Genomic DNA, 72,089 nt, shown 5'->3' with positions numbered 1-72,089 from the left:
ATTAACCCACGTGATTAACATTTGAAGGAAACACTATTTTCTACAGTCAAGGCAACGGTTGCGTCACAATAGAATGTGTGTGTGTAGTTCCTCAAAGCCTTTCTGTTACGCTTAAGATTCTGTGTACTGTATGTGTTCTGTTCTGTACAGCTTGCCTAAGAATGAAACGTTAGCTTGCATACAGCAAAGCATAGAGCACAGCTACACAGTAGGTCTGGGCAATATATCAATATTATATTGCTGCTGTGATATGAGACTATATACATGAGTCTCTATGAGCCCAATTTTGCACTTTCCCAAAGATGCTCACCAGGCACGTGCACACATAGACATCAAAGGGGGCTTGAGCCCCTGCCCTTTTATCTGTCTGTACTAAAAAGTGCCCTCTCCAGACCATGCATGCAGTTTTTACTAGGGTGAAAGAAATGCAAATGCCCTCTTTCCATGCCATACTTGAAGGCAGCATTCGAGAGAATTGCCTTGTCCAAACTCTCCTGAACTTGAATGCAGCATCTTATGTTGCCCTCTCTGTGTTGAAATCCATGCCGTTACACCACATCTCCAGTATTGACTTGATTATGCTTAGTTCAGTGTGGTATCAAGCACCGAAAATAGCCGACCTCCAAGCTCAACGTGTCGCAGGCAGCACGACGGGTTGTGAGCTTGGAGGTCTGCTATTTTTGATATTTTCACCATAAGGCCCTTTTAGACATTTCAGCGCCTGCCTCTCTAACATTCTCTGCACGTCCCTGATGCTCACAATGGGTCGGATCACAATGCATTGCGAGCTTGTAAATCAGCTATTTTTACTATTAATTGTCACAATACTACTGTATGTATTCACAATATCATCTTCCCAGAATTGATACTGTAGGTCAAGAATAATGTTATATTTAATTTAGTCCAACCCTAGCTTCTATAGATTAAAGTTATACCATGTAACTTTTTTTATAAAACAAATCTTAAAATGGTCCTAACTGTTAAATCGCTAAAGTTTTAGAACCCCCACTCCGTTATTTTCAGCTTCAAAAGCCTTCTCTTTATATGTTTTCTATGAGCCGTGAGGGGGGGAGAATTTCGCGGCAAAATGACGTCATCATACTACCGGCCAATCACAGCGAGGGTTATACACTGCCGGCCAATCACAGCGCATCTTGGAGTGGGGTCGCTAGGGCGGCCATATTTGTAGTCTCCCGTGTGTCTCTCTATACTCGGGTGCGCGGTGAGCTATTGAAGCATGGGTGAAGGAGTGTATCTCCGGAATGGCTGAACGCACAGGAACCAGGGACCCCTCAAAAGATAGATCTCGGCGAGGTGGAGGCAGACGCGGGGGTGAGAGAACCGAAAAACGGCCGAAAGACGCGGACGCGACCGAGGTTTGCTATAGAGCTACTGACCACAAGTTGAGCAACTTACACAGTATAGCTTTAATATTCTCAATGTCATTCTGTCAATTTGTCTAATTTGTAACTCTGAGAGTGTACGAAATGTGTAACATTTACAAAATGATACATCTACACTTACAGAGTTAAATTAACACTAAGGCTTTTACTGCGTGGCCTTTGTCCTTCTCCAAGAACACAGCCGAGGGATTTATATTTGATCTAAATAAGCTTATTTTAAACCCCACCGCGCATGCCGCCCTATCCCTTTTCAACGCATGAAACATTACTTCTTATTTGATGTTTCATCTCCTGAGAAGAGAGCTGACAAGCACTTGAGTGATGCAGGATTTCTACAGGCTCTGACACACTCACGAGGGTCTTGTGAAGCCGATATTATATTCTATGTAGATGTTAGCTGAGCGGGTAATTATGTGTTTGGAGAGAGACTGCGTTGGTTGGATGTTGGAAGTGTGTTTGAATGCAATTAACGGTAACATTACAAACACAGCAAAACCAACTAGCCTGCAGTGATGTACCTGTATAATTTAGCATTTGTCATTCCAGATTGGAATCGGTTTACTTTTATCAAGTCTGAAGGGCAAAAAAACAAAGCTAAACAACATTTGTACTAGAGGTGTGCATTAGCACTACCCTCACAATTCAATTAGATTGCGATTCACAATTAGATTCGATTCTACGATGCATTGCGATGCATCACATGCACTTTTTTATATTATTGCACAACATGGAACATTTTTCATCTGTCAGTACAAGCAGTCAGATATAGAACAACATTTTATTTAGAATTATAATTATGTATTATATGCAGTATTATAATTGTTATAACTAGAAATACTGTTCCTACGAAACAGTGTGGGCTCGCATGTATCACCATGTATGGGCATAAAGATCAACCCTTTGGCTGCACCTCATTGGCTAAGGGCCCTGCCTTTGTACTAGACCGATAGATAAATAATGAAGATAGTTATATATAATTGGTGCAGCACCATTGCGGCTCAAGAATCCACCACTCCTGAGTGAAATGTCTGATGCTGGAGTCTGGTGCAACGCTCTCACGCACAGGTCCTGGACCTGGTGAGAGCAGGAGTGGACCTGGTGAGACGTAGGAGGGGCCCGGACAGTCAATCCACAGAGCCTAGTCCTTCCAAGTACCAGATTTCCTCTCACAGTCTCGGCAGAGTTCCGGAGCAGTGGAGTGTATGGCCCTGTCTTTCCCTAATGGGACTGATCGTGGGTAGCTACTGGGATGTAAGTCGGGACTTGATCAACCCTGGCTGGGTCAACCGGGTGAGGGGTATGATGTTGTGAGACCCGATACCCCGACGAGCTTGGGCTACAAACACTGATATGTCCCAGGTGCATCCATACGATGTTTTTTCATTATATTAAGATTATCGATACCCTCACAAAAACATGCAGTAATCCTGGTCTCAATAATGCCTCCCCCTGGCCAGCTGGGGCACTTGATGGAGGGGAAAGGAACTGGTTGGAATAACGTGTTCCTTCCACGCGCTACGTCCATCCCGTCAGGTGAAAAGAAACAACTTGGACTATTCATGCATTGAAGGAAGCATGAGGTCAGTCCGTTGTCTCCCCAGGCGCGGCAGAGGGAGAGCAGAGCCCAGGATTACATAGGCAATTGGCACTGGGTGAAAATGGGTTGCAAAATCGTGGGATAAAAATTATAAAATTCAAAAAGATTATCGATTGAATAAATCTACAACGGGTACATTTCATGTTGTTGAGTTATTATAGTTGAGCAGAGCCTCAAATTAGATGTTGTTGCAAGAAATATTTTGGTTTGAATAGTTTGACAGTTTGACAGAATAAAGTTATTCCAGTTGTCCCACACACAAAAAAAAACCTGCACACATGCAGAAACAGAAACAACAAACAATAAAACATAAGCGATTAAACTAATGAATACTCCAAGAATGAATCATAGGCGACCAGAGTTCATAGAATAAATTACTGTACTGATGCAATTTGCGACACTAGCGGTTCATTATTTCACACAATAACGAATGCGGTCGCGTGGTTGTTGGAGATAAAAGATCACCCCTTAGTTTTTCACTGATCCCTGCGGAGCGACTGGGACTAGTGGACTAGACAGCATACAATTAACGCATTCAGAACGGGTACACATCATTGTGTATCATTATTTTATGCTTTAACTATTGAAAAATAGCAGATATACAAGCTCACAGCGCGGCACCGAGTGCCGCGCTGCGAGCTTGTAGATCTGCTATTTTTTGAAAAATCGTGAAAATTTGAATTTTTACCCGATTCTATAAGTGTCTTTTGAATTTTTTGAAAAACCTATGTTTCTATGTCAGCAATCTGGCTATAGCCATCGTCAAAGAAAAGGTCCTTTTCACTTAACTGGAGCTCAGTTAGTCTGTTCTTGAGAGACTACTGTGTCAGTGGTTCTCAAACCTTTTCATGTGAAAAAATTATATTTATTAGGACACGGACCCCCATCTCAAAATATTTAGTTCCAGGGACCACCCAGAAGCAAAATTTTTGTCAAAACGTTCGCTTTGAAAATACATATTCAAAGATTTGCACACATTTTCACGACTTTTTCCAAAAATAACAGATCTACAAGCTCGCAGCGCGGCACAGTGAGCTTGTATATCTGCTATTGTTCACTGGTTAAAGCATTCAATAATTCTAGGCCCTAAATGGGTTAAATGCACAAATTACAGGTCTCGGCGCGGTTGTGTGCGAAGCTAAACTCCTTTGAAACCATTGTTTCCAGAGACGCAAACAGCTTTCTGTTGCTTTCAACTGTTATATTATCGGCCGTGTGGTTTGAAGAGAGATGACAGATGCAAATGAACACCTTTTGTTTTTGCTCCGTGTTCTTTTTTCTGAGCCTCTGTGAACAACAGAAACATGCATTTAACACATGCTGTATACTATACCACTGCTTCTTAAAGGTGATACACCATGCATTTAAAAAGTATTTATGTCATATTGTTTATGTCCCAAAAACGTTTTTCAAAAGGTTTGAGGCCACTCCTTAACAGAGAGCCTCTCTCATTTTTGAATGCTCTCAGAGCATTTTCAGCTGCAGTACCACCTTTGGCCTGAATTGCGCCACCCCCCCCCCCCCCCAAAAAAAAAAGTTGAAAAAAAAAAAAAAAAGTAAAAAAAAAAATCTTTTGAAAAAAAAAAAAAAAAATCTTCATAAACGGCCGTCGATGACGTCAGCGACGGCAGCAAATCTGGACAGCCTGTTTTGAGAACCCGTGGGATGCTTTTAACCTCCGCCTTCCCAAAACCAGAGAAAGACACAACGGTCAGAAATGGGACTTTGTGAGCATAGAAGGTGCTAGTGGGACCCCAAAAAAAGGTTTTAAAATAGGAAAAGTGAATTTTCATGGTGTATCACCTTTAAGCGTTTTCATGTCAAGGACCCCCGAATTGATATGTAACTGCATGGCCACGAACCTAACCTGACTCTGCCGCTCCATATAGAGCAGGGAATCCCAAACCTTTTTGTCTCAGGGCACCCCATAAATATCTTTTTAATCCGAGGCACCCCTACATTATAATTTTCACTCCCCAGCACCTTAGATTTATAGCATATCGTCGTTGTCGGGTGGAAACCTTGTATGTCCAAAATTTCGTTTTGTATTTATCATCTATAAAATGTACTAAACTAGTGAAAACAGCAGATCTACAAGCACACAACGCCTTGCATCATGAGGCGTTGTGTGTTTGTAGATCGGCCCCCGATCGACCCCCATCCGAAAGTATTCTGTGCCATGGACCCCATAAGAGAATATTACATTTGATTGTATTGTCTAAGGTACAGTAAGTGATTTTATTTGGTTAAAATAAGTGTTAAAAATAAATAGCTCTATATCTATATCTATATCTATATCTATATAGATAATATTGATTAACACATTACCTGCCATTATAACAATGTTTTATTTACCTGTTTTTCGGTGGTATCCGCGTGCACGTTGTCGTTCACGGAGAGAAGAAAAAATAGAGCCGTGACGATCTGTGTGTAAGCTATATGGTCTATAGAAAACAGGGTGTGGGGGGGGGGGGTCCCCAGTTAAAATATGATTATTTTGGGGGTGGCGGCCTGAAAAGGTTGAGAACCACTGCTATAAAATATCCCGCCTCATGCATTCCCTTGTAGCAAAATTTGCTACAAGGGAATGTACATTTAATGTACATTGTTTCATCACAATTTAACAAACTAATTAAAAATGTACAGCATGTTAACCACATTAACCCTGTTTGAATCTGACCAGTCTCACATTTCTCTCCTCTCTCTCTCTGTCACCCTACACTCATACTGACCTATCTGAAATAACGCATACAAATGCCAATAATAAATAAATACATAATAATAATAATGACAATACAATAGGGCAGGGTCTTCAAAGTTTGCAGGCCAAGGATCCCTTAGTTGAGAAATAGATGAAGCAGGGACCCCCACAACCTGTTCATAGATTCCATATAGTTTCATTGTTTGACAGCACAATCATCAGTGTATTTTGGATTCATGTCAATTTGTGTTTTCAGATATTTAACCACTTGAACCGTCAATACTTAATAAACTTGACCTTTCACTCTGTACTTAGTCTGCTCCTTTTCCCCTCTACACCAAACCTCTTTGCCAAAAATAGCCGATCTACAAGCTCGCAGTGCGAGGCGTTGTGAGCTTGTAGATCTGTTATTTTTGGCTAAAGTTCTCAGAATATGGACGCTAGAGTTCAAGTGGTTAATATAAAAAAGGAGAGAAAAAGAAAAGGTTTCTATCACTCCAAGATTTGAAGGACCCCCTGTAGTAACTCTGACCCCTAAAATAGAGGCCAGCAATTTGAACTATGATAATAGTAATATCACACGCGGAATTGTTTGGCGTTTTTCACCTGCCTCTAGGTCTGTCTAGCGATAAGGAACTTGAGTGCATGACACATGGGTTGAGGGATGACGCATTCACGTTTCTGCAGAGTTGGTGAAAAAACCAACTCTGCAGAAATGTGTATCAGTATCAGGTTGCATTAGTTTCAAGGTAACTCAGTGATGCATGAAACATGGGTCCATGGCCATGGGGGCAGCGGGGCACGGTTCTATCCACCTCCGGTGTTAACCAGCACTGAAACAGCCATCTACAGTAGATACAGGACCAGGACCAGTTGTAGGACAGTCCCAATCAGTGGTGTAGTGCAGTGGTTCTCAACCTGTGAGGGGTCCCCAAATTATTTTGGGGGGTCCCCAGATGATTAACTTAATGTGCAACATTTAGTTTTCTCACTCAACAGTAAACAATCCAACATAAAATGTAAGTGTATACAGGGTATCTGCACATTTCTAAAGTGACAATTTAGGACTTTTTAATACCTCTAGAGGCAAGAATTGTGAAAATAGCAGATCTACATGCTCGCAACGCCTTGCAATTTTCACAATCGAACCGTGTTATACAAAAAATAATTTTACTGGGGGTCCCCAGTTCAGATATGATTATTTTGGGGGTCGCGACCAGAAAAGGTTGAGAACCACTGGGTGTAGTGTAGTTACTAGGGGTGTAACAATATAGTAACTGAATCGAAAAAGGGTTTTAATTTGCAATGATCTACTATATGGATATGCAAAAGCAAAATATTGTACTGTTTTATATCGTATTGTTTTACAATGCAGATAATCGGTGTTGAATCGTTTTGCAATGCAAATAATCGATTGTATGGAAACTAAGTATTTTACCTTGTATTTAGCCATTTTAAAAGGGAAAATAAAAAAGAGTGTTCTAAAAACTTTTTTTTACTATTAGCTACTCTTGGTCTATCGATACATATGTGTAAGCTGTGTTCATGTCAAGGTGCAGGTTTGTACATATGTGTTGAAATATAATGTATTTGATGATGATGATGATGATAATAGCTATGCCACTTTTGTTGAACAAAATGAACCCTGATTGCATGTTGCACATGTCACAGGTGCATAAACTGAAGATGATGAGGATGAGGCTTTCTGATTGGGATTCTCAATCAGGACGATCATCATTCTATGTAACTGTGTATGTGAGACAAAGACAGTATGTAATCAGTAGGGGTATAACGATACATTTTAACAGCGATGTGTACGATACGCATCACGATACATGGTTAACGATATGATACATGGACGAAATTGGTTCATTCATAGCGATACGATACAATGATTTAAAATCGATATAGTGACTATTTAGCAAAGAAATTAAATCTGTGTAAAACGTATAAAAAAATCTATCATTATGGAAGTAAACGCTGTGATTATTATTATCAAATACATGTACATTATATTTCAACACATATGGACAAACCCGCACCTTGACATGAACACAGAGATTACACACCTTTATCGATAGACCAATTAGTAGCTATATGGAATGGAAAGGTAATTAGACCCCTCTTTTGAATTTTTCCTCTTAAAATTGCCAAATACAAGGCAGAAATACAAGAAACAAAATAAGATTCCATACAACCAATTATTTGCATTGCAAAACGATTCTATTCTGAATACCGCATTTTAAAACGATACAAAGCCAAAACGGTACAGTATTTTGCTTTTGCAAACGATATAGATCATAGCAAATTAAAATCGATTTTTCGATTCAGCTACTGTATCGTTACACCCCTTGTAATCAGGGTTCATTTTGTAAACAATAAAAAAAGAAAAAGAATCAGAGGGGCCATCATCTCTCTCTCTCTCTCACACACACACACACACACGCACACGCACACGCACACACACACACACACACACACACACACACACACACACACACACACACACACACACACACACACACACACACACACACACACACGTGTATACAAAGGCTGGGAACACTACTTGATTGATTTATTGACTGTGTAAAATAGCTCAGTAATAGCAGTGCTGACACTACAGCTACAGTACACTCATACACAATAGAAGCCAATTATTACAGCAGGTATTATCCATAGCCAATTGTTCACTGATAGAGAAGAGCGATTTGCTTCTCATTTTAAGTCCTGCGTACCGCACTAGAAGAAATATCCTGGCACCACCAGGACATCTTTTCTCACTAGTTTCAGATCAAACAAAATACAAAGCTCCAATCAGCATTGTGACACCAAAGAATTGTGAGAAGGGCTCATTCTAGAGCCTCCAGCAGCACTGCCTTCAGAGACGTGCACTGTAAAACTCAAAATGGAACCAAATGGACCCGTTAGAAGCGGATTAAATTAACATTGAGGATTTGACAGTGTAGGCGCAGTCCCTTATCATCTTCGAGACAGCCTTGTGTCACATTAAGCAATTCAGACCGGGCACTCGTGCCGCGCTGCAAGCTTGTAGATCTGCTATTTTTGAAAAATCATGAACATTTGTGCAAGTCTTTGAATATCTTTCACACGATTATATAAATGTCTTCCAAATCCTTCTTCTAAATCAGTGATTCTCAAACATTTTCATGTCAAGGATCCCCAAAATTACATGTGGCCCCCATCTCAAAATATGTTGTTCCAGGGACCACCCAGAAGCAGATATTTGAGTTACAAATGTTTGCTTTTAAAAATATTTATTCAAAGACTTGCAAAAAAGAATCTCGATTTACTGCTAGTTTTCAATAGTTAAAGCATAAAATAATTCTAGGTCTAAATGGCTTAATTGAAAGGAACTTGGTTGGGCCGGCGACAAGGCCAGCTCTACTACGCTACACTCACACGTCTATACACCATAGCGGAGCCTTTCCCAATCATTTATGGCAGTTGTGCATTTCAAACACTCTTAACTGCAAATTAGCATAGCGCCTTTTGGGAGAAACGTGGCGACGACGACTATATGGCTTAATTGAATTCCCCTCCCAATAGCTAACCAGCGCATCTATAGCGACATCAAAGAACGCTGTAGGAATAATGGATTAGCGCTATCCATCATATGCGTTCGCCGGTGGCACCTCAGGTAATTCGACTACTACTAAGATGAAGGCAGAGCGCGTCCCAGCACAGTCTTTGTGGTTGGAATTCAATGTCGAACAAGCGAGTGAAATCACCTGCAGTGGAGCCACCGGGGAACTGCCTCGCAGCGGCTTTATTCTGCGAGTACCCCCAGTCGGTTTGGCGTGCGTGCGTGCGTGTGTGTTCACGCACGCGTGCATTCATTGTGCTGCTTCTCTGATCAAAGGCTGCCAGCTTCGATTGTACAGCGCAGTACAAAATGTTTTGATTACATGCTGTCCAACGGTGGAAAAGTAAGTAACTACATGTACTCAGATTAGGGCTGTGAAAATGTGCCAAAAATAGCATTCGAATATTCGGCCGAAAATCCACCGTTGATTCGAATAAATTCGAATATTCGAAAATATCGAATAATTCGAAGCATTCGCAATTCGAAGCTGTTTATTCTAATCTTTTTTTTTTCTTTTTTTTTTAAGAAACCTTTTTCTTTAATTATTTATTTTATTTGCATTGTTATATTGCTGTTGGTGTACTGACATATTAACGTGTTTATTATTGTGATGTGTTATCTGCTTATTGTAAATCGCTTTGGATTAAAAGCATCTGCTAAAATGCCTAAACTGTAAACTGTAGAGACAGTCGCGGTCGTGCAGCCAGGTCCGCGTTGGTCAGGGACGTGCCGTGCAAAGAATGTTAAGAGAGGCAGGGGCTGACATTTCTAAAAGGGCATTTTGGCGGACAATTCTCTCTTAAAAGGGCAGGGGCTCAAGCCCCGTTTGATGTCTGTGTGCACGCAGCTGCCAGCATAGCATCGTCGTTGCGAAGCGTCACACTCACAGCAGCAGCCTGTGATGGAGTTGGAACAACCACGACATGAAACGAGCAATTATAATCACACCAATGGAGTATGTTTTGGTTTGAACCAAATTAGGTAGTCTACAACTTCTACAAGAGTGTGACGGAGGGAGTTTTACCGTGGCTGCGTGCGGGGAGAATAACTTGTGAGAGAAGAAATCCATGCTTTATGTTTTTCGGTGGAAAAGTCTCGTTGTCCGGCTTCCCGTCACTACCAAATGCGTCGCCCGTTTCAGATAGACTCGTTAATCATTCTGAATCAAGTTTAAAAGCACTGCAAGGCGAGTGCATCTCTCCACCGTCGGAATGGAGAGAGCTCCCCTCCCCTGCGCGGAGCGGACGACGGCCATGCAGTGACAGTGTGAATGGAAAGTTAAGCAGCTGGAGGTTTATTCTTCGCCGTATGACGGTGTTGCTAAATAGGCACCCTTAATGTACAAGCCCACAGCGTATTGGATCAGCGACGCATTGTGGACTTGTAGATCAGCCCACTTTTGCAGCAGCTAATGGAGACTTCTGCCTTGCGAGACCAGGGACCTTTTAACGTTCCATGCGCCCAGAATCTCGCGAGAAGTGCGGTAGATTTTTTTTAATTAAATATAAATTAATTCGAAGCTCAAGATTTTACTTTCGAATATTCTTTTATTGTTAACATTCGAACGAATATTCGAATAAAGAATATTCTTTCACACCCCTAACTCAGATACTGTACTAATAAGCAACATTTTTCCAATTTTCAGTACTTTTACTTCTACAACTACGGTGTACATCTCAGAGGCAAACCCTGTACTCCACCGCACTTCTTTGAAAACTCTACTAGTTACTTTTCTTTGCCGATTTAAATTCTTATATCAAGGTGGACACAAGAGGGACACATACCGGCTGCGGGCGGCGCGCATCAAAACAGCGGCTCCCATTATTTCCAATGAACAGACCCACACCAGCGGCACTGTTCTATTTTCCAGGCGTTGCCGCAAGGTGAAAAATGTCCTCGCGCCTTCTTGAGAGACTAGCTCCTCACTGGCAGGCAGGCACGTGCGCACATAGACATCAACAAAGGAGGCTTGAGCCCCTGCCCTTTTACCCGTCTGTAAAATGTGCCCTCTCCAGACAGAAATGACGAAAGAAATGCAAATTCCCTCTTAACATGCCATACCTGAAGGCAGCATTCAGAGCAAACTCTACTGAACTTGAATGCAGCATCTTAGGTTGAATGAATTGTATTCTCTGTGTAGAAATCCATGCCGTTACGCCACACCTCCAGTATTTACTTAATTATGCTTAGTTCAGTGTGGTATCAAGCTACGAAAATAGCAGACCTCCAAGCTCACAACGCATTGTGCTGCAACGCATTGTGAGCTTGGAGGTCTGCTATTTTCGATATTTTCACCAAAAGGCCCTTTTTGAAATTTCAGCCCCTGCCTCTCTAACATTCTCTGCACTGCACGTCCCTGCTGGCAGGTGACCCACTAGAAACAGCAGTTACAAGACTATACAGAAATGTTTGAGGAACTCAGGAATTGGCATAATGACTAAACTGGGAGAATAAAAAGGGGAACAAACAATATTGGCGCTCTAAATTAAAACAACAAAAAAGCTGACTAAATAAGAAATATAATAGTGTATCTGCAGTACGGTTTGACCTGCAAGGGGGCTGACTGCGTTTAAACAAGTTTTAGACCTATAGTCCAGTAATTTTAGGCCAAAATTAGGCTAAACCTAAAACAAATTGCAATAGTAGCAAACTCAACTGATTCTGTATCCTCATTATGTCCTTAGTGAGGGAAAAAAAGTCCCAAGGAATCCCATCGGGGCAAAGTTTTGAAAACGACCTACCTACCTTCACTTACTATACACTACATACACTATAAAGGAAAAATGACTCCCAAAAAAATCTGCTTTAAGTGGGATGGGAGGGGTCAAACTAGGGGTTTTTAATTATTCTGAATCCATTGCAAGCATTTGTTTTGCATGAAAAACATTCCTTGGGCAAGAAATGGCCCCTCAAAATGATGGTTTAGTGATGAGTCATCAATTTTCACAGTCTTTTGGGGTCCGTTTTTAGCCCAAGGAATGTTTTTCATGCAAAACAAATGCTTGCAATGGATTCAGAATAATTAAAAACCCCTAGTTTGACCCCTCACATCCCACTTAAAGCAGATTTTTTGGGAGTCATTTTTCCTTTATAGTGTAGTGTATAGTAAGTGAAGGTAGGTAGGTCGTTTTCAAAACTTTGCCCCGATGGGATTCCTTGGGACTTTTTTTCCCTCACTAAGGACATAATGAGGATACAGAATCAGTTGAGTTTGCTACTATTGCAATTTGTTTTAGGTTTTTTCATATAATGACTGGACTACTACTGACAAGACAACGTTTCAAAGCTTGCCGTGCCTGGATTCTACCACCTCAGGGGCGCGTGCTTGCTTGCGTGCATGCATGCGTGTGTTTGAATGGGAGGTCAGTGCTTGAACGCCTGTCTTCGAGCTGAAATGGAACGGTTGGGGGGGAACGCGTGGGCCTCGCTTCTAAAATAGAAACACGGGAAAGGCTTTGTATCCATATGAAACACGCTAGTGAAGAACGCTGCCTTAATGTCAGGTGCTCCCCAAGGCAGAGCTACAGCAGGAGCATCTGGCCCCATTCAGGGGGAGGGGGGGCGACACGCAATATGATGCAATGGCAAATTAAAGGGAGGACACATGCATTTACACTTCAGGTGAGAGAGAGAGTGAGACAGAAACAGACAGGCAGGCATATATACATACAGTATCCATCTAAAACAATTTGAATATTGTGTAAAAAAGCATTGCAGATGCCAGCAGCCCAACTCATAACTGACTCCGGAAACCTTCCACTGGACTTCAAGCAACTCTGACTTCAGAAGGTTGACATTTCTCTATTATAAATCCTTAAATTGTTGTCTTGTGTAATATTGTAATATTTTGAAATATGGACTTTTGATATTCATGAGTATGCCATAAAAACTCAAGATTTTTACAAAAAAGGTTTGGAATAATTCCCTGAATATGCAATGCATATAGAATATATGAAATTATATTTGTATATAGAGAGAGACAGAATGTCTTAACCACCTGAAGAGTGGAGAGAAAGCCCCACTACCCTACCGGGAAAACAGAGGTTAGTGGTAAATGGTGCATTTATATAGCACCTTTATCCAAGGCGCTTTACATAATGTGCATTACATTCGACCCTTACACACACACACACACACACACATTCATACGCCGATGGCGGAGGAAACCATGCAAGACATCAACCTGCTCACCGGGAGCAACTAGGGGTTCAGAGTCTTGCTCAAGGACTCTTTCACACTAACTCTGGGGGAGCCTGGGATTGAACTGCATGGGAACCCTTCGGGAACCCTTTCTGTTCTAAGACGGCAACTCTACCCCTGAGCCACTGCCGCCCCTTTGTGCCATGAATCGATGTTTCCCGGTAGAACTGAGACAATTTCTATGACTCATTTCCCTTTCGCATAAACACTTACAGGGAAGAAGGGACACTTCCAAGAAGACGATGCACTGATATTTACACCGGGGAAGAAATTAAGTCCATTCCCCATTTCCCATTAAACCAATATAAGTGGAATAACAGGCCAAAATTGAAGTAATTATGAAGCTTGTGAGAAAGATGTGACCGCAGGGTTGCTCAGATGCCTTCATGATATTGGAATGCAGCAGATTGAGGAGATGTTTGGAAAATGTGGAAACGATGAGGTATAAAAACACTTACAACCTGGCGTCCCTATGTTGGGTATGTCATTATGAGGAAGTTGTAAAGAAAAAAATGTATGTTATTTTTGTTTTGTTACAGTGAAAATAGCCGATCTACCAGCTCAAACATGTTGCAATGCAATGCCTAGTCTGGTGAGCTTGTAGAGCTTTGACTATTAATTATTTGCTGTAGGCTACAGTATATGCATTAGGTTTAAAGCAGTAGTTCACCCTCAAAATGTTTTTTTTTCCCCCCGATTGATTACTCATGCCATGGACACTTGAGTTCAATAAACAATAATTTGATTACAATAAATTTACCCCCATTGAGTCTGGATGGGGACCCGGATGGGGAGTAGGCCTACTGCATTTGGGTCTCCATCCGGAATCAATGGGGGTAAATGTACTATAATAATTCTTTTGAAAAATATTATTGAACTCAAGTCTCCATGGCGTGACTAATGAATAGAAAAAGAGTCATTTTGGGGGTGAACTACTAGCTTGATTTCAGACTCAGCTGAAGCTTGTGTCTGACATTGTGCCCTAGTTTGAGCGATTTCTGGAGGGGAGGGACTTTGACGGCACGGATTGGTTATTTGTTAAACCCACCCCCACCCCCTGCGCTAATTGGAGGAGCCGTCATTTCGGCTCACTTATTATGAACACAATTCCAGACTAGTGAAACAGTCCAGTCTGAGAGTGGGCGGGTCTATGGGCTGGAACCAGGCTAGGTGAACTACTCCTTTAAGTCCAAAATCCCCTTCTATGACAGTGTAACAGTTGACAGTTGTAACAGGTGTGGTGTTACAACAATTCTCTATGATGAGTAAGAATTACATATGATTTAAAAGCTAAAAAGTCTCTGATCAATCATCTGATGAGCATGTAGAGAAATGACGACGACGAGAGATACCACAAGAACAACATTAACAAAAAAGCTTTTTTTCTGAAAGGTGCTTTTTTTTCTCTCTCTCTCTGAACAATTGTGTCATTGTTTTTTCTCTCTCCTGGTGGTGACCCCGGCCATCCCTCCCAGCTTGGAGACAAAACAAAGAGATTCTTAATTTCCAGCGGTTAGGAATGCCAGAACCTACGGCAGCGTGGGGGGAGACAGATAAAGTTGTTATTGGCAAATGTCCTTGGTGTTGCGAGAGCAGACCGAGGCCTAGCTCGGTAATCCTTACAGTGTTATTAGTCTCGCAGGACCCCGGGTTCTGTGCGTTGCTATCGCTAGGCTGCTTCCATGCAGATAACACACAGGGCTCCCATTCACTCACATCTACTTATGGCTAAATTGACTGCAATTATCAGGACCAGGGCGCTTATTATTGCACTCTTTTATTTACACACAGGCGCACGAAAACCCAGAGTTTTTTTCTTTTTTTTTGTAATGACAGCAATGATGATAGACGTTTGCCCCGCGTTCCTTTAAGCCATTTAGGGCCTAGAATTATTGTATGCTTTAACTATTGAAAAATAGCAGATATACAAGCTCACAGCGCGGCACCGAGTGCCGCACTGCGAGCTTGTAGATCTGCTATCTTTTTTAAAGTCGTGAAAATGTGTGCAAATCTTTGGATATGTATATTTAGAGCGAACATTTGTAACTCAAGTTTTGCTTCTGGGGGGTCCCTGGAACAACATATTTTGAGACGGGGTCCACGGCCAAATACAAATGTCCTGCTTGACATGAAAAGGTTTGAGAACCACTGACATAGAAACATTTTCATGAAACCTTAGAAGGATTTAGAAGACACTAATAGAATCGGGTCAAAATATTCAAAGGCTTGCACAAATGTTCACGATTTTTCAAAAATAGCAGATCTACAAGCTCGCAGCGCGGCACTCGGTGCCGCGCTGTGAGCTTGTATATCTGCTATTTTCTAATAGCTAAAGCATAAAGTAATACGATATAATGCGTAAACGGTCTAAATGGCTTAGTTTTCTCTGGTAAATTCCCCAGGAAGGGAGGTATTGATCTCATCGGCTTGTCCTCGAGCTTTAATTGACCGCGGAGCAGTCAGGTTATTGCATAGTTGGCATTTTGAGATCCGTGTTGACCATACTGTTATTGAAGTTAGTTGGACTTTTCGCAATTACATTATGCATGTAAATGTTGCATGACGTGTTTGTCAAATTATGGTGCAAGTAAGCCCCGTTCCAGTCGCCACCAAAACGTTTAATGCTATTTTTCTACACATTTTGACAAATTTGGAATGATTTGGAAACATTTTTTGGAAGATTTAGATGTTCTTTTTGGCTATAATGACACTAGAGGTTCGGGCTGCTTCGCGGCCCTCACACCTACATCACACCGCAGAGCCAACTGATATGCCCATATAAGGGAGATCTATGTACCTATCAGTCCTTGTCCCTTTTAAGCCCATGTATGGCGATCCCTGATGTCATAGTATATGCCCATATATGGAGATGTCTGTATCTAGACTGTCAGTCCATGTCCCTTTTAAGCCCATATATGGCGATCCAAGACGAAAATGACAAGATTGGTGTTTTCAGTGCATGGTTTACCATAGAGCATACATGGGCAACTGGCGGCCCGGGGGCCACTTGCGGCCCCCATCTTCACTTAATGCGGCCCGCAGGTTGATATCGGAATACTAATATATTTTGATTTCAGCTGTTACAGTACAATTCCAAACATGCAAACATGACCCGCTTTAATTAATTCAGACTATATTAGTAGCTTAATTCTGTGCCAGATGCCAAAATGGCTCCAAGGTAGCTGTGCCGAGATTTTGTATGTTTTTCTTTACTATGCAATGAAAAAAAAAGATTTTTTTTTTTATAATTTTTTTCCCCCACAGAAACAGACACAGTTGTTGTGATTCAGTGGCAAAAAGAATTTTGGCAATCGGACAAATGGTTCCAGAGATAGAGCTGTTTGAATGAAAAAAAGTGTCCATCCACTAGAATGGACACACATGAACACACATTTTCTCAATCAGCTAAACGAGGGAGCGAACACACAAACAGAGAAAAGCATCTCTCTGATCTCAGGTCATTTTGACATCTTTAGAAAAAAAAAAAAATGATTTTTTTTTTTTTTTCTATGTAAAAAACACAAAAACCGTCATAAGCCGTCATTGGCACACAGGCACCGTCGGCGTGAGCGTCTGGGAAACCGGGGATTTCCCCGCTGGGCCGCTAGGGGGAGTCCGGCGAGCGGGCCGCTGCAGGTCACTGCAGTGTTTCAATTGAAACGGGCCTCGGCCGTCAATGCGAATGATCGTCGTCCATCAGAAACCCCCATTGGGGCCCCCTTTCTGTAACGTGCTAGTTCTGCCTATGTCCTGTTGCCAGGGGGGACTCCGACTGCCAGTAAATCTCAGTCCAAATAAATGACGCTCATATGTGAATGACACTCTATCGGAAGCCCCCCTCAATGGGCCCCCTCTATCACGCTGTGCCTGTGAGCTGTGACGCTGCACAGTGCACACCGATTGGCTTCACTTTGTAATACGAGCTAGGCGCGCGGTTTAGTTGTTGGATCAAAACAAGTTGTTATTAGTTAGAATACATCACAGAGCCTTTCAAACGAGAGAGCATTTGTGAGTAAAGTTGGCAAGTTGTTCAACCACTAATTAACAAGAATGCACGCTCATTTTAAGATGGCAACAACAAACATGGACGCAACACTGGTCTGTCGCATCCTATGGTCGCATCCAGTCAGATGAAACATGTCATGTGGACAGCTGGACACGTTAAAACGTTACCTTGAATGGAATATATCTGAGGAGCAATTATGTCAACTTCCCCAAAAGGCTGTCCTGTCTTATTAAACCAGACGCTGGGACAGCATCCACTGCTTGTATTGTATCCACAATATAACTTGTGAGTATCCTAATTTATTACCTTAACATGTCACGCCAATGCGCAAATGGTAATGTGGGTAGCCTACAGTAATTAATGTACAGTATTTGTGCAAGTTGGCCCTACATTTGTGGATAGCCTATGCATTATGTTCAAACAGTTCAATCCAAAACATAATGCTTATAGTCCAGTAATTTTAGGCCAAAATTAGGCTAAACCTAAAACAAATTGCAATAGTAGCAAACTCAACTGATTCTGTATCCTCATTATATCCTTAGTGAGAGAAAAAAAGTCCCAAGGAATCCCATCAGGGCAAAGTTTTGAAAACGACCTACCTACCTTCACTTACTATACACTATAATATAAAGGAAAAAATGACTCCCAAAAAAATCTGCTTTAAGTGGGATGTGAGGGATCAAACTAGGGGTTTTTAATTATTCGGAATCCATTGCAAGCATTTGTTTTGCACGAAAAACATTCATTGGGCAAGAAATGGCCACTCAAAATGATGGTTTAGTGATGAGTCATCAATTTTCACAGTCTTTTGGGGTCCGTTTTTAGTGTGGCGTTGGAACCGTTCATTTTGAGGAGGGGGTGCTCAAGTGAAAAATTGACAATTAATTAATAAATAATGCTCAATTTTGACAATTAATTAATAAATAATGCTCAAAAATGTTTAGCTCGCGCGCTACGCGAGCTAAACATGAAAATTCCTCCCACACCGAGCCTGCACACAGGGCTATTGGAAAAGTACCATTGTGAAAGTACTGCAGGTGTACGTTAACAACTCCCCATGTGTACAATCGTACAACAGTAAGAGGTTTCCATTATGAAGCAGTAATTAAAAGCATCTGTGTGTTGTTTCAGGGGGGAAATGGCAAAGATCTGTTGAAGTATAAAGGGCTTGTTGTATAAGGAATCTGAAGAGTGACATTGACTCTGGCTGAATTTGCATTAACATTCAGGATGTGATTGTCGATGCTAAAGCCATCATCTTCATGTGGCGAGATCAAGGGATAGTCAGCTGGGTCATACATAGGGTGGAGTGAATTGATCCCTTTATGCCCATACTGTATATGGAGAACACTGACGACATCAGTAGGACTAAGTCCATGCGTGTCAGTGTGATGTAAAACGGATATGTGCCCATAAATGTATCGGGCGGTTCTACTGAAAAATGTTGTTTTGTACAACTGTACATCATGCAAGTATACACAAGGGCAGGGGAAGTAGCTAAGAACGTAGGCAAAGATCTGAGCTATCTGCGTGCTAAAGTTGAAGTCAGTAGAACCAACCATGTGCTGTGAGACCCTGTTCATGCGACTTGGCTTCAACCTCTGCGGCCGCAGCCCCATGACTCGCGTCATCGCTACCACCATGCTTTCAATTTCCTGGAATTGCACCTTTCTAGTTACATATTTAACATCTCTGTCTATATAGCACCTGAGGCCATATAGGGTTTAAATAATTCAGCACTGGTTCGTCCAGTCAGCTCACACTCTCAGGCGACTGCTTTGAAAACAAACAAGGGAGGGAGCGCAGCGCCTGACCGTGTCAGCTGTCACAGTGTGGGAGACCGTGGCGTCCGTGCCACGCCCATGTAACTGAGGACCAAGGACGTGCTGGCCATTGGGAAAATGGCCAGCACGGTTCATTCCCGGGCCGGTCCAGGCCGGCCATTAGGAAAAAAAATGTCGGGCAGAAACCTCGTATCTCCAAGTTTCAAATTTGTACATTATTTCGCAAAGCAAAGCCCTGCTTCATCATACAAGGCCGTCGCACAAAAGTAGTGAAAACAGCCGATCTACAAGCACACAACGCCTCGCGGTGCGAGGCGTTGTGTGCTTGTAGATCGTCTGTTTTCACTAGTTTAAATCATTTTTAAAATGATAAATACAAAACAAACGGTTTTGGACATACAAAGGTTTCCACCCGACAACGACGAAATATAACTCATGTAATCGGCCCACTGGCTTGTCACTTGTCATGATCTAAAATGGCAAATCTTTGAGTAGCAGCAGCGCTATAGAGAGAGATCTCTCTCTATAGCGCGCAATGAGGGCCTCTCCAACTCTTTTTCCCGGGCTGAATCAGGGGCCCAGCACGTCCCTGCTGCCAAGGGGAGGGATGCCGGGGTCATATCGTGACCCCCCTCCATCAAAACCCAGACATGGACGTCACCTGTGGTCCTCTCCCTGCCACGGGTTACCACCGTAACCTTGCTCTCGCTTCAGAAATCTGGATTTATGAAGTGACCTGTCAGTAATCTTGTGTCTGAGAGAGGGTACCAGGAACACTGGAAACAGGCAGGGAGGGATATCCCTCTAGAGCCCACTGTTGTAAATATTATCCAAAAAAAGGTTTAAATCATTTTATTTTAGCTCCCCCTACCACCTAAACATCACCATTGGATTCTATTGTTTAGTATTACAATGCCATTGGCCACAATATTTGCATATAAATACCCCCCACAGGGGCTGATATTCACACCCGCCACACCCGCTGACATTCCAGAGTTTTGACGAACAACATCTCACTTTTTCATGGAAGCTATTCCTCACAAAAACATAAGTAAAATGCCTGCACTATTTTTTTTGGTGATCATTAGAATGTCTAGATCTAGAACATGTACATATGTTATTATTGTGAAAAAATATCCCCCATATGCAAATTAGAGCATGATTTATGATTTATGGCTATAAAACCTTACAAAAACATTATTTTTTTTTAAAAACATTACATTTTCCTCTGATTAAGACTCCTACAACACCATCTGATTTCTTTCAATTTTTTATTTCAAGTATTTCTATTTTTGGGCCTTAGAGGGATATATATTATAACTTATCATTTCTGACACAGAATGTGTCAATGTTGTTTTTGGGGGTCTCATTTGTATGCCAAGGTGCCAGTGTGTTTTTCTTTGCATTCAGCCAAGCGTGGCATGCTGAAAGGATAAATAAATATGAGGCTTATGTCCTCGTAAAGTAAATTGAGAGAGTATATCGGAGCTAAAGTAAACTACACTGGAGTGGAGACATATTCTCGGAGGGCAATTTCCACAATCTGTTCGGTCAAGAAAAAACAAATATATACAATAAAAACTGTTTTATTTGAATGCATTGTGTAATTGTAATGGTCTGTTTTAAATCGTTTCCACGATGCAAATAGCAGAATGGCTGTTAAGACAGCACATTTGCTGTTATAGCTAAGTCATTAAAAACAAACAACGCATCTTTGCAACGGAACAACATTTCCATTACGAACATTATCATTATTTAGTCTTGATGGCTTACCACAGCCACCGATTTACAACAACCCAAAGCATCAAATAGTGTGTCGAAATACCGTGCATATGCTAATGCTATATTACCAGTTTGCGAGCGTTTTAACAACGTCCTCGACGTAAAAGCCATGGAGAAGTGTTCAGTAATCCTGAAACAGCTGTGAGCAGAGTTCCTTCCATTTTCATTATGAGCCAACCAACAGGGATGGGATCATTCAAATCCAACCATTTGTCATTAAATCATGTAGATTCAAATCCTCGCCTGTCCAATAGGGGTGCAACAATACTGAACCGAACCCGAACAGGATGGCCCATACCGAATGAACCGTATTTCTTTCTTTTTTTTGGGTGTGGCCACATAAAAACATAATTTTAACTCTTTCTGTACACTTTTTGGGAGAATATCTTCCTCCTAGTATAATCATACCTCATTAATATGTTTTAGGGGGGAAACTCATGGCACCCCATCTTTTTAATTTTTTACTATACCAAAATCAAACCGTGAGCCAAAAACCGAGGTTCGAACTGAATTGTGGGCTGAGTGAAACGTTGCACCCCTACTATCAACATGCTGACATTTTATTTGCATTTGTTTTTTATCTCAATAAAAGGATATCAAAACTAAAGCAGAACTCAGTGTTATGTGTTTATATAATATATATATTCATAATCACACAGCCATACATTATTGAACATCGTTCCCTCTGAAATCCACCTCCTCAAGTTGGCCTCAGGCTGTCCTATGTCTGCTGACCTTTTGAATATTTAATCTCTGATGACTTTGAATGGGAAAAATATCGCAAACATAGTGTTTACGGCTAATCCCGAGCTCACATTTGTATTTGCAACTTTACATTTGGCGTATGGAAATGTGAACGCCTGCATGTGGTTCTCGTCCGCCGCTGTTGGAAATGTGAAAGCCAGTCTATTAGATTTAGATAGATCTTTAGCTGACCTTTAAAGCAGAATATTTATGAGTGACCCCCTCACTCCTCCAACGCCAACCGTGCATGTGTGTGTAAGTGAACTGTGCATGTATGAGTGTAAGTGTGTGTGCAGGTGTGTTGTACTTGTGTCTTTGTGAGGACTGAGGACCACATACAGACACCCACGGTTTTCCGCTGTTTTTTGTGGCTCGCGGATCCATTTTCTTGGCTCACGACGAGTGAATTCCCCTTTTTGTTTGTTTTCCTAAACCGTTTCATTCATTAAATTATTTTAAAGGATTTTCTAAAGAATTCCACAGAAATTCACACATTTTCATGCTATTTTCACTAGTTTGGGTCCCGTATAGCTCTGGTCCAGAGTTTCAGCTGTCACTGACGCTCTGACAGGCGCCTGACTAAAAGACTAGACCAGGATTTTGAGTCGTGTTTATTCACAGTGGGGACATTACTAATAGCCTATTTATAGAGGCACTGTATTGCTGATGAATAGGCGATGTCCTGGGAGTTCTCTACAAATTATTTAGTAATTAACCTCCCCAAATAAGTGTTACTCACACATCATGAAGGACAGCAATCACTTTTGCGTTGTTATCATTTCATGTTCAGAGCTTCAGGTGGAATACAATGGGCCATACTTTAAATTATGGAAATATTAGCTAATGAATGAAGCAGACAAGACTTTGAAAACAAGGACGGAGATTCAATTTGAGGATAGATGATGTGACTGCTTGTGCATGCAAATGATTGCAGGGGAAAACAAGGTACCACACTGTGTGTAGTCTGGGATCAGTTCACTTTAAGGGGTTTGATCCGGTCGGGAGCGGAAACCACTTTACGTCATGTTGTAGTCCTAGACGGACTACACTTTGGCCGGAACTATCAACCGGATTCAGTTTTAACCCAAAATATTCCCCTGCACCCAAGGACAGGGCCTACCTAATAAACATCTTGATGCGGTGTAGTTTTGCTTTCGAAAAATACGTTTGGTATATGCATCTTTTAGTCCAACTCGTAGCGACTGGCAAGACACTAGGCTTCTCGAGCATTTTAATAGGGATTGGGGAAACAAACGAGGGGAACTAAATCAAAGCGACGCCGCTTCTTCCAGTGGTTTCCGCGCTTTAGGCGGAAACCAAACGGTCTGTTGTGAACGAACACCAGGCTTTCTCCCCAGAAAGACTGGTAGGCGAGGTTACCCTGTGTGAACTAGTTAAATACTACAAGTTCTTATCCATAATTCACCTAGAAAGTCAGAACTGAAATTGGCTGGCAAGTAAATATGAAAATAACGCATGTGCCTACAGTAGATTTCAGAGGGGCGATCCAACATTGCTGTTAAACAACATCAGCTGATTGAACATCTTTCACGCGACCGTGCACCAGCGTTATCAGAACCATCCCTCACTTTCTCTGTCGAGCCCGAATAAAAACAAACTAATAAATTGTCACGGTTCTCAATCTGGCCTGTGAAAAGATACATGGAGGAAGCCAGGTGTTTTGGGATACAGTATATGGGTTTTTCTTTTTATCTTCTAAATATGTTCATCTTTGTCTGCCAGTTTAGTTGTGCATAGATGTAGCATATGCCAGTGTGATGCAAGCAGACAAGTGATGAATTGCAGACATGTGTTTGTTTTGCGTGCGCGTGTTTGTGCGTGTGCGCGTGTGTGTGCGAGCGCGCGTGTGTGTGCGTGCGCGTGCGTGTGTGTGTGCGTGTGTGTGTGTGTGCAGGTGTGTTATAATGTACTTCTGTCTTTGAGAAGCAGACACCCTAGCCCATTGTTTCCCACTGTTTTTGTGGGTCGCGGATCAATTTTCTTTGTTTTCCTAAATTGTTTCATTCATTAAATTATTTTAAAGGATTTTCTAAAGAATTCCACATTTAGGGAGGAGTGCCAATCCCTAACATCCTTTAAAACCGCCATGAAAAACCACTTACAAGCAGCAGCCGCTTGTAACTGGTAAAAGTAAACGTAGCCTAGCCTTACCCTCCCCCTGACCCTTCTATTGTAAATATCTATTTTATTTTGCAATGTTTCTTTTTTTCTTTTTGACAATATCTACTGCATGGTACTCTGTCATTCAATATTATATGAGATACATAAAGGTTTACTAGGATCTCCTTTTAGTAGACCTTGTACCAGTGAACTGTACTGTCATGAAACTGTACCTTTTCCTATGCAAACATCTAATAAAGTCTTCAATCAATCAATCAATCAAAAGGGGCAAGTTGGGGGCGCCGGTTCTATTCCTGATCCGGATGACCTTTGGCGCGTGTCACTCCCCGTCTCCCCCCCCCCCCCCCCATTTACTGTCAGTCGACTGTCCTATCAATAAAGGCATAAAAGCAAATCTTAAAAAAAGGGGGAGGCAAGTTGGCGTATGCGTGCATGCATGCTCTTCCACATCCAAGAAACGGTGGAGATCAAGTTATAACAGCGTAACTCCATAAATAGAGACATGAGTTCAGGGGAGCAGACACATCTGCCTTGTATACGCCGTAATATCCCTGGTCCCGCGTGAGCGCCGGAGCTACGAGCGGCACCGTGTTTTAAGATTAATTATTCAGCCAAGTATCTGAAAAACTTGGGGATCTTGCTGATACAACATGTGGTAGGACTTAAGCGTTGAAATATTCATGCAATTAAACACCGCGTGTGGAGCAAAAGCCTGGGAGAAGGTTAAGCCGCTAACGCCGGCGGGAACGCGTCTTTGTCGCATTAGATTTTAACCACTTTTAACCGCTATTTTATGCTTTAACTATTGAAAAATAGCAGATATACAAGCTCACAGCGCGGCACCGAGTGCCGCGCTGCGAGCTTGTAGATCTGCTATTTTTGAAAAATGGTGAAAATGTCTTTGAATATTTTGACGCAATTCTATATGTCTTCTAAATCCTTCTTCTAAATCAGTGGTTCTCATACTTTTTCATGTCAAGGACCCCCAAAATTACATGTATTTGGCCACGGACGTCCATCTCAAAATATGTTGTTCCAGGAACTCCGCCAGAAGCAGAGATTTGAGTTACAGAAGTTTGCTTTGAAAAATATGTAGGCTATATTCAAAGATTTGCAAATATTCTTAATATAAGATTTTTCAAAAACAGCACATCTACAAGCTCGAGCTCGAGCTTGTACATCTTTTTTTACGATTCGTTTTTTGGGCTTTTGTTTGATAGGACCGTAGACTGAAAGGCAAAGGACGTCCGGATCGGAAAATCGAACCGACGACGCCGTCAGGCATCGATGCCATCGTGGCAAATGCCTTATGTGTTATGCGCTTGGACCAGTAGGCCAGCGGGCGCCCCGAGTTTGTATATCTGCCATTTTTCAAGAGCTAAAGTATAAAATATTTCCAGGTCCTAATCGGTTATGCCTCTCACACATAGTCGGACACTTCAGCCGAGAGTGGAGGGCCTCCTATGGGAGGTGAGCCGAAGAGAGCGGCGCTCTAACACTGCAAGGCCCAGCGTTGCTTTTTGGCAACATTTTTTAAATCATTTTTAAAAAAACGTTATAATTAGTTTTCCTGTTCTTTTTTCACATTAACATCACCATTAAATCCTATTGTTTAGTATTACAATGCCATTGGCCACGATATTTGCATATAAATACCCCCCACAGTGCCTGACATTCACACCTCCAAGAGAAGTTGAAATTCCAGCGTCTGGACGAACAACATCTCACTTTTTAACTGAAGCTATTCCTCACTAAAACACAAGTAAAATGCCTGTAATATTTTTTTCGTGATCATTAGAATGTCTAGAACACGTGCATATGTTAATATTGTGAAAAAATATCCCCAATATGCAAATTAGAGCATGATTTATGATTTATGATTTATGGCTATAAAACCTTACAAAAACATTATACATTTTTTAACATTACATTTTCCTGTGATTAGGACTCCTACAACACCATCTGATTTTTTTAAATTGTTTTTGGCCAGTAGAAATTAATTCGGGTCTTGCAGGGCTAAGCATGATTATGTACTTTTGGGTTGGATAATAAAACTAAATGCTCGTAAATCATTGCTATGGGCATATAGGGGCTGTTAATTGCCCGGTATGAGTATAAATTGGACCATTTCACAATCCAAGAGGTTCTCCCTATAGGTGTAATTAGATGCGCAGCTGCCAGAGCAAACCCCTATAGAGAACGTGCCATGGGTAGATCTAACACCCCTGTGTGGAAGCCCGAAGAAAGATAATTAGTGTAACATTCATGCCTAGTGTTGTGAGCTAATTAAAGCTCGGGGCTTTAGCAATCAGATAACTTACACTGCATGGCAAATGTCCTTTGCCTTTTAGACAATGTTTGTGCTTTGTGCGATATTACACTTTTGTTTTGTTGTTGCTATTAAACATCGAGTTTATGTTGCCTTGTTTCAATTAGTAGAGTGCACGGAAATCAGCAACAGTTGATTCTCCACATAATATAAATATTGTACCTGGTCAGGACCTTATTGACTGACGAAAAGCTACTTAACTTGAGCTACAAAAGGCATAGAGCGGTGGGTACAGCAAACAGCACAGCCACATTCAATTCCAGACAGTTGTCATCAGGGACGTGCTGGGCCCCTGATTCAGCCCGGGAAAAAGAATAGGAGAGGCCCTCATTGCGTGCTATAGAGAGAGATCTCTCTATAGCGCTGCTGCTACTCAAAGATTTGCCATTTCAGATCATGACAAGTGACAAGCCAGTGGGCCAATTACTGTACATGAGTTATATTTCGTCGTTGTCGGGTGGAAACCTTGTATGTCCAAAACCGTCTGTTTTGTATTTATCATTTTAAAAATGATTTCAACTAGTGAAAACAGCCGATCTACAAGCACACAACGCCTCGCACCGCGAGGCGTTGTGTGCTTGTAGATCTGCTGTTTTCACTACTTTTGTGCAATGGCCTTATATGATGAAGCAGGGCTTTGCTTTGCGAAAAAAATTATACATTTGAAACTTGGAGATACAAGGTTTCTGCCCGACAGTGACGATTTACTTTGTTGGCCGCCCAGCCCCCAAAATGGAACGAAGGCCGACATTTTATTTTGATTTTTTTCCTAATGGCCGGCCCGGGAATGAACCGGCCGTTCGGGAGTTGTCCCGCTTTTCCCAATGGCCAGCACGTCCCTGTTTGTCATACTGTGTAGTAATTGGACTGGACATGATTGCACTTTTGAAATGCACTACAGCACTTTACTATGACTGTGCTGGTAACTTTTTAAAGGATTGCACCGTGGCACTTTACCTACAGTATATGTGAGTGTTGGTACCTTTTAGATGAATAACGTTTTAGATGAATTGCACGCCTCTTTTATGTTGTTTATGCTGTTTTTAGTTTTAGGACCTTTTATGTATGTCTTTATGTTGCACTGCAAGTGACTGAGGGGGAACGATATTTCATTTTCTGTATGTAAGTATATGGAGAAAGTGACAAATAAAATAGATTCTGTCTGATTCTGATTCTAGTAGAGCTCTTTAAGGCTCCAAAATGACAGAAACCCGGCTGGCTCTGAGATTTATTTCAAATAATGGACCCGTAATTGGGTCCGTGACACTCATTCCGAGATCAGATTTATTACAATATATAGAACCGAACCCGACTGTTGGGATTTATATGGACCTGACAAGTCTAATTACAATTGCTAGAAAAATGTGACTACCAGTACAGGCCACTTATTATAAGACTCTACAGTGTGGAATCTACAGTGTACCCGGCGCTAGCCGCTATGTGGATGTGAGGCGTTGTGAGCATGTAGATCTGCTATTTTCACAATAGAACCGTGTTATACAAAATGTAATGCCTCAACTCTTAGTGCTCGTCAGGGTGGGGGGGTCCCTAGTTAAAATATGATTATTTTGGGGGTCGCAGCCTGAAAAGGTTGAGAAACACTTTTTAGTTGCACTTGAACACAGCACTGCTCAGACTCAGTGGGCCGCCCCGATCATCAAACTGATAAAACTAAGAGAACTGTACAGGACAGGTTCCTCCAAAGAGAGAAAACCAAACACAATAGAGAAGTCAATAACAAAAGAAAATAAGAAAAGGCAATACAACAAAACAAAATAATGAAAGTCAACAATCTAATAAACACACACACACACACACACACACACACACACACACACACACACACACACACACACACACACACACACACACACACACACACACACACACACACACACACACACACACACACACACACACACACACACACACACACAAATAGAAATAGCAAAAAGAAGGCAAACAACTAAGGGAACAGCCAATGCACCACAGAGAACCCAAGTGCTACTTTATGTCTGGAAATGTCCTTTCTAAAGTTTTAAATACGTACAGTATATACAATGTGTGTGTGTGTGTGTGTGTGTGTGTGTGTGTGTGTGCGTGCGTGCGTGCGTGCGTGCGTGTGTGTGCGCGCGTATAGTATACATATACAGATCCTTCACGAAAAATTTGAATATCGTGTGAGAGTAGCATTTCTTGAAACTTTCATATATTCTAGATACATTGGACATTCAGTGAATTATTCCAAACCTTGAATATCAAAAGTCCATATTTCAAAATATTACAATATTACACGAGACCACTGAAAACAAGGATTTATAATAGAGAAATGTCAACCTTCTGAAGTCAGAGTTGCTCTAAGTCCTAGTGGGAAGTTTCCGAAGTCAGTAATGATTTGGCGTGCTATGGCATCTGCAATGCTTTTTCACACAATATTCGGAAGAATCTAATAGTATATAATTATAGTATATAATCATATATTATATACTGTATATACTTTTTTCCTCTCTTCTCGTTTTATTTCTTTTATGTTTCTGACTTTAATAGAGTTGTACGGGGTCAGCATCCGTGACTCTGCCCTGCTGCGTTTGGGGTCTCACTCACCGCGGAAGATCGCCGATGATAAAAGCCTGTCACACAACGCTTTAGTTTTCCCTCTAAAGGACCAATGATCCGTGTTCGTTCTCTGGCCTACGCAGGATAATTGCAACAGTCATAATAACAGTTGGGGGGCGCGGAGGATGTCCATTTGAACCATCAATGGTAAATTTAGGAAAAAGCGTTCAAACGGGCAGAGGTGCGCGGGGCTATAATTGTGAGCGAGTGATTATAACGTTTACTGGGGGGAAGCTATTCAGAGAAAATGAAAACGACACACCATTACCCCGGCCCTTGATTGGTCTCTTCCCGTCCTCACTGCAGGATAATTGTCAGTAAGTTCAGTGTCTCTCTATAGCTGGTGATTGAATTGATTCTGCAAATAGCCTGTTTAGGCCGGAACGCAGATCTGCTCCACTTTAGATTCGAACGACTTTAACCATTATTTTATGCTTTAACTATTGAAAAATAGCAGATATACAAGCTCACAGCGCGGCACCGAGTGCCGCGCTGCGAGCTTGTAGACCTGCTATTTTTGTCTTTGAAAATCTTTGAAAATATTGGACCATGATTCTATAAATGTCTCCTAAATCCTTCTTCTAAATCAGTGGTTCTCAAACTTTTTCATGTCAAGGATCCCCAAAATTACATGTATTTGGCCGTGAACCCCCCCATCTCAAAATATGTTGCTCCTGGGACGACCCACAAGCAAATATTTGAGTTACAAATGTACCGTTGTTTCCTGTTGAGATTGGCACATTTCACCCAGGTTTTTTTTTCATCTCACTCACGTCACTTTGTCTGCTGACCTCACTCAGCAACGAAATGAACAGAATCATAAAACAGAAAAATAAAAATAAAACGATTCACAGGAGGCAAGCAGTGATCACCCCATCATGTGCACTGCAATGTAGTTTCAAATGCACTACAATGCAGGCGCTTTTTGAGAGTGAAAAAATAAGAAGACACGTGTGGGAAATGTGCCAAGCTTAATAGGGAACAGTAGATATATTCAAAGACTTGCAAAAAAAATAAAAATCTCGATTTTTCAATAGTTGAAGCATTACATAATTTCTAGGCCTAAATGGGATAGGGAACGTCAGTGCCTCCCACACGGCGCAATCATGCTCAACAACTTGTGCTTCAAATATGCACTTTCCTAAAAATAGAGCGTTACATGTGCCTCCCCCTCCCTTTTTTTTTTACCGTCACCTTTGCTGCCTGTCACATCCAGAGTTTGATGCCTATTGGAACACAGTGGTATACATTGTTTGTTTGTGATGCAATTTGGAAGCTATCTGGTGCGAGATGAGAATGCTAAATCATCCGGGGAGAGCGGTAGGGTGCACGTGCCAAAAGAACCATGACACAGAGAGTGCAATCAATGGTTATCTTGTTTAGAGAGATAGTATCCAGGGGCGTTGCACCAAATTCTGGGCCCTGGGTACGAGGATTCACTGCAGGCCCCCCATGAAGGTTCTTCATAGGGGGAACTGGGAACGCATTATTTTGTACTTTAACTATTGAAAAATAGCAGATATACAAGCTCACAGCGCGGCTGCAAGCTTGTAGATCTGCTATTTTTGAAAAATCGTGAAAATGTGTGCAAATCTTTGAATATAATATCGTTTTTTTGGGAAAAACCTATGTTTTTATGTCAGTGGTGCTCAATATTTTTCATACGAAGGACCCCCCAAAATGATGTGTTTGGCCACGGACCCCCATCTCAAAATAATTTGTTCCAGGGACCCCCCAGTAGCAAAATATGAGCTTAAAAAAAATACCATATATTCAAAGATTTGCGCACATTTTCACGACTTTTCAAAAATAGCAGATCTACAAACTCTGCGAGCTTGTATATCTGCTATTTTTCAATAGCTAAAGTATAAAATAATGAAGGCCCCCTCCACCTTGGGCCCTAGTAACTCAGTCCCACTTCCCCCCCCCCCCCCCCCCCCCCCTTGTGACGCCCCTGATAGTATCCATGGATTTAATTTTGGCTGCTGTGTGGGTTTGCTTCTGTTGACTGATTGGTCAATATTTTCCATTTCATTACTTGGCTTTCAAAAAAAAAAAAAAAGAAAGAAAGAAAAAAAAGAAGAAAAATAATTGAGCAATTCCAATTTGGACTCGTGTTTAATTACTTCTTTGTGTTTTCCAAAGAGGTCTTGGTTTTCTTTGTTCTATGCTTGTCGCGCACGCACGCGCACACACACGCACACGCACACACACACACACACACACACACACACACACACACACACACACACACACACACACTTTTCCTCTTCTTCTCCTGCCTTATCCTCTCGTTTGCTCTTCCCTTATTGAGAGCAGTGGTGGAAAAAGTACTCACATCTTTTACTTAAAGTAAAGGTATCAATATTGCAGGAGATACTCTGTTACAAGTAAATGTCTGGAATTCAAAGTGCACTTGAGTAAAAGAAAGAAAGTATTGGCATTCAAAATGCACTTAAAGTACCAAAAGTAAAAGTACAAAATGTTTCAAAATAGCAGCTCTGGCCAGGGCCAGGTCCCCTCTGACAGAAATGTCCCTCTATGGGATGAAACATCAACATAAACAGTGGAACAGAACCAAAATACAGCCAGGGGGATGCGTCTTTCTGCAAGGAAACACCCCAGCACATTAATATAGTGACTGATAAAGGGAAATTACCGCTAAAATAGTCTTAAAGTTAACCTATTTTCCCTTTAAGTAAAGTACTTCAGGGGCACCCACTGGCCTATACTGGTCCAGGCGCATACCACTTAGGCATTGCCACATAGGCATTCCCCATCGCTCCAAACAATTCCTGTCAGTCTACTGTCCTATCAATAAAGGCATAAAAGCCCCAAAAACTAAGTTGTCCTTTAAAGGGACAACTTTGTTTTTTTATCTACAAGCTTTTATCTATAAGCTCGCACTCGCAGTGCGCACTCTGAGCTTGTATACCTGTTATTTTTAACTAGTTAAAACATAAAATAATGTTTAAAGTGGTTAAAATCACGGATGTGATCCTGGTCGCAATGGATTAAACTCGGTATGGGAAGCGTGCCCCCATCGTTATGTCAATGTCAGGAGCCTAATGCTGATTCATACAACCCCCCTTCCCCCAAACACTGTAAAATACTTAGTGTTCGTCTTCATTCCCAGAGAGAGAGCGCAAATGGAACCAAAGCGGAAAGATAAACACAGTGGATTTATCTGCTCTGCTCAACCTCAGATGAACCTCCTCCGAGCAAACTGGACACCAGCCAGCCACCAACTACTGATGTCCTGAGGGGAGGGCATGATCTAAATCAGGGCTACTCAACTTAGGAAGGCTCAGGGGCCACTCAGCAAAATACCAAAAGTCCAAAGGGCCGGAACCTAAAAATGACGGTCCTATTTTGGACGTTTACAATGATTTTGTAACAGGCTTCATGACAAGCTTAATAATTAAGGAAACACACAGAAAATAGCCACATTTCCATCTATTTAAGCCAGGCCAAACCTCATTGAACCAAAAGATTATGGATGGAATGAAGAAATTATCGAATTTGATCAAATTAGGCTTTATTCACAAAATGTGAAGTGAAAATTAACAGAACTGGTTCAATCGTTTTGGAACCGCCCCTGTGTCTGGGTATGCAAGGCTAGTGAACTTTGGCAATGTAAAGTTATGTTTTCTCATGCCAATAACGCTCCTTTTCATTAATAGGACGGATTTAAAATAAATAGACGTTTATACTTATTATTCAATCACTCAAACCCCAGCATCCCTATTCTTGGGGGACATTCACCAAAAATATCCAATGCATCTTGTGGTGAGCTTGTAGATCGGCTATTTTTGGTCAATCTCCTTCAATGAGCAGTTAGTTGTGTTTAAATTACAAAGCTCAAAGCATCAAACTGTTTTACAAGTACAGTACAACTGGCTGAGTTGAACTTTACTTGAGTTATTTTTCCATAAAACAAAGAACTCTTAACCAAAAATAGCCGATCTACAAGCTCACAATGCATCTTGTGGTGAGCTTGTAGATCGGCTATTTTTGGTGAATGTCTCCCAAGAATAGGGATGCTGGGGTTTGAGTGATTGAATAATAAGTATAAACGTCTATTTATTTTAAATCCGTCCTATTAATGAAAAGGAGCGTTATTGGCATGAGAAAACTTCCCCATTTGGGGTACAAGCATAGTTCCCTGGCTGCTACGATCTGTTGGAATGTGTGCACTGTCTGTCGGTGCTGACTGGCGGAGCCGCGGAGGCAGAGACAAGCACAGACAAGGACTACGTCTTCACTAGCCTAAAACATGATGGTCGCGAGCGTTCATATCGCACGACCGTCATGCGTCTCCACTCCAGTGAGCCCGACTGTGGTTGTCTGCTGCAAAATCTCTGCAGATTTGTCTGTCTGACCGTCTCGTTGTACAATAGATCTAGTGTAGCCGCCAGCATCTCCGCACTGCTGTCTGTGCTCTGTGCATTGACTGTATTCGCTTCCTGACTACGGAGTACACCGAGGCTCAAACATCACCGCATTTTGCGTTGCGCGTTAACTTTGACAGGCTTAGAAAAATCATATTTTTATTGGTATGGTCATGACGGGCCGCACAGACAGGCGGCATGCGGCCCGCGGGCCGCGGGTTGAGTAGCGCTGATCTAAATGATATGATTATCATTTTGATAACGGGGATATACACAGAGAGAGAATGTACATGCACACATACTGTATAGACAAGGATAGATGTACTGTATACAAAAATAATGGGAAGATCTGATGAGGCGAAATTATATTGCTTAGTAGTGAATACATTAGCTAGTTTGAGTGTGAGCCATGAGAACTTGGAGCTAACACCAGTAGTAGATAAGGCTAAAAGGTACTGTAGTAGAGGTGGAAAGAGTACTTAAAAGTACTGTTACTTTTTTAGTTCTGCTGGAGCTTCTTCTTCTCCTCCCTTGGTTATAGGGCAGCTTGCAAACATAATCCTGCACGACTGCCACCTGCTGGAAACCAGCAGTCCCTATTGCTTTCACAGTATGTGAAAAACCTGAATTTGCTTTACTTTTACTGAATTTAAACTACTCTTACTCATTGTCCAAATGAAAAATAACGAGTACAAGTATTTACTTTTTAAATTACTCAAAAGTAAGAGTAAAAGTAGAGCATTTAAACACTACTTTAAAAGTACAGATCCTCAAAAAGAGTAATTACTCGGGTACTTTTACTCAAGTATTTTCCACCTCTAGAAGGTAGGCAGTGTAGGGAGCAAGGTCACCCAGCTGACAGTAGAAGTAGAAGTAGAGGGTAGAGTTCTCAAACTCTGCCCGAATCCGACTCAACATTTAGGGCCTAAGATGTATGCTATTTATCGGGCCGGGTAGGGCCTCGGGGCAGGCCAGTTAGGGCCCAGTTAGGGCCGGGCCTTCATTTTCAGGCCCGTTAAGAACTCTAGAAGAGGGACCCTTGTGTTTTACAATTCACACAGCTTTATAGTAGAGGAGATCAAATGTTTTATTGTTTTTCTTTAGACCATGATAAGCTGACAGTCGGGGAGAGTTATAGCCAGTCTTGTCGTTGGTGAAAGACGTATGCTTATGTTGTGTGACTGTTACAGCGCCGTAAATAAACGTGTTCTATTATATCTTTTAACATCGTATGTGAGTCAAGGTTGCTAGACTGGAGTCCATAAATTAAGTTAGGATTTCCACGTCAGATCATCACACAACAGTATGGGAAACTGTGGAAGCGCAGGCATTGTTCGTAGAGCAGGGGTCTTCAATGTTTTCAGGCCAAGGACCCCTTGGTTGAGAGAGAGATGAAGCAGGGACCCCCACAACCTTTTCATAGATTCCATATAGTTTCATTGTTTGACAACACAATCATCATTGTCTCCACCAGCCGAAGACTGAGGGAGAGTATGTTTTCCCCTCCGTCCGTCCGTCCGTGCGTGCGTCCGTGCGTGCGTCCGTGCGTGCGTCCGTCTGTCCGTTACCAGCTAATCTCCGGCGCCGTTGGCCCGGTCGCTGCCAAACTGTGCACACACACTCCCTCGACACCAATTCAGAACCTCTGCCCCAAATATTTCACATGGCCCTGTTCTAGCGCCACCAGGAGGCCGACTTTTGCAAAACTAACTTTTGCCAGTACTCCTACAGATTTTGTCCAAAAATCACGTAAATCAGTAGACAGTATCTCTACAGTCATGTGATCGATATGGATGTGTCAGATTTTCCATATTCCATCCTGATTGGCTAAAACTGGCTTTCAAAGTTTGCAGGATTGGTCAGTTTTGAATAAAATGCCTGAAATCCTGAACGCAGTGTGCGATTTTGGTGAAATTGTGCATGCACATTCCCAATAGGCAGAGGAATAAATGCCACTTAAGAAAAATCAAATCAGCCTCATGGTGGCGCTATAACAGGCCGATTCATGTTTTCACCTATAACTCCACCGATTAGTGTCAAACTTTGTATGCGCACTCCTTAGAGGCCAAGGTAAAACCTTTTCCCTGCATTTTTTACATCAGCCTTTTATAGCGCCATCAGGAGGCCGACTTATGTAAAACACATTACATGCCTGACCTGGTGGAGACCTGTGCTCGGAAGAGCACTGCTTCTAGTTGTATTTTGGATTCATGTCAATTGGTGTTTTCAGATATTTAACCATTGAAATGTCAATACTTAATAAACTTGACTTACTTAGTCTGCTCTTTTCCCGCTCTACACCAAAGCTCTTTGCCAAAAATAGCCGATCTTGCTTGTAGATCTGCTATTTTTGGCTAACGTTCTCAGAATAAGGACGTCAGGGTTCAAGTGGTTAATATAAAAAAGGAGAAAACAAGTTTCTATCACACAAAGATTTGGAAGACTCCCTATAGTAACTCTGAGGACCCCCTAGGGTTCCCGGACCCCCTGTTGAAGACCCTTGTCGTAGAGGGATTACGACTGACAACGAGAGACCGATCCGCGATCACTCAGCTGTATGTATTATACTGTCACAATGTTTGGCCTCCGTTACAACCCAGGCTACCACAAGAGAGTAGTACACAGCACGCAGCGAGAGAAATAACTAAAAACAACCAAAAAATGAAACAAAAACTCTGCTCTCCTGTTCCGTTTTCACAGGGAACCCCATGTCGCTATCGTTCAGGCTGCAGTGCCGCCCCTCCATTCACCCATATAACCCCCCTGGCTGGGCACTAAGGGCTGCAGTGTTCCTGCTACGAGTGAGTAATAACCAATACAGTGTGGTGGGGAGAAGCCAGTGTGTGTGTGTGTGTGTGTGTGTGTGTGTGTGTGTGTGTGTGTGTGTGTGTGTGTGTGTGTGTGTGTGTGTGTGTGTGTGTGTGCCTGTGTTAGAGGGGGTATTAACCTACCGCAAGCCCTTGTGTGCCTCCCAGTGGCACCAGTCTCTGCTTACAGAAATAAGCCATGGCAGGCATGTGCACACGTAGACATTAAAGGGGGGCTTGAGCCCCTGCCCTTATAAATGTCTGTAAAAAGTGCCATCTCCAGACCATGAATGCAGCTTTTACTATGGTGAAATAAATGTAAAATGCCCTCTTTCCATGCCATGCCAGAAGGCAGCATTCAAGAGAATTGCCTTGTCCAAACTCTCCTGAACTTGAATGCAGTATCTTATGTTGAAAGAATTGCCCTCTCTGTGTAGAAATCCATGCTGTAAGCCATATCTCCAGTATTCACTTGATTGTGCTTAGTTCAGTGTGACCAAAAATAGCCGACCTCCATTGCAAGCTCACAATGTGTCGCAGCGCAACGCATTGTGAGCTTGGAGGTCTGCTATTTTAGATATTTTCACCAAAATGCCCTTTTAGAAATGTCAGACCCTACCTCTCTAACATTCTCTGCACATCCCTGTGTCTGTCTGTCTGTCTCACTGACTGAATAAAGCCCCTATCATAGTAGGCACCGCGGTGATAAGCTATCCACCGCGGTGTAGTCTTTTTAAAGAGGTGGTGCCATAGTTTTGTACTTTTTCTGTTTTGTATGTGTCTATGGAGTTGACATTACTATAATAGACCCACAGGCGTGGTTATAATGTGAAGATTTGTCTTCCCTGTATATTTTTGGTTTCTTCCTGAAAGCTGAAAGACTGGGCCTCAAAAGGCCAAGTCAGAAAACACAGATTAAATGACATCATATAATCAACCCCTCCCCTTTTACCATTCACCCAACACTGTGGGGTGTGGCTAACTCAGCTGGGTCACCACCCACCATGACATCCATGCATACTTAATGAACTGGGGGTGTGGCCACATAAAAACCCAATTTTAACTCTTTCTGTATAGTTTTTTGGAAAAAATCTTCCTCCTAGTATAATCATAATACCTGATAATCATGTTTTATAGGGGGGGAAATCATGGCACCACCTCTTTAAGTCATAAAACTACAACATTGCGTCATTACTCGCGGTGAAGAGCTATCCACCGCGAACCCCAACACATCTCTCTGTTTTTACTATCAGACAGTTCGGCCCATCACCCCGTTCACTGATTGGTCGATCTAGACCAGTCAGTCACAGCGATAGTACTTCACCGTGACTGACTATGATGGCCTCCACTTATTTTCTCATTTTAGGTGGATAGCGTTACACCTAAAATTTGCGGTGATAGGCTCTTCACAGCAGACTCTGATGAGGGCTTAACTGTCTCACTGAATGACTGACAGGAGGTTTTCATTTATGAACGTAAACAAACACAGACAGTGGGCTTCTGTTCTGCCTGCTGTTGGCTTATCGCGGCGCGCGCGTCTCCCTTTTATAGCAGATTCTTAACCCATTTAGGCCCAGAATTATTGAATGCTTTAACCAGTGAAAAATAGCAGATATACAAGCTCACAGCGCGGTGCCGCGCTGCAAGCTTGTAGATCTGCTATTTCTGAAAAAGTATTGTAAATGTGTGCAAATCTTTGAATATAATATATTCAAAGATTTGCACACATTTCCAAAAAATGTATTTGAAAATACTATTATGTATTTTCAATGCGAACGTTTGTAACTCAAATTTTGCTTCTGGGTGGTCCCTGGAACTAAATATTTTGAGATGGGGGTCCTTGGCCAAATACATATCATTTTGGGGGTCCTTCACATGAAAAGGTTTGAGAACCTCTGACATAGTAGTCTCTCAAGAACAGACTAACTGAGCTCCAGTTGAGTGAAATACCTTTTCTTTGACGATGGCTGGCCAGATTGCTGACATAGAAACATAGCTTTTTCCAAAAAAAACCTTAGAAGGATTCAAAAGACACTCATAGAATCCGGTCAAAATTCTAATTTTCACGATTTTTCAGAAATAGCAGATCTACAAGCTCGCAGCGCGGCACTCGGTGCCGCGCTGTGAGCTTGTATATCTGCTATTTTTCAATAGTTAAAGCATAAAATAATGATACACAATATAGTGTACCCGTTCTGAATAGGTTAAATCGATGAGCAGCAGGCATTAAGGGGCAAGGTCACATTTACATTACTGTAGGTACGCTCAGCAGTGTTGTAAAGGCTTTCAATACGTTATTATTACTGTACATCACAAGGGTACCCGACGTGATAGCGGTGATTTGACCCCTAGGCTTGGCACGGTTTGAGCGTGTGCATTGATTTACCGCCCACTGGCTGGCTCGCAATGCAGCATTATTGAACACTGTTGGGTGGAAACCTTTGGATGTACAAAATCGTTGCTTTTCAGGAAAAAGGAAAAAGATAATCTGCGGTCAAAATGGGTCCAATGTAGTTATTATGTAGCCACAAGCTCTGTTAATACTTTTGATTGGTTCAATAAAACCCAGTAACCCACAGACACACTTAACCACTTTCACTTAAAAAATATATATAATAATAAAAAATAGCATTTCGAGATTAAGCTAGCTTGAAGATCGGCTACGTTCACTATACCTTTGTGCAAGAAATTAAATATGTATTGAAGCAATAAAACGGACAATTAGATTTTTTAAAAAGAAAACAATGATTCTCTACGACCTCATGCACACCGGATCCGAATTAGCCGTGCGAGTGGCTGCGGCCGTGCGTTTTTTTCTCGATCGAACCCAGTTCGATTTGTGCGTCTTGTCGCATGCGGTAAAAAACTCATCTCTCCTTTTATGACTCCTTTTGGGATCCGCAGCGCCGATTCCGCACAGCATTGCACACCAAATCCAATGCGTTTTATTCACGCAGTGTGCAAAGGTCTTAAGCCACAAGAGGCATGAGTTTACCTGGTATTTTATAACGGCTGAGAGGCATGTGTCAGCCGTTATAAAATACAGGTAACCACGTGCCTCGCGTGTCTTATTGCTTTTCTAAAACGGTTAAAATATGGCAACATGAATAAATCATAGACATGTACCAATTAAAACTCTTCCATTTCACTAATAATTCACTACAAGGTCTGCAAGAAAGTAGTCCCCTTCCCAGCTACAAGAAAGTAGTTCCCAGTTTTTTTTTGCCAACAACACAGGTGCAGATAATTGGTGCACTGTGGAACACAGTGGAAAGAAAAAATGCACCTGGGTTTGATATAAACTGATTCAAGGTGTGGATTATAGGCTCATATACCAGAATCAAGGAATGGAACTAGCCATTTTAGAAAGATGCGTTTTCTTCTCAACAGTCAGCAACATTATACAGTTGGAGGCTGCATGCATGGGAAAATGGACAAAACATTTTACCAATCAGGCCTGTGCAGAACTAGAGGATCTGTGACTATTTCCTAAAGATATGCTGATGCCACTGTCGATATAAGAAATTGCATCCTCTCTCCCGCAATCAACGTGCAACAATGGAAAAAGGGGACAGAGCACGCCAAACCAAATGAACCAATCAGACTACAGTAATATACCCGGGCACAGGAATCATTTTCTGAGAAACCGACGATGGAGTTGTGAGCACTCTATTTTCTGCCGTTATTAACTGGATATCACAGTCCCCAAGCATTCACTTCAACGAAAGAACTCACGATCTATCACAACGCCGCTAGCAGCTATCTCAGCATTGCTGACGCCTGCATGTAACCCGCTAATCCCAAGACACAGAGCAGACAGTTCTGTGTTCAGGATTTATCCCATTAAAAGCAGCATACATTTAAACCACGCTCTGCTACAGATGTGGGAATACGCCATCCCCAGTTAATGAGACTTACAGTAATTGCTTAATAGGTGATACTGGGGGGGGGATGAGATTCCCATAAAAACTAATTTCAGATCGATTATGGCGCATTACGTTCTTTGTTAACAGTTCAATAGCGTGGAAGTGAAAGGCCTGCCCCGCTTTTCTATCGCTGATATCCATCTTCACAGCTCCGTCTCCTGAATGAAAAGACAATGAAAGATGGGCTCCCTTGATAGGAAAAAGAGGAGATCCGTTGGGGGTTTGATAAAAAGCGCTGCTAATGTTTTGTGATGCGTGTGGTGATAAGTGCATCTTAATCTGCTAGCACGGTGTCAAGTAAAGGTAATGAGCGTTGCGGCCTTTTCTTTCGAATTATTTGGATCACATTCCTGGAGTTTCTTCTTCTTACTTCCAAAGGAACTTCACACACTGACAGCCAGCGGTGTGAAGTCACAACGAGTTTGGTTCTCAAGATGCAATTGAAGAAATTCACATTTTTTGGTAATCTAAAATAACAAAAAGAAGCACAGCGTGTGAGAACTTTAGAAGCCACTAACTACAGGCAGTTTGTGTGCAGTACTGTGTAGAAGCTTTGAAGTCAAGAAGCTCTGTAGGCAATGGTCTGACAAGGATATTATTGTAGCGTATTGTCAACTGTCGGGCAAAAACCTTGTATCTCGACATTTTTTTTTCGTATTTTTGCATAAACAAATACCATTCCTGCAGTGTCTTGCAAAAAAGTGAGATCTGCTAATCTGCTATTTCCACTATTTTGGAAAAATGTTTTTTTTTTTTAAGTCGGTGGTTCTCAACCTTTTCAGGCCGCAGCCCCCAAAATATTCATATTTTAACTGGGGACCCCCCACCCTGACAAGCACTAAGAGTTGAGGCATTACATTTTGTGTAACACGGTTCTATTGTGAAAAGAGCAGATCTACATGCTCACAACGCCTCGCAGATTTTCACAATTTCTGCCTCTAATATTTGACAATTTGGCCAATGTTCAATTTGTCATTTTAGAGGTATTAAAAAGTCCTTGCATTGACACTTTAGAAATGTGCAGAATGCAAGATACCCTCTATACACTTAAACTTTATGTTGGTTTGTTTACTGTTGAGTGAGAAAACAACGTGCCACATTGAGTTAATTGTCTGGGAACCCCCCAAAATAATTGGGGACCCCCCCCAGGAGGTCCCCGACCCACAGGTTGAGAACCACTGTTTTAAGTGATAGTGGTTAATCAATAAAATAACGTCCAGCTGACAGTGACAACATGAGACACAAGGCCACAGTGTTACACCACCGCTTTGGAGCACACTGCTGGAGGAGGGCTGAACCAACGGCACACACACAGACCCTTCGGTCACGTTTTCTTGTAACACAGGCACTCACCCGCTGCCTTCATTAATATTACAGACAGAGAGCTGCATTAGGTTTGGTGTAAGCATTTTAGAACGTCGCCGACCGACCAGCTACATCTTATGGAAATGTTCACAGCCATTACCTTAAACATTTTCTTCGTGTTCCTCATTCTTCAGGGACATCGGGCGCATACTGCAGGACAAGAAAAAAAAGAAGGGGGGAAAAAAGCCTGTATTACTTATTGATGTGGGCTAAAATGAAATTAATGCTTTTCACATTTTGTTCCGTATATACCGCAGCTGGGGGAAAACATGACATTGACAAAGTTACAGCGCAATTAATTGGATTTCGTTTTCCCCAATTGTGGGTTTTTATGCATCGCATTTCTCACATTGCACAGTAAGGAAAAATAAATGGCCTTGGTGTAATGTGTAATGTGCAGAATACTCCTATTGCTACACTAATTATAGAAGCCAGTGAACGTTATGCTTTGTACGGCGCATAACAGGTCACAACATAAATGGCCTCTTGTCAAATATACACTGTAAAATCGTTGCATTAATGTATGCGTTTGTAACTTTGAGAGTGTCAGTGTACCAAATCTGGCTACATTTACATGCAAGCAAATGGACCATTTAATAATAATAATAATAATGGATTGCATTTTTATAGTGCTTTTCTAAGCAAGGTCCAAACTCAAAGCACTTTACAATGGCCCATTCATTCATACATTGGGAAGTGAAGGGGCGAACAGTCAACGACAGCGTCCTCACTTCCCACAATAGCGACTTTAAGCTCGATGATTTTCAGGACGGCAATGCCAGGCGGACTACGGCTGCTATGACGTAATCACCGTAGCAAAGCCTCGGCGGCGACGGGTTCCCACCCCTTTCACTGAACGCTTTGGTTCCCATGGCGACGCGTACACGCAGCAGACGGAGTGGCGCTATACGTGGGAAGGGACCTTCTGCCGTAGTAGAGGCGGCTGTGATGACGGCAGGTTTATCTATCGAGCGCGGATCATTTCCGGTTACCGTCGTCATCTGCCGTTGCCGTAGTGTTGCTTAAGGTCGCTATTCACACACCAATGGTGGCAAGTGCAACTGGCAAGCGAACACCATCGTAGCCAATGTGGGGTTCAGAGTCTTGCCCAAGGACATCTCGACATGTGGACAGGAGGAGCCGGGATTTGAACCTCCGGCCGACCCACGGATCATTGGCCAACCTGCGCTACCTCCCTCCTGAGCCACAGCCGCCCCGATTTGGTTCATTTTCGATAATCTCAGTGAGTTAAATTAACCTTTGACTGTGCGTAGCTCCCGTTGAACAGCGTGCGGTCCTATAGATTCTCACAACACACTGCACATGATGCAGAAATGCCCCGAAAAAAATACAGTGAGGAGGAGGATTACAACACTGTGGATAAGGCTTAGCCCAACTAAGCCGGTCTAATCGGGACATTTTCGACAGGTTGGGCGACTGACTGGCTGCGTTGCAGGTGAAGCTGTTTATTAACCAATTTAGGCCTAGAATGATTTAATGCTTTAACTATTGAAGAATAGCAGATATACGGTGCCGTGCTGTGATCTTGTAAATCTGCAATTTCTTTGAAAAAATCTTGACATTTTTGGCAAATCTTTGAAATATCTTTTTAAAAGCGGACATTTGTAACTCAAATATTTACTTCTCGGGGGTCCCTGGAACACAAGCTTTTAAATCTGCAAAAAAATAAATAAATAAAAAATCTTGACATTTTTGGCAAATCTTTGAAATATCTTTTTAAAGGCGGACATTTGTAAGTCAAACATTTGCTTCCGGGGGGGTCCCTGGAACAACATATTTTGAGATGGGGGTCCGCGGCCAAATACATGTAATTTTTGGGGGTCGTTGATATGAAATAGTTTGAGAACCAGCTACATAGAAACATAGGTTTTTCCCAAAAAAACCCTTAGAAGACACTTCTAGAAGAATCAGGTCAAAATATTCAAACGACTTTCACGATTTTTCAAAAATAGCAGGTCTACAAGCTCGCAGCGCGGCACTCGGTGCCGCGCTGCGAGCTTGTATATCTGCTATTTTTCAATAGATGAAGCATAAAAGAATGGCGGCGGTTCAAATCTAAACGTGACGTAGATTTGCGTTATCCCGGACCGAGGGGCTTAACATCCATCTGTGCTCGCTGTGGAGGAGCCCTGTGCGCTCCTCCTATTCCCGCGGCCCGCTACCAGACTCATCTGCTCCAGTGGACGCATCATGATAGCATACAGTCCAGCGAAGCCGGGGCCATTTATCATCTGTAGTCTCACTATTGTTCTGTGTCACCAGCTGGAACGCTGCAGGACATTGGAATGGATGGAGCACTCACTGTTTGTTCCCCCAGTTTATTAACCCACGGAGACCGAGAACGCCTTATATTACGCATTATTACTTATAACCATTGTTTTATGCTTTAACTATTGAAAAATAACAGATATATACATATATATATACAGTATATATAGATATACATCTGCGTAAATCTTTGAATACATCTTTTTCAAAGCGAACCTTTCTAACACAAATCTTTCTTTCTCAGGGTCACCGGAACAAAACATTTTTAAGATGGGTTCCACTCCACAGTGAAATACCCGTAATTGCTGGACTATAAGCCGCACCTGAATATAAGCTGCACCAGCAAAATTTAGAACAAAAAACAAATGTTTACATATCAGGGCCGGATCTAGCCTTTAGCACTAGGTGGGGCAGGAAGAAATGATAGGGGGGTCACCTCCAGCCAATGCCGTGGGCTGTAGGTGGGCGCAAAAAATGGGGGGGACAAACACCCGATATGCATAGAAAACGAAGCATTTTGGCACACTTATACCTATAACTACCATATATCTCTATATCTCTAATATCTTATCAGTTTATCTATCCGTCTACCTAGTTGTAGCATAACATTTCAAATAGTTTAATATTTTTGAAATTTTAGATTTTTGCATGCCATCATGTTTGGTGGGGTAGCCAGAGCATTTAGGGGGGCATTGCCCCCCCTTGCCTATGCCTAGATCCGGCCCTGTTACATATACAAAAGCTGCAGGTGCCCTTCCTGCTTCCTGCTAGAGCGCCCCAGGTGGCCGTTAGCTGTAAAAATCTCTATATAAATCCTTGTTAAAGACCATTGTAAAACTAACTAACTGGCCGTTAGCTGTAAAAATCGGTATATAAGCCGCACCATTGTATAAGCCGCAGGGTTCAAACCATGGGAAAAAAGCTGCGCCTTATAGTCCGGCAATTACGGTACATATAATTCTAGGGGTCCTTGACATTAAAAAACACCACAGATGAAGTTTTCCAGAAAACCATTAGGATTTAGAAGATTTTTTATTTAGATATTTTCCCAGTCCTAATGGGTTAAAAGGCACAAGGGAAGGCGATTACAAAAAAATAAAATAAAAAAAAAAGAGTGGGGGGAAAAACACACTGAGAAACTTTTTCTTGTAACCCCTGTCCCAGGCCATTTGGTTTTCATGTGACGGTTTGCGTTGCGGGGAGAGAATATTAATAGGAAATATGACACGAGGGGGCCAGACAGATGTACTGTACCTTCTCTGGGCTGTTTGTTTGTTGTGTGGCTTATCAGATGACGGGTACAGATTGCCCCCCCCAAAAAAACATATAGGAATTGTTGTCTGGGGGAGTCATCCTCCAGATAGCAGGGGGGAAACAAACAGACAGTCAGTTTGATTCTCGTGTTCGAATGACACGACAGAGGCAGTCGTCCTCCACAGCACACCTCATAGCAAACAACCCCGCTTCGGTTTCATTCCCAGGAAGTTGTCTTAATCACGGCGGAAAAATCAACAGTGTTACTGTGAGTGGGAGAGACACGTACAGGCTCAGCTACTGTACGTGCACACATAGACATCCGTCTGTAAAAAGTGCCCTCTCCAGACCATGAATGCAGTTTTTACTATTGTGAAACAACAGACTCACTCCTTCAGACTCCACCTAAGCCCATAGCACTCGCCTACCCCCAATGACGATACATGAAGGCTAGAAAGCATTTTTTAGGTTTCATATAAAGCTTTTTACTGATTAGGTGCTCGGTCTACCCACGTTGTTTTGTCTAGATTGATATTTCTATGCATTTGATGTATTGAAGTATTACCTTGCTTATTGTCGCTCTGGATTAAGAGTGTCTGCTAAAAGCCTAAATTGTGAAAGAAACACAAATGCCTCCCCTTTCCATGCCATACCTGAAGGCAGCATTCAAGAGGGGCCTTAAGGGGAGCAAATGCTAATTTCGTGCAAATTTGTCTAAAAGCACCAAATTTTGCACAGATGTAGCCCAGGGCATGCTCTAATGATTTAGCGCCCGAGTTTGCGACCTTCGGGGTTGCCACAGCGGCCAAATCAAGTTGGGCTCCCATCGACTTTCTATACAGGAGGAAAATACCCAGATGTTTTTTTTTCTGGGTTTAAGTAGGATATGAGAGGTCTAACTAGGGGTTTGTCATGATGCTGAATCCATTGCAAGCATTTGTTTTGCACAAAAAACATTCCTTGGGCTACGAATGGGCCCAGAAAACAATGGTTTAGTGATGAAAAGTGATGACTCATCACTTTTCATCACTAATCAACAGTTTTGTGGGCGTTTTCTGGTTCCATTTGTAGAAGGAATGTTTTTTTGTGCAAAACAAATGCTTGCAATGGATTCAGCATCATGACAAAATCCTAGTTAGACCCCTCACATCCTACTTAAATACCCAGAAAAAAAAAAGGTCGATGGGAGCCCAACTTGACTTTGCCGCTGTGACGATCCCGAAGGTCGCAAACTTGGGTGCCCTAGCTAAATCATTAGAGCATGCCCTGGGCTACATCTGTGCAAAATGTGGCGCTTTAAGACAAATCTGAACGAAATTAGCATTTGCTCCCCTTAAGGCCCCACACTATTGTCCAAACTCTCCTGAACATGAATGCAGCATCTTATGTTGAATTGCCCTCTCGGAGTAGAAATCTCCAGTATTGACTTGACAATGCTTAGTTCAGTGTGGTATCACGCACCGCACCATGGCGACCTCCAAGCTCCACAACGCGTCGCAGCGTGACGCGTTGAAAGGCCCGTGTCTACTACGGCAGAAGGTCCCTTCCCACGTAGCGCCTACTCCGTCTGCTGCATGTACGCGTCGCCATGGGAACCAAAGCGTTCAGTGAAAGGGGTGGGAACCCGTCGCCGCCGAGGCTTTGCTTAACCATTTTGATCGCTACGGCGATTAGCCGATTACGTCATAGCAGCCGTAGTCCTCCTGGCGTTGCCGTCCTGAAAATCATCTAGCTTAAAGTCGCTATTCTCTGCACGTCCATGGGCTGGAGGGCATCGCTGTCTGGCCAGGGAATAACCACTCTCAGGACCTGCAAGTCCTTCAGAAGGTGGTGGGTTTGGCTGAGCGTGTATCCCAAGGGAGCCCCCTTCAGAGCTTCTACCCAGCGGCTGTTAGAAAACACAAGCTTGCTATTGCCGCTATAGAAGGTACACCTTGTACAGTGTATCTGCACGTTATGGTTTAATATGACGGTTTTGCAGATTTATAGAAACCTTTTTTCACCCTCCCAGGGGCGTCAATTGGGTATGGCAGGGGTATGCAGCTGCCATACCCTGGGTCCAGGGGGAAAAAAAGTTACTTTTAAATATAAATCCATGAATGTCTCTTTCTCTATCTCTGCTGGTTTTTATGTTGTTAAATTACAGTAAAATAACTACAAATGCAAAATTTAACAAAATGGTCACTTTAACAAGGTATTATAATTATATTCTCTACATTATATTACATATATTCTCCCCAGCTTGACAAAATGGTATACTCCCAGGTTCCGCAGGTCAGCTGCACAGGAGCAATGCATTATTGTTAATTGTGGAACATTTACTAACATGCTAAATGTAGCTGCACTTGAACAACCATTCCAGGCTGCCATATCCAGCCCAATAAACCACAGAAACCTGTGTAAAAAACTGACAAAACATGTTTTTTTAGACATTGTGAAAATAGCAGATCTACATGCTACACTGTGAGCATGTAGATCTGCTATTTTCACAATAGAACAGTGTTATACAAAATGCAATGCCTCTTTTCCATGAGGACTCCCATCTTTGCCATACCCTAGCTTTTGCTGAACTGACGCACCCTCCCCCTTTCCCCTTGCGTTAACCTGCTGGGGCTTCTTTTTATCTTATCTTAGAGTAGTGACAAATGAACCTTCTTCATTCTAGCTGCACGCACGCACGCACGCACGCACGCACGCACGCACGCACGCACGCACGCACGCACAGCATGATTCCTACAGAGTATAGCAGCCGATCTAAGCTCACATGAGTGTTGTGCGCATGATGCCAGGTTTGAAGCGCTAAACGAGGTATTTAAGCTTGTGATCTGATCTTTTTGTATGGAACCTTGTTTTTTTTGTAAAAGAAAATGGTCTGCATATTTTCCCGTGACGCAACTCGGTTCGTTGAGCTTGGGTTTATAAACAAATGAATTTAAATAAACCGACGCCTTTGTATTTTCAAATTCTATTGGGTAGATCGTGCTGGCACACAGAGACAGGAGAAAATAAGAAACGTCGCCGGTTGCAATAGATGGGAGATTCAAACGGTGACTTGGCCCGAATGTTAGACAGCGGCGGTCCATTAGCGTTTACATACCCGCTGTGATGGAGAAGTGCATAACGCCCTGTGACAGCTATGAAATAAAGTCAAGACGGCCCGCGCTGTGAGCAAGTAGTTATCTATAAAAGCTGCACATTTTGACGGTACAAACACTCTAGAAGGATGACAAGAAGTTCTCTCTTTTTTCCCTCAAACTAAATATAATTTCATGCTGGATTAAACCATTAAAACCTGGAATTACTTCATGCTTTAACTATTGAAAAATGGTAGATATACAAGCTCACGGCGTGGCACCGAGTGCCGCGCTGCGAGCTTGTAGATCTGCTATTTTTTTTGAAAAATCTTGAAAATATTTGCAAATCTTTGAATATATATTTTTCAAAGCAAACTTCTATTTGAGTGATTGCTTGAAGAATTTATTAGAAGTTTACAATAGGAAAAAAGTACAGGTTCATAACAGCACAAATCACTGGTACAAGGTCAACTAAAAGGAGCTATATGGCTTATTTACATCCCAAATCTTGATCCAGGGTCACGGCCAAATTCAAGTAATTTTGGGGGGTCCTTGACATGAAAAGGTTTGAGAACCACTGATTTAGAAGAAGGATTTAGAAGACATTTATAGAATTGGGTCAGAATATTGAAAGACTTGCAGAAATGTTCAAGATTTTTCAAAAATAGTAGATCTACAAGCTCACACATATGCTATTTTTAAATAGTTAAAGCATAAAATAATGGTTGAAGTGGTTAAAAACTAACGTAACATGCCGGGATGCATTTCCCGGCGTTAATAGCTTAACTGTATTGACCGGCAGTAAAGACAGACTAATCTATGGGCGCTACACGGGCCAAGCCTCCAGGCTCGGAGATCTTCATCTCAACTCCTCGAGACATTACCGAGAAAGACAGAGATATGAGAGAGAGAGAGAGAGAGAGAGAGAGAGAGAGAGAGAGAGAGAGAGAGAGAGAGAGAGAGAGAGAGTGTGATTTTGAGCTATGACCTGAGGGTTGTCATGTACTTAATCTAGAGACATATTACTTGTGACGTTGCACTCCACATTTCCATAAACGACCACTATTTTACATAATTGCTTTATTACCATGATGATATTCAGAGAAGAGGTAGCCTATCTGTGGCTTAGAAGTCCAGTGTGGTTAAGACAGCCTTGTTTGAAAACTAAGCTCAATTTAAAGTGACACTGGCACTTGATTTATTATTATTATTATATATTCTTTTTTTTACATGATATGCATTTTAGACGGGTGGGATTTCTGGAAAATGTGATTGTTACCGTCAGAATTTGCATAACAAAATGGTTGCCAATTTTTAACCATTTCTTCAATCTATACTATAATTTTGCGAATGTCTGAGTGAGTGAGTGAGTGTCTGTCTGTCTGTCTGTCTGTCTGTCTGTCTGAAACAGCGTTTCTCCTCAGTGGCTGGAGCAATTGATCTGAAATCACATCACCATTAGCATATGAACACACCTGACATAACTGTGAAGCCCGTTTGTCACTTTCACAAATCGTATGCTGTATATTAGCATTTTTATGGTGTATCTACTATCTATTCTGCATCTAGCTTGAGGCACATCTATTCTGCATCTAGCATGAGGCAAAATGTTTAACCAGCTCTGTGTGTGTGTGTGTGTGTGTGTGTGTGTGTGTGTGTGTGTGTGTGTGTGTGTGTGTGTGTGTGTGTGTGTGTGTGTGCAGGCAGGCGGGTGTGTGTGCAGGCGGGTGGGCGGGCGGCCTGGGGGGGGGGGGGGGGGGCAGTATCTCTGTAGCCATTAAACGAAACAGGTTTCTTACATTGTATCTCTGTAGCCATTAAACGAAACGGGTTTCTTACATTGATGCTCCTACAGTACATCATGCAAGCACCAGTTAAAGTTACTTTCCATCCCTCATATACTGTGTGCACAGTGCACATCCCATAACCCACACACTGCACATCATTTTGGAGCTCATATCTTTGAACGGGTAAGGGCTAGTAACTCTAACAAAGCAAGCACAACAGACAAATACAGTAGTAGTAAATAAAGTATATATTGATGTTCTGAGGGTCAGACAATGTGGGTAAGGTATTATTAATGCAATTAGTGGTAAGCTTACTCCTAAATATGCAAATTGGAGGCCATACAGAAAACGGTTTAGCACTCAAAGGAGTCCACACACTTCACCCTTATTTCCTTATAAGTGAGTCTTGTGAGTCTTGTAGGCCATTGAGATATGGCTGAAATGGATCATATGAGTTAACTTTGAGTGGTTTTGCACATCATCCGTATAACAGTGAAAAGCTATGTTATGTTCAGCTAAACAGTATCCTAAAGGAAGCATATAAAGGGGGAATAGTATAGCTGCGACGAGAATTCCTCTAAATGAACAGAGATACTTCTCTCTGACAGGTAGAACTGGAACCAACTAAGTTGTACCTCTTATATTTTGAATATTAAAAAAACATTACAACTAGAACTGCACTCTGTCGAGGTGCCAACTTGCGCCTGACGCTCAAACAGGCCACACATGGCCTACTTGTGCGCAAGCAGAGCACGCCACGAGGTGTGCGCTGCTGGCCTCATGTCCCTGTTTGTCGCTCTGACATCATGCTCTGACGTCACTGTGATGTCAGAAGGGGAACCACTCTTAACAGAATGGGTTTGCCGCTCTGGCTTCACTGTGATGTCACGCTAACAGAATCCCTTTTATGCCCATATTATGGAGTTCCCTGATGTCATCAGTATTAAGCCCATATCTAACAGGACTTCATATGGGAATGCCCATATATGGAGGCCACATACCACACTAATGGCTGGTTCTACAGACAGCAGACAGGGATCGTCATGTGTCTCCATATATGGATAACTGGTCCGATATACATATTACATATACATATTTAAAAGAATTGGCACGACCTCGCCCTTTAGGGCGAGGTCGCATGTCGCCCTGAGGTGTCTTACTATATATATATATATATTATAATGTGAAGTTAAGCATCACCAAAAGCTTCACCGAATACAATAGTGTGTTGCCTATAAGCAAACCCACTAATTGTGGGCTCGCTGAAAGGCGAGACCAGTATGTTATACCAAATCTTTATAGTTCAAGTTTATTCTCCTAAAAAAAAATTACTGACAGTACAAAGGCAGGGCCCTTAGCCAATGAGGAGCAGCGTTTTAGATGACATCATCACAAGTACAACCTGATGAACATACTGTAACAACAACACCCACATGAAATCTTTTCTATTATGTTCTCACACATCTTTATACTCAGGATATTCTCCTCAAAAAGTGGTAACATGTCATTAGGTCGAACACCCTTTGGATCGACCGCTAAAACCTAACCCTCACCCTCACCCTAACCCTAACCTCAGTAACCTGCCGACGCTGTTCGACCCAACGGGAGTTCGACTTATGGGGCAGTCCCCCCAAAAAATGGCCGACAGTACAAAGGCAGGGCCGTTAGCCAAAGCTGCGAGCCCACACTGTTTCGTAGGACAGGGGTTCCCAAACTTTTTTGGCTCAGGGCACCCCTATAAATATTATTTTCTTTCCGAGGCAGCCCTACATTATCATATACATAATTTTCACTTCCAACGCCTTATATTCATGCCATATTTTAGCGATTATGTTGCGAGGAAAACGTTGAGATAATAGCCATTTTGTTTAGAACTGACTGAAAACTTTGCACGTTTAAAATCGTCACTGTCGGGCAGAAACCTCGTATCTCCAAGGTTCAAATGTGTACGTTTTTTTCCGCAAAGTAAAGCCCTGCGTCATCATACAAGGCCGGCGCACAAAGGTAGTGAAAACAGCCGATCTACAAGCACAAAACGCCTCGCGGTGCGAGGCGTTGTGTGCTTGTAGATCGGCTGTTTTCACTCGTTTAAATCCTTTTTTAAATGATAAATGCAAAACAAAGAGTTTTGGACATACAAGGTTTCCACCCGACAATGATGAAATTATACTAAATAAGTGTCCAAATAAATTATAATTATATAAAATGGTCTCGCGGCACCCCAGGGTGCCCCGTCACCCACTTTGAAAACCCGTCGTAGGAACAGTATTTCTAGTTACTGAATGAAAAAAAAAAAATAAATAAATAAACTGGGTCTTATAACGGCATGGCATCTACGTGGATCTCCTCCATCACGGTGGTGATGTCATATTGATGACGTCACTCTAGCTCAAATATGGAGTGGCAGCAGCCTGAGCACATCGGTGTTGTCAGGCATGCGCGGCAACCGGTTGTGTTGTGAGTGAGGTCAGACCAGAGCTCTGCTCAGCATCGTATAAGAGTTGAACATATATTTATTCTTTAATTCACTTCTTTCCACAGGGACCAGTGGATTTAGTGTGTGTAATCAGTGGCGTGAGACGGAGAAATAGAAAACCTAGGGAGTCAGAAAGAGGATAAAAGAATTGTCCATTACCCAACAGAACCTAAAACTCTGTCCCTATCACAGTCCATGGATAGATGCAGATTTGATGATGAACCGCCACTCCAAGAAGGAGTGTGGTCTCAATCTTCCCAGACTAAGTTAGTCCGCTGTTCTGATTGTTCATACTTCAGATCTCAAGCGAACCATGATGACCTCTACTGCCAAAAAATGCCCATAAATGGACAGGTCCCCTCAGAATCCAGAATTGTAACCAGCCAGGAACAAGGAGACACAAATAAATCAACATCTTACAGTCTTCAAAAGTCTACCAAGACTTTAACTCAACCAGGAGAAGTAAGGACACATCAGCTGACTTCTACAGGGAAGAAAACTCACATCTGTAAACAGTGTGACAAGAGTTTCAGCAAGTTAAGTCAACTGAAGAGACATCTGCCAATCCACACTGGAGTAAAACCTTTCCATTGTAAACAGTGTGACAAGAGTTTCAGTCAGTTAGGTCACCTGAAGAGTCACCTGCGTATTCATACTGGAGAAAAACCCTTTCACTGTAAAGAGTGTGACAAGAGTTTCAGTGATTTAAGTGCCCTGAGGAGACACCAGCTTATTCACACTGGAGAAAAACCTTTCTATTGTAAAGAGTGTGACAAGAGTTTTAATCGGATAGGTGTCCTGAAGATTCACCAGCGTATCCACACAGGAGAAAAACCTTATCACTGTAAAGAGTGTGACAAGAGTTTCAGTGATTTAAGTAACCTGAAGAGTCACCTGCGTATTCATACTGGAGAAAAACCCTTTCACTGTAAAGAGTGTGACAAGAGTTTCAGTGATTTAAGTGCCCTGAGGAGACACCAGCTTATTCACACTGGAGAAAAACCTTTCTATTGTAAGGAGTGTGACAAGAGTTTTAATCGGTTAGGTGTCCTGAAGATTCACCAGCGTATCCACACAGGAGAAAAACCTTATCACTGTAAAGAGTGTGACAAGAGTTTCAGTCATTTAGGTAACCTGAAGAATCACCAGCGTATCCACACTGGAGAAAAACCACAGTGGAAACCACCATCTGCACAGTGACGAAAAACCTTTTCACTGTAAACAGTGAAAACCACTATTTGCACATTTGAGAAGAAATCGCACCTGTGTGATGGTATCAAACACGACACATGTATATCTCCTTATTTGGGCCGTTCCTTCCCTGATGTCAGTGGATCTCCAATTCTCCATACATGGAGATCCATGCTCATACCATACATACAAAGCCAGATGTAGGAGCGGTCAGAAACCCAGCATAGCAGAGGGGCAGTCATTTCGGAAAGCACAGCTTTAGACCAGCCCTGAAATTACTCTTTTTTTTCTTTTTTCTAAAATGTGATAAAGCCACAAAAGCATTTCATAAATATCAGGCTACATTTCACTTAAACGCCAGAGCTTAACTCTGCATGTAAATAAGACTTTTTTAAATTAATGTGAAGAGAAACCTCACATTTTGCAGGTTACATTTCATCTAAAAGGCTGAATTTCTCAGATCTAGTATTTCTGCATGGCACAACTCTATAAGCCATATCTACAAAACTGTTGGGTCAATCTTCACAACCAATATATCATTTTGTAGCTATGAATCCCAGCTTTCAAATGGAATGAAAAAAAATCAAACTCGGTTCGAAGTGAAGCGGTGAATCTTAGTATAGAATTGTCTGGAGAGCCAGTATGACAGCCGGTATAATAGGTTTTAAAAAAATATTAAAAAGTCCTGCTTGCTGGTCTCTTAGTTGTTTGTCAACTGCATCCCTCTATAATTATTTCAGTTTCCGTTATCTTTGTGGCCTACTAAATTTTTCAACTTCTGCTAGATTTTCAATGTATTTACTCTTGTCTGCCTTAATGCTCCTTTTTACCATTCTGTTAGCATCTGTATATTCTTATTGTGCCTTTGCTTTTGCTCTTATGCGGCTATTTGTCATTGCTGCAATAGGTGAGACCTATTGCATGTACAAGACAGATAAAACCTGAAGGCCAAATTATCATGTGAAGCTTGACAAATCCTCAAAGTATCCATTCATCTGACCGGGAGGGAGGGACACCGCACACATATTCTGGACGTACAGGACAGATAAAGCCTATTCATTCTGAACTGAAATGACCATATATGGACATGAGACACACATTTTGCTTTTTGAAAAAGCCTATTCATTCTGGACTGATATTTTGCACGTACGGGACAGGAAAAATCTGTTCATTCTGGCCTGGAGTGACCATATATGGACATGAGGTGATATACATTGTGTTTTTGAAAAACCCTGTTCATTCTGGACTGAGATCACCATATATGGTAATTAAACGGACATTCTGTTTTTGAAAAAGCCTGTTCATTCTGGACTAAAATGACCATATATGGGCGTGATACACACAAAGCCACTCATAGGAAGCGGTTTTCACCGCTTCAAAAATGAAAATGAAAAAAAATTCAATGACTAGCCCTCAGCTGTGTTCGGACACATTAACTCTATCAACGCTTTGAACGTTCCCGTTCGCCCCATTTTTCCCGGCGGCGCGATGCCAATTGTACGTTCTTTGGCTCGTTCTTTTGTACCTTGGTTTGATGTCTGTAAACTGATGAGGGGTCGCGCGGGTGTGTACCGTTGAGACAGCTCCCGTAAAAGTACTCTCAAAAACCCACTGGACGTTAGCATCAATGGAGTAACAAAACACTTCCATGTGATTTCCTCTGGATCTATTGCTCTGTAGCGACTGAGCTGCCTTGACGAACAGGAGGCTGCTGGGGCCATTTTCACATTAATTCTTGCATGAGGCTGCCCTCTACTGCTGGTAGAGCCACGGTACACCTCTTTAAGGAGAAAATAAAAAAATAATAATGAAAAAAAAATAATACATCTTTGTCTATAACATCGCAAAGGTAAGGTGCTTTTGCTGGCACAAAACCCAATAATAAATAACATCTGGCACTGAAAAAGTTAATGTGGTCACACCAAAATATGGCTGTAGGCTGATAAATGCAGGATGTGTTCAGCCAGTGCAGCCCAGTGTGATTTTTGAGCGGTGCAACGTAATGGAGATACGAGGTTTCAGCCCAACAGTGACAATATATTTGTTGCCAAATGCCAGGGCAGCTAGACCATCAAATACAACTATGATTTTAATTCCACAGGAACAATTACAGTAAAATTATCGTCGACTAACTTTTTTTCACTAACAAAAACTAAATAAAAACTATGATGACTAAAACTGAGACTAAATAAGATATTTTCACCAAAAGGCCCTTTTAGAAATTTCAGCCCCTGCCTCTCTAACATTCTCTGCACGTCCCTGCTCAGCCATGAACTAAACAGAGTCACAGACACATTTGAAAACGGCCGTGGAGAGTAAGGGATTTAATACTTCAGAATTTCAATTAAGAAAACAACAGTGTCTAAAATCCATATTTTTAGGAAAGAGGCAGAGGAGAAAATGATCCAATCAGCTGGTGCACTGCAGGGGCAGTGTGTGCGGGGCATCGAGGCCACTGTGACCTTATTAGAGTACATACATACATACATTCCCAGCCATTCCGGGGCTACGTTCTTTAAAAATCCCAGTCAACTACATACATTACCAAACCGAGAAACGTTACTTGCGCGCTCTGCTTGCGCAAGTAACTAGAAAGATGCAATTGGAAATTGCAAGTGTGGTTGCCAACGTGACTATATTCTGCAGCAAGCTAACCGTCATGTGAAGCCAGACCATTCCTCCAGCTAGCACCACTCCCCCATTGAATTTCAATTGCACTTTTCCCCCATTGAATTTCAATTGCACTTTTCCCCCATTGAATTTCAATTGCACTTTTCCCCCATTGAATTCCAATTGCACTTTTCCCCCATTGAATTCCAATTGCACTTTTCCCCCATTGAATTCCAATTGCACTTTTCCCCCATTGAATTCCAATTGCACTTTTCCCCCATTGAATTCCAATTGCACTTTTCCCCCATTGAATTCCAAATGCACTTTTCCCCCATTGAATTCCAATTGCAACTCTAATAAAGTTTATCTAATAATAAAGTTTATTTGTCGTAGGAACAGTGTTTCTAGTTACTGAATGAAAAAAACTAAATAAACTGGGTCTAATAACGGCATGGCATCTACGTGGATCTCCTCCATCATGGTGGTGATGTCATATTGATGACGTCACTCTAGCTCAAATATGGAGTGGCGGCAGCCTGAGCACATCGGTGTTGTCAGGCATGCGCGGCAACCGGTTGTGTTGTGAGTGAGGTCAGACCAGAGCTCTGCTCAGCATCGTATAAGAGTTGAACATATATTTATTCTTTAATTCACTTCTTTCCACAGGGACCAGTGGATTTAGAGTGTGTAATCAGTGGCGTGAGACGGAGAAATAGAAAACCTAGGGAGTCAGAAAGAGGATAAAAGAATTGTCCATTACCCAACAGAACCTAAAACTCTGTCCCTATCACAGTCCATGGATAGATGCAGATTTGATGATGAACCGCCACTCCAGGAAGGAGTGTGGTCGCCATCTTCCCAGACGGTCCGCTGTTCTGATTGTTCATACTTCAGATCTCAAGCGAACCATGATGACCTCTACTGCCAAATGCCCATAAATGGACAGGTCCCCTCAGAATCCAGAATTGTAACCAGCCAGGAACAAGGAGACGCAAATGAACCAACATCTTACAGTCTTCAAAAGTCTACCAAGACTTTAACTCAACTAGGAGAAGTAAGGAGACATCAGCTGACTTATACAGGGAAGAAAACTCACATCTGTAAACAGTGTGACAAGAGTTTCAGGAAGTTAAGTCAACTGAAGATACACCTGCCAATCCACACTGGAGAAAAACCTTTCCATTGTAAACAGTGTGACAAGAGTTTCAGTCAGTTATATCCCCTGAAGACACATCAGCTTATTCACACAGGAGAAAAACCTTTTCACTGTAAAGAGTGTGACAAGAGTTTCAGTGATTTACGTGCCCTGAGGAGACACCAGCTTATTCACACTGGAGAAAAACCTTTCTATTGTAAAGAGTGTGACAAGAGTTTTAATCGGATAGGTGTCCTGAAGATTCACCAGCGTATCCACACAGGAGAAAAACCTTATCACTGTAAAGAGTGTGACAAGAGTTTCAGTGATTTAAGTAACCTGAAGATTCACCTGCGTATTCATACTGGAGAAAAACCCTTTCACTGTAAAGAGTGTGACAAGAGTTTCAGCGATTTAAGTGCCCTGAGGAGACACCAGCTTATTCACACTGGAGAAAAACCTTTCTATTGTAAAGAGTGTGACAAGAGTTTTAATCGGATATGTGTCCTGAAGATTCACCAGCGTATCCACACAGGAGAAAAACCTTATCACTGTAAAGAGTGTGACAAGAGTTTCAGTCATTTAGGTAACCTGAAGAATCACCAGCGTATCCACACTGGAGAAAAACCACAGTGGAAACCACCATCTGCACAGTGACGAAAAACCTTTTCACTGTAAACAGTGAAAAACACTAATTGCACAATTGAGAAGAAATCGCACCAGTGTGATGGTATCAAACACAACACATGTATATCTCCTTATTTTGGGCAGTTCCTTCCCTGATGTCAGTGGATCTCCATACATGGAGATCCATGCTCATACCGTACATACAAAGCCAGATGTAGGAGCGGTCAGAAACCCAGCATAGCAGAGGGGCAGTCATTTCGGAAAGCACAGCTTTAGACCAGCCCTGAAATTACTCTTTTTTTTCTTTTTTCTAAAATGTGATAAAGCCACAAAAGCATTTCATAAATATCAGGCTACATTTCACTTAAACGCCAGAGCTTAACTCTGCATGTAAATAAGACTTTTTTAAATGAATGTGAAGAGAAACCTCACATTTTGCAGGTTACATTTCATCTAAAAGGCTGAATTTCTCAGATCTAGTATTTCTGCATGGAACAACTCTATAAGCCATATCTACAAAACTGTTGGGTCAATCCTCACAACCAATATATCATTTTGTAGCTATGAATCCCAGCTTTCAAATGGAATGAAAAAATCAAACTCGGTTCGAAGTGAAGCGGTGAATCTTAGTATAGAATTGTCTGGAGAGCCGGTATGACAGCCGGTATAATAGGTTTTAAAAAAATATTAAAAAGTCCTGCTTGCTGGTCTCTTAGTTGTTTGTCAACTGCATCCCTCTATAATTATTTCAGTTTCTGTTATCTTTGTGGCCTACTAAAGTTTTCAACTTCTGCTAGATTTTCAATGTATTTACTCTTGTCTGCCTTAATGCTCCTTTTTACCATTCTGTTAGCATCTGTATATTCTTATTGTGCCTTTGCTTTTGCTCTTATGCGGCTATTTGTCATTGCTGCAATAGGTGAGACCTATTGCATGTACAAGACAGATAAAACCTGAAGGCCAAATTATCATGTGAAGCTTGACCAATCCTCAAAGTATCCATTCATCTGACCGGGAGGGACACCGCACACATATTCTGGACGTACAGGACAGATAAAGCCTATTCATTCTGAACTGAAATGACCATATGGACATGGGACACACATTTTGCTTTTTGAAAAAGCCTATTCATTCTGGACTGATATTTTGCACGTACGGGACAGGAAATATCTGTTCATTCTGGCCTGGAGTGACCATATATGGACATGAGGTGATATACATTGTGTTTTTGAAAAACCCTGTTCATTCTGGACTGAGATCACCATATATGGTAATTAAACGGACATTCTGTTTTTGAAAAAGCCTGTTCATTCTGGACTAAAATGACCATATATGGGCGTGATACACACAAAGCCACTCATAGGAAGCGGTTTTCACCGCTTCAAAAATGAAAATGAAAAACATTTCAATGACTAGCCCTCAGCTGTGTTCGGACACATTAACTCTATCAACGCTTTGAACGTTCCCGTTCGCCCCATTTTTCCCGGCGGCGCGATGCCAATTGTACGTTCTTTGGCTCGTTCTTTTGTACCTTGGTTTGATGTCTGTAAACTGATGAGGGGTCGCGCGGGTGTGTACCGTTGAGACAGCTCCCGTAAAAGTACTCTCAAAAACCCACTGGACGTTAGCATCAATGGAGTAACAAAACACTTCCATGTGATTTCCTCTGGATCTATTGCTCTGTAGCGACTGAGCTGCCTTGACGAACAGGAGGCTGCTGGGGCCATTTTCACATTAATTCTTGCATGAGGCTGCCCTCTACTGCTGGTAGAGCCACGGTACACCTCTTTAAGGAGAAAATAAAAAAATAATAATGAAAAAAATAATAATACATCTTTGTCTATAACATCGCAAAGGTAAGGTGCTTTTGCTGGCACAAAACCCAATAATAAATAACAACATCTGGCACTGAAAAAGTTAATGTGGTCACACCAAAATATGGCTGTAGGCTGATAAATGCAGGATGTGTGCAGCCAGTGCAGCCCAGTGTGATTTTTGAGCGGTGCAACGTAATGGAGATACGAGGTTTCAGCCCAACAGTGACGATATATTTGTTGCCAAATGCCAGGGCAGCTAGACCATCAAATACAACTATGATTTTAATTCCACAGGAACAATTACAGTAAAATTATCGTCGACTAACTTTTTTTCACTAACAAAAACTAAATAAAAACTATGATGACTAAAACTGAGACTAAATAAGATATTTTCACCAAAAGGCCCTTTTAGAAATTTCAGCCCCTGCCTCTCTAACATTCTCTGCACGTCCCTGCTCAGCCATGAACTAAACAGAGTCACAGACACATTTGAAAACGGCCGTGGAGAGTAAGGGATTTAATACTTCAGAATTTCAATTAAGAAAACAACAGTGTCTAAAATCCATATTTTTAGGAAAGAGGCAGAGGAGAAAATGATCCAATCAGCTGGTGCACTGCAGGGGCAGTGTGTGCGGGGCATCGAGGCCACTGTGACCTTATTAGAGTACATACATACATACATTCCCAGCCATTCCGGGGCTACGGTCTTTAAAAATCCCAGTCAACTACATACATTACCAAACCGAAAACGTTACTTGCGCGCTCTGCTTGCGCAAGTAACTAGAAAGATGCAATTGGAAATTGCAAGTGTGGTTGCCAACGTGACTATATTCTGCAGCAAGCTAACCGTCATGTGAAGCCAGACCATTCCTCCAGCTAGCACCACTCCCCCATTGAATTTCAATTGCACTTTTCCCCCATTGAATTCCAATTGCACTTTTCCCCCATTGAATTCCAATTGCACTTTTCCCCCATTGAATTTCAATTGCACTTTTCCCCCATTGAATTCCAATTGCACTTTTCCCCCATTGAATTCCAATTGCACTTTTCCCCCATTGAATTCCAATTGCACTTTTCCCCCATTGAATTCCAATTGCACTTTTCCCCCATTGAATTTCAATTGCACTTTTCCCCCATTGAATTCCAATTGCACTTTTCCCCCATTGAATTCCAAATGCACTTTTCCCCCATTGAATTCCAATTGCAACTCTAATAAAGTTTATCTAATAAAGTTTATTTGTCGTAGGAACAGTATTTCTAGTTACTGAATGAAAACATCAAATAAACTGGGTCTAATAACGGCATGGCATCTACGTGGATCTCCTCCATCATGGTGGTGATGTCATATTGATGACGTCACTCTAGCTCAAATATGGAGTGGCGGCAGCCTGCGCACATCGGTGTTGTCAGGCGTGCACGGCAACCGGTTGTGTTGTGAGTGAGGTCAGACCCGAGCTCTGCTCAGCATCGTATAAGAGTTGAACATATATTTATTCTTAATTCACTTCGTTCCACAGAGACCAGTGGACTCAGTGTGTGTAATCAGTGTCGTGAGAGGGAGAAATAGAAAACCTAGGGAGTCAGAAAGAGGATAAAAGAATTGTCCATTAACCAACAGAACCTAAAACTCTGTCCCTATCACAGTCCATGGATGGATAGAAGCAGATTTGATGATGAACCGCCACTCCAGGAAGGAGGGTGGTCGCCATCTTCCCAGACTAAGGTCCGCTGTTCTGATTGTTCATACTTCAGATCTCAAGCGAACCATGATGACCTCTACTGCCGAATGCCCATAAACGGACAGGTCCCCTCAGAATCCAGAATTGTAACCAGCCAGGAACAAGGAGACGCAAATGAACCAACATCTTACAGTCTTCAAAAGTCTACCAAGACTTTAACTCAACCAGGAGAAGTAAGGACACATCAGCTGACTTCTACAGGGAAGAAAACTCACATCTGTAAACAGTGTGACAAGAGTTTCAGCAAGTTAAGTCAACTGAGGAGACACCTGCCAATCCACACTGGAGAAAAACCTTTCCATTGTAAACAGTGTGACAAGAGTTTCAGTCAGTTATTTCCCCTGAAGACACATCAGCTTATTCACACAGGAGAAAAACCTTTTCACTGTAAAGAGTGTGACAAGAGTTTCAGTGAGTTAAGTAACCTGAAGAATCACCTGCGTATTCATACTGGAGAAAAACCCTTTCACTGTAAAGAGTGTGACAAGAGTTTCAGGTATTTACGTGCCCTGAGGAGACACCAGCTTATTCACACTGGAGAAAAACCTTTCTATTGTAAAGAGTGTGACAAGAGTTTTAATCGGATAGGTGTCCTGAAGATTCACCAGCGTATCCACACAGGAGAAAAACCTTATCACTGTAAAGAGTGTGACAAGAGTTTCAGTGATTTAAGTAACCTGAAGATTCACCTGCGTATTCATACTGGAGAAAAACCCTTTCACTGTAAAGAGTGTGACAAGAGTTTCAATGATTTACGTGCCCTGAGGAGACACCAGCTTATTCACACTGGAGAAAAACCTTTCTATTGTAAAGAGTGTGACAAGTGTTTTAATCGGATAGGTGTCCTGAAGATTCACCAGCGTATCCACACAGGAGAAAAACCTTATCACTGTAAAGAGTGTGACAAGAGTTTCAGTGATTTAAGTAACCTGAAGATTCACCTGCGTATTCATACTGGAGAAAAACCCTTTCACTGTAAAGAGTGTGACAAGAGTTTCAGGTATTTACGTGCCCTGAGGAGACACCAGCTTATTCACACTGGAGAAAAACCTTTCTATTGTAAAGAGTGTGACAAGAGTTTTAATCAGATAGGTGTCCTGAAGATTCACCAGCGTATCCACACAGGAGAAAAACCTTATCACTGTAAAGAGTGTGACAAGAGTTTCAGTGATTTAAGTAACCTGAAGATTCACCTGCGTATTCATACTGGAGAAAAACCCTTTCACTGTAAAGAGTGTGACAAGAGTTTCAATGATTTACGTGCCCTGAGGAGACACCAGCTTATTCACACTGGAGAAAAACCTTTCTATTGTAAAGAGTGTGACAAGTGTTTTAATCGGATAGGTGTCCTGAAGATTCACCAGCGTATCCACACAGGAGAAAAACCTTATCACTGTAAAGAGTGTGACAAGAGTTTCAGTGATTTAAGTAACCTGAAGATTCACCTGCGTATTCATACTGGAGAAAAACCCTTTCACTGTAAAGAGTGTGACAAGAGTTTCAGTGATTTAAGTGCCCTGAGGAGACACCAGCTTATTCACACTGGAGAAAAACCTTTCTATTGTAAAGAGTGTGACAAGAGTTTTAATCGGATAGGTGTCCTGAAGATTCACCAGCGTATCCACACAGGAGAAAAACCTTATCACTGTAAAGAGTGTGACAAGAGTTTCAGTCATTTAGGTAACCTGAAGAGTCACCAGCGTATCCACACTGGAGAAAAACCACAGTGGAAACCACCATCTGCACAGTGACGAAAAACCTTTTCACTGTAAACAGTGAAAAGCACTATTTGCACATTTGAGAAGAAATCGCACCTGTGCGATGGTATCAAACACGACACATGTATATCTCCTTATTTGGGCTGTTCCTTCCCTGATGTCAGTGGATCTCCATACATGGAGATCCATGCTCATACCGTACATACAAAGCCAGATGTAGGAGCGGTCAGAAACCAAATGTGGTCACACCAAAATATGGCTGTAGGCTGATAAATGCAGGATGTGTGCAGCCAGTGCAGCCCAGTGTGATTTTTGAGCGGTGCAACGTAATGGAGATACGAGGTTTCAGCCCAACAGTGACGATATATTTGTTGCCAAATGCCAGGGCAGCTAGACCATCAAATACAACTATGATTTTAATTCCACAGGAACAATTACAGTATTTTAAATTAAGGGTTATACCGGTAGGCTATAGTCTACTATCAGTGAAATAAATACAGCTGGGTATTTCACAACTTAATGTAGGCTATTGGAATTTACAAATTACAAATATGTTTTACTCCTGAACAGTGTTAATTATGTTGACTAAAACTGACGAAAAAATATCTGTCGACTAACTTTTTTTCACTAACAAAAAATAAATAAAAACAATGATGACTGAGACTAAATAAGATATTCTCACCAAAAGGCCCTTTTAGAAATTTCAGCCCCTGCCTCTCTAACATTCTCTGCACGTCCCTGCTCAGCCATGAACTAAACAGAGTCACAGACACATTTGAAAACGGCCGTGGAGAGTAAGGGATTTAATACTTCAGAATTTCAATTAAGAAAACAACGGTGTCTAAAATCCATATTTTTAGGAAAGAGGCAGAGGATAAAATTATCCAATCAGCTGGTGCACTGCAGGGGGCAGTGTGGGCGGGGCATCAAGGCCACTGTGACCTTATTAGGCCATGTCATTTTGTGAACGGCAAAAGGTCAAACTGAGGGGTCATGGGGGTCATAAGGCCTCCGTTATGGCCTCCGTGAAATCATTGCCTTCATTGTAGGGCTAATGCACATGCTAGAACTGAACAGTCTGGAGTGTGTGTGTGTGTGTGTTCAGTAACATGCGTCTCTCTCTCTCTCTCCTTAGAGATACCAATTTCATTTAATCAGGAGAGAGATCTCACGAGGATACAAGATAAACAAGTAAAATTGGAAATGATGAACAAAAAAAAAGAAAAAGAAAATAACATTCAGACATAATTAGAATTGGAACACTATAAAAATCGAAGCTCATGAATGGGTTCTCTCTCCTGATGAGATGAAATTGGTGACCAACCTGAAAATGGATTTTGTTTACCAGTGGTGTAAAGTAACTAAGTACATTTACTTAAGTACTGCACTTAGGTACGGTTTTGAGGTATTTGTACTTTACTTGAGTATATCCAATTTCCAATACATCTACTCCACTACATCTCGAATCAAAATATTGTACTCTTACTCCACTACAATTATTTGAAAACTTAGGTTACTTTGCAGATATACATGATAATATTGCAAAACACACATTAATTCACTTTTAGCCCTATTTGAAAATAGACGATCTACACACTCACAGCTCTGAGTTTGTAGATCTGCTATTTTCAAACATTTTAGTACTTTTACGTTTTACATTTTGAACAGGCCTTTTACTTGTGTAACAGAGTATTTTTATATTGTGGCTGCTTTTACTGTTGTCACAAACTCCGCCCCTGATTTCTCACATGGCCCTCTTCTAGCGCCACCATCAGGCTGATTTTTGCAAAACTTCTGGACACTGCTCCTACAGATTTTGGCCTAAAATCAAGCAAAGCGGTACACAGCATCTCTAAAGTCATGTCATCAACATGGATCTGTCCCATTTCCCATATTCCCTCCTGATTGGCTACCATTGCCTTCTAAAGTTTGTGTATGCAACGTGATGGTCGCTTATCTCCCGATTAGGGAGTCTTACTGGTTTACTAAAGAGCTAGAGAGGCAAATGCAAAAGCTTGAACTGTAGTATGTCATAGAAATGCCCTCTTCTCCTGGGGTGCTGGCGGCTGCAACCCACCACAGTTTCCACAGTCCTGGGTAGCCCACCCTGCCTGTCAGAGATATGCGCTCTATGAAGCGTACCTTAGTGTCAAATTTTCATCATGCTTTCAGAAGTCTCGCTTGCACTTATCTTCGACCTGGGGTGTCTAGTTTGCATAACACGGCTGAACCTGTCCCCGAGAAGAATGACCAAATCCGTAATTTGTCATTTGGACGCGCCTGTGGTACCATGCAGCTGAGCCATAAAAGTAATTAAACCATTTAGGGTTAGAATTGTTGAATGCTTTAACTATTGAAAAATAGCAGATATACAAGCTCACAGCGCGGCACCGAGTGCCGCGCTGCGAGCTTGTAGATCTGCTATTTTTTGAAAAATCACGAAAATGTGTGCAAATCTTTGAATATCTAATTTTTAAAGTGAACATTTGTAACTCAAATATTTGCTTCTGGGGGGGGTCCCTGATACAAATTATTTTGAGAGGGGGTCGGCGGCCAAATACAATTCTAGGGGTCCTTGACATGAAAGAGTTTGAGAATCACTGACGTAGAAACGTGTGTTTTTTCAAAAAAACCTTTAGAAGGATTTAGAAGACACTTATCCACGAGTTTCCAACGCCCCATAGTGCATTGCGCAGACGTCTGCACCGAGCTTCCGGCGCCGATTTACAAGCTCACAACGGGTTGCATCTGCGACACAACGTGAGCTTGTATGTCTGCTGTTAAACCCGGAAGTTTGGTCCCGATGGTCTCCAGTAAACTCCCGCGGAAACTTGTGGATAGAATCGGGTCAAAATCGGGTCAAAATTCAAATGTTCACGATTTTTCAAAAATAGCAGATCTACGAGCTCGCAGCGCGGCACTCGGTGCCGTGCTGTGAGCTTGTAGATCTGCTATTATTTATTTTTAAAGCTAAAGCATAAATGCACAATAATGCGTACCCGGTCTAAATAGCTTAAACCGGATGTGTTTTATTAGAAATCCATATTTCACGACACACATAACAACAGCATTTGGACACTGATGGCGTTCAAATGGATGCGTTTGGGCGTCACGTCCACAAATGTTTAAATACCAGCGCCAGATGCTGCACCTGCTACCTCGCCGCTCGCTGAAAAGAAGGACGTATTAAATTAAGCCATTTAGGGTTAGAATTATTTAATAACTATTGAAAAATAGCAGATATACAAGCTCACAGTGCGGCACAGAGTGATTCTTTTAAATCCTTATTTCTTTTCCATTTCTTTGAATGTATCTTTTTTAAAAGCGAACATTTGTAACTCAAATATTTGCTTCTGGGGTGGTCCCTGGAACAACATATTTTGAGATGGGTCGTCCGCGGCCAAATGCATGTAAATTTGGGGGTCCTTGACATGAGAAAGTTTGAGAACCACTGATTTAGAAGACGGATTTGCGTAGATGTTCACGATTTTTCAAAAATAGCAGATCTACAAGCTCGCATCGCGGCACTCGGTGCCGCGCTGTGAGCTTGTATATCTGCTATTTTTCAATAGTTATAGCATAAAATAATGGTTAAAGTGGTTGAAACCTAAAGTGACGCAGATTTGCGTTCCGGTCTAAACGGCTTAATTTAGCTCTGACAGAGCCGTTACTTGGCGTGACACTTTAAAGTGTGCATCTGCCTAGTATGCAGAGCAGCCTCTTTAGAATGGAGACTGAGGAGTGAACGCCTACGGGGGAATTCAGCAGAACACTTACATCACTCTTCCTTTTCTCCTTTAACCACTCTCATTCAACCTGCCGGCCCTCATGTTGTTGGGCATGTTGTTATCGTTGAAAATGTAAAGATAAGAAGAAAAATAACACATCTACAAGCTCACAAGATTGTCTATTTTCACTATTGATCACACGGAAATGTATACTAGTGCAGGGGTCTTCAACGTTTTCAGGCCAAGGACCCCTTAGTTGAGAGAGATGAAGCAAGGACCCCCAAAACCTGTTCATAGATTCCATATAGTTTCATTATTTGACAGCACAATAATCAGTGTATTTTGGATTCATGTCAATTTGTGTTCTCAGATATTTGACCACTTGAACCGTCAATACTTAATACATTTGACCTTTCACTCTGTACTAGTCTGCACTTTTTCCCCTCTACACCAAACCTCTTTGCCAAAAATAGCTGATTTACAAGCTCACAACGCCTTGCAGCACGAGGCATTGTGAGCTTGTAGATCTGCTATTTTTTGAAAAAAAACTCAATCACACAAAGATTTGGAGGACCCCCTGTAGTAACTCTGAGGAACCCCTAGGGGTCCCGGACCCCCTGAAGACCCTTGGTATAGTGCTTAAAGGAGTAGTTCACCCCCAAAATGACTTGTTTTCTATTGATTAGTCATGCCATGGAGAGTAGAGTTCAATAATATTTTTTGGTTTTTGTCACATTCCTAAGACAAAAATTTGATTCGAGTAAATTTACCCCCATTGATTCCGGATGGTGACCCGTTTCGAAACGGGTCACCATCCGGAATGAATGGGGGTACATTTATTGTTATCACATTTTTGTCTTAGGAATGTTGCAAAAACAATCAATAGAAAAAAAGTCATTTTGGGGGTGAACTACTCCTTTAAAGCTTTTAATCCGTAAGATAGGGGGGCCGATAGAGTGGTTCAAGTGTTTAAGGCGCGTACATACCGGCATACCACATTACAGTAGCTCTGATGCCTGGCAGCAAGTCCTGGGTTTGATTCCAGCACCTTTGCCGACCTTTGCTGCATGTGACTCCTCGACTTAACCTTTTTCCTATCTCTCTCTCTCTACTATATAGAATAAGGGCGAAAAGGTTGGTACGATTCGCACCCTCCCTGCAATCTGAACCCATGGGACTCCCGTGCAAGTGTACACATTTCTACTGCTGAGCCATTACGGAAAACGAGAGTAGGCGAGATGTTACCCTTTGAGCTTTATGTATTACCGCTTATCAACCTGTAAGTGTCCTGGTAGAGTATTTTATACAACACAATATAACTAGTACATCTGTATGGTCTACCATACAAATGTATAATTACGACCGTCAGGTCGCAGTTACTATCAAAACCTCCACCGGCTGTCAGTCTGTCACGTCACGTCACGTCACGTCACGTCACACTTTTCCCCTACTCATATCTCCGCCACTGTTGCCTCTATCCATGCCAAACTTTGCACACACACTCCTTGGCTGCCAAACCACAACCTCCACCTCATCATTTCTGACATGGCCCTTCTAGCGCCATGAGGCCATTTCTTGAAAAACATATATTTGAACACTGCTCCTACAGATTTTGCCCTAAAATCACGCAAAGCTGTACACATTATGTCTAGACTCATGTCATCAACATTACAGGCCTATTTGTGTATACATGTGACCTGACGGTCGCTTATCTCCCGATTAGGGAGTCTTACTGGTATTAACATCTACCTGGTAGAGTATTTTAAAACAATATAACTATTAAATGGTAGACTCTGGTAGATTCTACCAAATGTGCTAGTTAATATTGTATTAACTCTACATACAGACTGGGTAGAAATGTTTTATTCTCCGTGTGTCACAGGTTTTAAGTGTTTTTTAAACCTCTTGCATCATGCAAGGCTGGCTGCCCTTTGCCTCCTCAGTGGGACATAATTGTGGGCTCGCCAGTAACTGGCGAGCACACTTTAGATATTGTCATTATTTATTTATTTATCTAGTATACTGTAGACGGGATCTTCGGTTCCGTTCTACTCCTACATACTTAGTGAGAAAATGAAAATAAAAACATCAATGTGTTCAGTTTACAGTGGCGAAGTGTGCTATTATTTATTATAGCAATCGGCCAAATGGTGGCGCTGTAGGAAGCCTTCGAAAGTGCGAACTTTGAACAGGTAGAGCTCATGCTGTGTTTGAGGTACAGCCATGAAACCTGTATACACTTATGCGTCTCCTCATGCCGAACAACTTTTACCCTCTAACTTTTGACCTCTGACCTTTAGGTCTCCCACAATTCGGAATTATATGAAAAACAGTAAAAATCTATCTCCTCCTGGGATTTTCGCGTCAAGTGCACAAAACTTTTTTCACATGAACTTTGGACCAATACGGTCAAACTGTCTGGTTGGATTTCTTTTAAAGTGAAATATATTTTTTTAATAATTCAATATATATTGCGGTTTTATGCAAATTATTCTTCGGCCTCTAAATCATACATGCAAAGTTACACGTTCATGGCATTTGGCAAAGATGTGGAGGGTTAGTCAAAGTATCACTGAAACCAATTTTATTCCAATCGGCCAAAGGGGGGCGCTATACGAAGCGTCTGAAAATTCAAATTTCAAACGGGCATAAGTCATGACTCGTTTCGTTTGAAGACATGCAACTTGTTACACGCGTGCTTTGACTCAAGCGGAAGACATCTGTGTCGTTGTTAAGTAAGCTCCGCCCTTCGATTTTCCGCCACTTTGAGCAGTTTGTAAAACGCGTAAACCCGCTTTTATTCTGGAATTTTCGCGTCACGTGCACAAAACTTTTTTTACGTGAACTTTGGACCGATATCTAAAGATCTGTCAGATCGGATTTCTTTAACATTGAAACATGCTTTTTTAAATAATTCAAACAATATTGCATTTTTATGCAAATTATTCTTCTGCCTCTAAAACATACAAGCAAAGTCACATTTTCATGACAAAATAGTGTAGAGGGTTAGTTCAAATATCACTGAAACCAATCTTACCCCAAATGGCCAAAGGGGGGCGCTATATAATTTTGAGCAGTTTGTAAAACGCTTAAACCCGTTTTTATTCTAGGATTTTTTTTGCAATTTGCATGAAACATTCTACACGCAATCTAAGGACCTTTATCTAACATGCCTATGAAGTGCACACAAAAAAATTATAAAATAATAATAATAAATATAGCTGCAAGCAGCGATAAAGTGTCCAAAGCCAAAAACACCTCAAATCATAGACACAGCCTGGGATGTGCGTGAAATCTTGCAAGCACATTCCCAATAGGTCAAGGAACAGATACCAACCTTCTCACATTGGCCTGTTATAGCGCCACCAGTGGGTCAACTTTTGCACAACACATTTTTGGAACAAAATGGACCAATCTTTGACGTCAGTAACGTCAAAGAGAGCACTGCCTGCGATCTTGACATTTTGTGCTTTTATAGCCATTGTTTTCTGGCTTGAAGCGAGCCCACAATTGTTTCGAAGGAACAATATTTTTCTAGTTATAGTGTGATGCCTCACGGAGGAGGTGCACCCATGTGTGGCTGGACGGTACAGTACAGTGGATGGGCGATGTGCTGTGGAGTGGGAGGGAGGGAGGGAGGGAGGGAGGAGGTCGTGGGATGGATGATGTCCTATGAACCTATAAATAGCCCTCTGACGCTGCACCCCAGGGGGCCATCACACGCTCTGCTAACCCCTCTCCATGGGGGTGGGAAGGTGGGGAGGGCATCTTCTTCTGACCATGCCTCTCGAGGTGTACACGTCTTATGCCGTTAAGACTTGGGATTTATTTTATTACTTTAGCTATTCTTTGGATATATCTTTTTTTTAAGAGAACATTTGTAACTCAAATTTTGCCATTGAGGGGTCCCTGAAACTACATACTGTATTTTGAGATGGGGTCCATGGCCAAATACATACAATTTTGGGGGTCCTTGACATGAAAATGTTTGAGCACCACTGACATAGAAACATAGGTTTTTCAAAAGATAAACCTTTGAAGGATTTAGAAGACACTTTTTTGGAATTGGGTCAAAATATGCAAAGATTTGCACACATTTATACTATTAAAAAAAAATAGCAGATCTACAAGCTCGCAACGCAGCACTCAGTGCTTGTATATCTGCTATTTTTTAATAGTTAAAGCATACAATATTGCGTAATAATGCGTTCCCGCCGGTCTAAGTGGCTTATACAGTATGGAGACTCGAGGAAAGTAAGAAAGGTGAATCCCATCACGAATCAACGACGGTCATGGTGGGGATTCTTGGGGAAACTGCCCTTGCAGGAAGCACATAAAGACTGGGTCTGGGAATAATGAAATATGTATGTGCCAACTCTCTGACTCGAAAATGATTTCAGTATAGGAAATGTCTAGGGAATTCTATGACTTTATTTTCCTTTCATGTCAAGGAATTGCGGATGGGCAAATGGGTTATGTGAGGATTCAGTTGTGAGAAAAATTCCATTCGGTGAGAGAAATCGCCGGTGAAATCTTTCGGGTATACCTCGACGTCCAAACGTCCTGAAGTCCCATGCAACTCCTCGAGCAGAGCTAAAATGGTAGGAAATGGAAAAGGGAAATTGGACAAAAGTAGCTATCAGGAGAGGCAAAGAAAAAAAGGAAAAGAAAAGAAAGAAAAAGTGATTATGGAAAATAACCAAAGCAGGCTGTGTTGCATTCACATTCCCCCAAGTTAACAGCTATGTTATCTGCAAAGTGCAGAATGCTCTACTTGGGAGCCGGGCTTTGTCCGCGGGGAACAATGACCGCCGTAGACATGCTTGCGGGCTACTTGGAAAGTAGCACGTTTTTTACTACTTCATTTGTTGTCACTGCAGGTATGCAAAAGTAGGAAGGGAAGAGAGGGGCGGGGGAGAGAAATAAAATAAAATTCACAACAAAAACAATATAAATACAAGAAAAGTGACTTAATGGGGTGCCCTGTCAGCAGAGTGGTTTAAAAAATAAATAAATAAAAAATGACACGACTGAAACTCAACGGATTCCAATCAGCAGCACAGTCCGGGGAGTGAACTCTCGAACTGCTTTTAACCTGTTAAGACCTGGAGTTATTTTATACTTTAACTATTGAAAAATAGCAGATATCCACAACTTTCCAACATCCCATCGTGCATTGCGCAGAAGTTGCACAGAGCTTCCGGCGCCGCAGCCGAGTGTGATGTCGCGTCGCAGATGCAACCG

The sequence above is a fragment of the Nannobrachium achirus genome (genome assembly GCF_963921795.1).
Source record: "Nannobrachium achirus genome assembly, chromosome: 17".
Taxonomy (NCBI): Eukaryota; Metazoa; Chordata; class Actinopteri; order Myctophiformes; family Myctophidae; genus Nannobrachium; species Nannobrachium achirus.
Note: the sequence above shows the minus strand (reverse complement) of the source record.